A 64,796-nucleotide genomic window follows, 5' to 3' on the forward strand; every position below is an offset into this window, starting at 1 on the left:
AACAAGACATGGCTAGCCAGGTTTGGGGGTGTGGTGGTTCGAAAGAAAATGACACCTGAAGGGAGTGGCATCACTAGGTGTGACTTTGTTGGAGTATGTGTTTGTTGTTTTTTGTTGTTTGTTTTGTTTTTCTTTTTTTTTGAGACAGGGTCTCCGTGTTGCTTTGGAGCCTGTCCTGGAACTCACTCTGTGGGGGTGGGCTTTGAGGTCCCCTTTGCTCAAGCTTCACTCAGTGTGATACACCACTTCCTGTTGCCTGCAAGCCAAGATGTAGGATACTGGGCTACTTTTCCAGCACTCTGTCTGCCTGCAGGCCACAATGTCACACCAAGATGATCATGGACTAAACCTCTGAAAATGTAAGCGAGCCACCACAATGAAATGTTTTTATGTTTTTCCTTCACAAGAGTTGCTGTGGTCATGGTGTCTCTTCACAGCAATAGAAACCCTAACTAAGACAGACAGAGGCTGGATTTTTGTTTTGTTTTGTTTTGTTTTGAGACAGGGTTTCTTTGTGTAACTTTGTAGGCCAGGCTGGCCTCAAACTCACAGAGATCCACCTGCCTCTGCCTCCTGAGTGCTGGAATTAAAGGCGTGCACCACCGCCTGACTTCTGTTATTTTTTTTTTCTACATGGCTTTTATCATTTCTTTAGAGACAAATTCCCTCCAGGAAGTCCATAATGGCCTCAAACTTGGGATCCTCCTGCCTCAGCCGCTCTCCTGCTGCCATGACAGGCATGCACTGTTGTGCCTTATCTTTATAATATTTAAAACAAAATCTAAGCAACTAATTTCACATCTGATTAGATTTACAGAAGTTGCCTAGGTGCTTAAGAGGAATTTGCTCATCATCTTTGTAAGGCTCCCTTGTCAGGAATCTGAAGTATTTGAATTGGATAAATTAAATTTGTAATTGTAGTTTGAAATATCTAAAGGAATTTGCTTAATTAAATGTTTGAATGGTGTTAAAAGTTTACGAGGATTTAATCTGTCAAGTTTATGGCTTAATTGAATACCAATCAATGAAAAAGTAAATGCGATCATGCTTTATATAAAAATTACTAGGTTCATAAATAAAATATCAAGATCCATAAGGTAGAAGGGGAAAGCCAAGGCGGGAGCGTGTACTCGAACAGGGGTGGGGGTATCCTGAGATCCATAACACTGGGAAATTAAATATGGATTGAAATGTAGCTCTTTGTATTTGTCCCTTGCTAGACGAATTCTCTCACCTGAATGGTTTACAGAGGTGGGGGAAGGGGCAGAAAAAATTAGTCTAAATATGAAATAAGCACCACGAGAGGTGAGTGCTTACTTGTACTCACTGCTGGGGCAGCCCCCACTGCCCAGTCAAGTGACAGGGTAGAACCTGTCCTATGGGCAAGTCTCTGCAGCTCTTTTACGGGATGGGGGCTTATGGCTGAGTAGTTTTCCCTCAACTTGGTACTTGTTTCTTATCGGACGCCTGGGGGCACTCTGAGTGGATCCCTCAGCATCTTTAAGCCATTGACACATCTGGCAGGTATTTACACTGTGGCAGGTGGTGTTCATGATGCCCCAAAAGGAAAGCTCAGTCCTCAGGCTCCCTGGAAGCATCCACACTCACTGTGACTTTTCTATGTTAGCACCAGGGATGGAATCCAGGGCCTTGGCAAGTGCTCTTTCACTGAGCGATTATCCCCAGCTCCCTCTCCACTTGGCGTTTTGAGATATCTCATTATGTTGCTTAGACTAGGCTTGAACTCACTGTGTAGCCCAGGCAGGTCTCAAACTCGTTATCCTCCAGCCTCCACCTCCTTGGTATCTGGGCTTACAGGCCTGTGCCAAAAGGCCTTGCTAAGTGATTTCATTTATAATTTACTTATTTGAAATTGTGTATCATGCAGCCTAGATTGGCTTAAAATTCAATTTCTAGCCAAGAATGACCTTGATTTTCTGTTTCTTCCTCCAAGTGGCAGAATCACAACCACAAAGCCTGGTTTACACAGTGCCAGGATCAAACCCAGAGCTTAACTTATGTTAGGCAAGCATTCAACCAACAGAGAGAGCCCCGGTTCAAGTTAAATGGTTTGAACAGACAACCAATAGAAGGTAATTGTTTTGTTTCACTGTAAAAAGTTTTATTTGGGTCAGAAATCCTTGATGGATGAACTTTTGTTTCTGTGAGTTTAAGGCCAGCCTGGTCTACATACCAAGTCCCAGATCTTGCCTCAAAAAATAAAAACAAAAGGAAGATGATAGCTAGCATTTCTACATAAATGTTTCACTCTGTTTTTGAGGCACTTGAGTGTTAATTGATTGGAATTGGATAAGCCAGGAAGCCCACAGGTGCTCCAGTGTGCTGCCGTCCAATGACTCAGTTCCGACGTGACAATGTCTGCTCATCCCTCTCTGTGCATGGCAGGAATGGGGGACTCCTCGCAGAGCCCTGCCACCTGCTGCCTCAGCAGGACACTTGTATTCCTTCTTTGTTTCATTTCAATGCTGGTGCCAAACTTAAATTTATATTGCAGATTTTCTTTCTTTCTTACCTTCTTTCTTTCTTTTCTTCTTTCTTTTTCTTTTTTCTTTCTTTTTTTTAAAAAAAGATTTTATTTATTATGTATACAATGTTCTGCCTGCATGTATGCCTGCACACCAGAAGAGGGCACCAGATCTTATTACAGATGGTTGTGAGCCACCATGTGGTTGCTGGGAATTGAACTCAGGACCTCTGGAAGAAGAGTCAGTGCTCTTAACCTCTGAGCCATCTCTTCAGCCCCCTCTTTTTTTTCTTTCTTTCTTTCTTCTTTCTTTTTTGTTTTTTTTTTTTGTTTTTGTTTTTTTTTTTTTTTTGAGATAGGGTTTCTCTGTGTAGCTTTGGAGCCTATCCTGGTACTCGCTCTGGAGACCAGACTGGCCTCCAACTCACAGAGATCCACTTGCCTCCAAGTGGTGGGATTAAAGGCGTGCACCACGACCACCCAGCACAGATATTTTTAAAACACAAAACCATGAAGAATTAAAAATGATACAGTTTCATCAAAATGTCAGCTCTGATTATCACTGTATCAATTATATGGATTTTTTTTCTCCTTAGTGGCCCAATAGTCTTCACAAATAAAAATCACAGCTTAAACCTTAAAATACATCCTGTGAAATGTGAATTAGACTTGAAAAATATTCTGATTTCTACTTGGTTTTCTTAGATCTCTACATATGTAGAGTTATCTAGGAAATCTCTAAGAAAGACGAGGGATTCTCGGGGGGGGGGCGTATCCGTATTCTGAAGTCACTGACCAAGTCACTATGCTTATAGCATCAGAACACCTAATCCAAGCAGGGTATGGTGGCTATGGTGGTTTGGCTAAAAATGCCCCCCTGCCTCAGGCTGGCTTACTTAGGGGTTTTATTACTGTGAAAAGACACCATGACTATGGCAACTCTTATAAAGGGAAACATTTAACTGAGGTGGCGGATTACAGTTTCAGAGGTGTAGTCCCTTGGCGGGGAGCATGGCTGTGTGCCGGCAGACATGGTGCTGGAGAAGGAGCTGCTATGTGTTGATATGCAGGCAATAGGAAGTAGATGGCACACACTGGATGGCATCTTGAGCATAGGAGACCTCAAAGCCCGCCCCATAGCGACACATTACCTCCAAAAAGGCCACACCTACTCCATAAAGTCACACCTCCTAATAGTGCCACTCCCTTTGGGGGCCATTTTCTTTCAAAGGACCACATAGGTCCATAGAAAGTTGCCCTATCAAGAGGTATAGCCTTGTTGGAGTAGATGGTTTTGTTGGAGGAAGTGTGTCACTGAGGGATGGACTTTTCAAAGACTCAGATGCTCAAGCCAGGCCTGGACGTAGAACTCTCAGCTACCTCTCCAGCACCGTGTCCGCCTGCATGCCACCATGCTTCCCACCATGATGGCAATGGACTAAACCTCTGAACTGTAAGCTAGCTCCAATTAAATGCTTTCCTTTATAAGAGTTGCCATGGTCATGGTGTCTCTTCACAGCAATAGAGACCCTAAGACAGTGGCCCACAGCTGTAATCCCCTGCACTCCAGATGTGGAGGCAGAATTATGAGTTTAAGACTTTCCCAGGTTTCCTCACGAATCCCTTCGTCAAAACAAACAGCCACAAGAAGAGAGCCAACCCTACCCCAGTGTGCAGGGGCATTTTGCTAGTATCATTGCAGAGTCTGGGGACCACTCACAGGCTGGCTTTGGGGCAGCTTTCCGTCCTGAGGCAGTACACATCAGAGCAGGACACTAGCTATCATCATTTTTCTTTTACTTTTGTTTTTGTTGTTCTGAGGACCAGACAGGCCCCAAGCTCACTATATAGCTAAGGATGACCTTGAACTTCTGATCCTCCTGCCTCCCTCCTCCATGTGCTGGGATTACAAGAGCAAGTCAATATACTTAGCTTATGCTGAGGACCAAACCATGCTCTTTGCATGGTTGGCAAGCACTAAGTGACACTCCCAGCCTCTCCACAACCCTTGTTTTATGATGTAAAACCCAACAGCCAGAAAAGGAAGCTTCCCAGTAAGTGATGCCAACCTCCCACAAATCAATGCTGGTCTCCCCTCCAGTCTCTTCTACCTCCCAATTATTGGAGTCTTCCCTCCCAGGAACGATGCTGGGAAACTCACCTGTCCAGGGAGAAACCACACTCCTGATGAGGCCCACATCGGAATCTGTGCCAGCATCAAGGTCCCCAGATCTGCTGTGTCGAGCTCTGAGCAGTTGTCATCATGAAGACAGATAGTCAGAGGTTACCTCCAGCTAATGAAGACCCTGGAGCCCTTGACACACTCAGGGTTAAGACAGGTCCCGAGCTCAGCCCTGTCCCTCCACAAGTAAAATAGATTAATGTGCTGTCACTCTGACTTCCAGGGCCTGGACCTGTGAGCTCCTCTGTGGATTCATCCATGTGGCTAGCATGAGGAGGGACTTGCTACCCACCTCTGAGAGCTACAACTAGACAGAGTGGGGTTTATAGAGTCTCATTGTAAACAGGACCTGGGAACTCGAGGCTGCCATTATCTCTGGAGGAAATGCTGTCTCTCTTTTGGAGAACAGACAGGGCTCCGTATGGGAATTTTTATTGTTGCCTTTGGCCATGAACTGAGAAAAAAAAAATCTGTTTCTGGATCAAGGAAATTCTTGGCTTGGCCTGGTGGCTACAGGCCTGTAATCCCAGCTACCAGAGAGGCTGAGACAAGAAGATCAAAAGTTCAGGGCTAGCCTGGGCTACAGAGTAGGTTTAAGGCCAGCCTTAGTATGACTCTGTCTCAAAATGAAAAAGAGGACTAAGGACATGGCTCAGTGGTGGCATGCTTGTCTGGCATGGATGAGGGTCTCATTCAGTCCCCAGGCCACAAAGAAGGGAGGGGAAGGAGGGAGAGAAGGCGAGAGAGGGGGCAAGAGGAGAGACAGACAGAGAAGCAACCTTTAGTTGCACTTCTGGAAAATTCTATCAAGTCTAGGAAAGCGTTACATAGCTTTCTAGGAAGACCTCTGTCCAAAAATGTAAGAAACATGTCCTCCCTAACTATGAAACATACTCTGTCCAGGGTTCGCCATATCCAAAAATCCAGAAAACCTTTCCTCACGAGGTCTGGGAAGCCTGTTGCATTGGCACCTACCTCTGGAGGTCTCTGGTATGCAGGGAGATATGGAAGGATGGGCTTTCAGGGCAGAGGGCCTTGACTGGTGGGGGCGCTGACTGGTGTGTGTCCTGACTGGTGGGGGCGCTGACTGGTGGGAGCCCTGACTGGTGGTGGCCCTGACTGGTGGTGGCCCTGACTGGTGGGGGCACTGACTGGTGGGGGCCCTGACTGATGGGGACGCTGACTAGTGGGGGCCCTGACTGGTGGGGGCCCTGACTGGTGGGGGCCCTGACTGGTGGGGGCCCTGACTAGTGGGGGCCCTGACTAGTGGGGGCCCTGACTGGTGCATTTCTATGATGGGTACTCTACTCCCACTGACCCTCTGCAAATCACAGAGGAAGCAGAATTGACAGAGGACAGACTCCAGCAGTCACTGAGTGGAGCCAGCTCCCTGAGTGAGAAGGACTCTGACCCTTGACGATGGGGACTCCTAAGTCACTGGATGCCTTTGCCATCCTGGGCTAGAGAAATCACAGGCCAGGGCTCCAAAGGACTCCCAGGCTCTATGTCTGGAATACTGGAGACCATGTTTAGGTCTGGTCACTTGTCAACTGGTCTATGACATGCCTTCCCTTACAGAAGTAACCCCACTTTAAAGGGAAGAATGCTTTGTGATTCTGTGTCCTTATCACACCCACAGGTCCCTAGAACATGCATATAGCTCAGTGCTCCCCCCATCTGGAAGCCTGGAGAATGGCCACCTGGGAAGCAAGGCCCTCTCTCCAGTTGACACATGAAGGAAGGTTGTCATCACAGGCACCCAATACCCTCTGAGCAGAGAAAAGGAAGACTGGGGATGATGGAAGTTTGGGTGAAATATAGAGGTGAACATGTAGGCCCAGAGAGACTCATGGGGACCAGACAGACTACTGGCCCTGACTAAGATGGGGCACATGTGTCCAGGACAAACTGACAGCTACCAACATCTCAGTCCCTGAAGACTTGGCTGTGAACACTGCTTAGGTTAGCAGAGTAAATACCTGGGCATCTGGGGTCAGAGGAGATGATACCCTATACTGAGTAAAGTGACAATTCCATCAGAGCTGACTCAAAAGCCACCTGTGACTGGACAGGGCACCCCACCCCTGCTCTGAACACCACCCCAACACATGCTTTAGAGATTCACCCGCCATTCTAGAAAGGTTCTGAAAAATATTCCTCATCCCTGGAGGAGACTCCTGACAACCTGGCCCAGAGGACACTGCGGCTCTGAGGAAGGCCCAAGGGACACTTCTCTTCTGACTCTAGAAGCCATCAGGTCTCTGACTTTGGAGGTCTCTTGCTGACAAATGTAGGAAAAAGCACCGTGAAAACCTCAAAGCCTGTGCCTGGCATGCAGCAGATGCTCCACAAACGTGTGCAGAATGAAGGAGTGGCCCAGAGAGATCTCTGCAGACTGCGCCGCACAGCACGCGCCACAGATATTATTCTTACTGTGACTAAATAAAGCCGTTATCAGGGGTATTATGGGAAATTCCATATTTCTCCCTAACGAGATCTTTTTCTTCTGAGTTCTCAGCAGCCAGAGAGCAGAGGGCCTGGCTCACAGTGGGCATCAATAAACTTTTGATAGATGAGTCAATGCACGCACGGATAAATGAGAGGCCTACGGATGGATGAATCGCCACATGGATGGCGGGGAGTGGAAAGATGGACAGGATGGCTGTGCAATTGTCTACTCAACAGCCACCTCCCTCTTCCCCTGCCTTTCCCCTGCTAAATGAATCCCAGTTTTATTCAGTCTCTAGCACTCCGGAGAACAGCCCTTCCCCAGGCAACACGTCTTGTTTTCTCCAGGCTGCCATGATATCTTTTCCCCAGCCAGACGGAGACTTGCTTAGGAACAGCCATGTGATGCAACCCTGGCTCAAGAGACAGAGGAGCAAGCCCACTGGGGCTTTGCAAGAGCAACCTCCTCGTTAAAGGAACTCGAATAGGGAACATTCTCACTTCTGGTCTCTGACATGGGTGTGTGCGTGAGGTAACACGTAGAGATGTGCAGCCATCTTGTAACCATGAGAGAAACAACAAAGGACAAAAGCCTGGCCTTGTTAGTGCCACCGAGAAAATACACACAAAGAGCCTGGGTCTCCAGCATTGTCTTTGAACAACCAGATTAACCAATGTGCCTGGGTGGGTACATGGATGGATGTGCGGATGGATAGATGTAATGTATGTATGTATGTATGCATGCATGTATGGGGGGTGGTTGGATGGAAATGTGGTTAGATGGATGAATGAACTTAGGACTCCATAATTGGGTAGAAAGGTATTCATGGGAGTGGGGATAGATGGGGAAATGAGTGGATGGATGGATGGATGGATGGATGGATGGATGGATGGATGGGATGGATGGATGGATGGATGGATGGATGGATGGATGGGATGGGATGGGATGGATGGGATGGGATGGATGGATGGGTGAATATGTGTGGAGAATACAGGGCTGGCAGGTGGAGAAGAATGCCTGCTTGTACATGAACACCAGTTGGATCACTGTCCTCCTTTGACGAGTGCTCTGTCCAGGGCAGACTTGGAAGAGAACAGATCCTTCCCAAGGTTTTCTTCCCAGCATCCTTCATATGGCTGCCTGCCCCATGAGACCTAGGACAGCCTACCAGACAGCATTTGTTTCGTTTGTCACCTGCCATAAGAGCTTGTGCCCACCTAATCCTTTGAGGCAGATTTCACCGTGCCAGAGAGGCTCAAGTATGGCAAACACACAGGAACTCAGAACTGTTTCTCCACCACTTGGCCCTGACTCTGGAACAGCCTTCTCACCTATAGGATGGGGTCCACAGCACCATGAGCATGGAGATACTGATATGTGAAAGAAACCCTCCTACAGCCTCAGGGAGTTCTCTACCAAGCCCTCCCTCAGTCTATCTGTATGACTGTGTGCATGCCTGTGCATGCATGTGTGTAATATACATACATGTGCCTGACACTGGAGATGGAGCACCAGCATCAGTCAAGAATGTGTCCACCTTGGCAAATCACCCAGGACAAGCATATGTCCCTGAGGGTGAGTCTTGCCAGCAAGTGATGTCTGCCAACTCCTGTTGGGGGAGAGGGGTTGCATAAAGCCTCACTGGTGACCTGCAGGGGACTCGCCCCCATGGGTGAGAGTCCTGGAAGCAGCAGGCAGGAGCCAAGTATTAATTGACCTTTCACTCTCCTAAGAAATGACCCCTTTTCTGGAGAACCTGATGCTTATGAGGTGACCAACAAGCCAGCCAGAACAGGAGAGACCTCATCCTGCTGTCTGTGGGCAGAGGGACTCAGCATTCCTTCGGGGGTCAGCTGTCACACCTCAGAGTGGGGACCAGCCCGACTCCAGGCAGCTCTCCTGAGACTCTTCATAATCATACTTCACTCCAAGTTTGATAAATAAAGGTAATTGTGGGATGGTTGCCTTCTTTCCTCTTCCAGAGTCTCCCCCTCCACCCAAGACAGGGTTTCTCTGTGTAGCCCTAGGTGTCCTGGAACTAGCCTTTGTGTTGCCAGGCTGTCCGGGCTTTTCTTCTCAAGCACTGTGGCAAAAGCAGTGACTATGAAGCCCCCTCCAGGACAGCAGGGGACAGAGGTTGATGCAGCTTCTAGAAGGAACCAGCAGAGTGGACATGCAGGCTGGGTCACCCTCCTCAATTCCCCAGTGCCCCAGCACTGGTTCTATTTGAGGCTCCTCCCATTGCCTCTCAAGGCTGGTGCCACAGGTGGATCCCACAAATGCTGCACTGGTTCCTGGGGAGCCCCATGGGTCAGGAAGTGCCATAACAGGTCTGCACTGAGCCAACTGTGCACCCCAGGGGCCAGCAAGGTCTGCCTCTTCTTCTTCCATATGAGAAACAGAAGCTGTCCCAGAGCCCTCTCCATCCCAGATCCCAGGACCCCTGAATGCCTTCCCTGTCCCTCTCTCCTGGGGTGGTGGCCTCTGTGTCCTGTCCCTGCTCTCTCCATTCTGTTCACAGTCCTGTGCTCTAGCTCTTGGTGTGTAAAGAGCATGTCTAGACTTAGGAACCCGTCTCTCCTAGCACAGCCTGCTCTCCAGGCTATTGTGAGTCAGCTAACAGCAGCAGCCCGTTCACTCAGAAGCCAAACATCAAATCTTCCCATTAGTCCTCAATTCTGATCCTCCCAAAGACCTCAGTCCTCTGGCTGAAAGAAGAGGTACATAAACGTGGCTTAGAAACCCAGAAAAATAGATCCTTTTACTGACACACCAGGGTCTTCGTATGAGAGCGCACTGCCGCCCCCTTACCACCGCCAAGGCCCAGAGAAGGCAAGAGCTGGCTTCAGACCACAGAGCAGGGCAAGGTCATCTGCTCGGTAGAAGACTCTACCCAGGATGTTTCTTCCTCAGCTTGCAAGTGGACCCTGGGCTTTCTGTTGAGCACCTTGGATTTCCGTGGAACAGCTTTCCGTGGAGCACCTGGGCTTTCCGCGGAACACCTTGGGTCTCAGCACTTGTCTGTCAAACAGCACTTGGGTCCTGTCTGCCCTGTCACTATCTCATGCTGTCACACAGTTCAGGACCCAGAACAGAGTGATAGGACCCTCACTCTGTGCTCCTGGTGGATTGGTTGCTCCATCACTGTCTCATGAATCCCACATCCAGTTGCATCTATAGAGTACTCTGCCCACACAGGGGTCAGCTGCCAACTTCTTGGGACAATGGAGTCCCCCTTCCCTGTGGGTGGTCCTTTCCCTACACAAGTTCTTACCTGACTCCTGTGATGAGTTTTGATTACAATTCCATACCTCTGGGCCTCAGTGTCCTCTGCCTTAGATGCCAGTTTGCCTCCTGTGGTGACTCATGGCTACCACTTAGCACTTAGGGGGTTGAGACAGGAGTTAAAGGCCAGCCTGGGCTACATAGTGATTTCAAGGTCAGTCTGGGACACATAAGAGTCTGTCTCAAAAAGGAGGGAATAAAAGAAGAGGAGGGGGAGGAGGAGAAGAGAGGGGGAGAAAAAGGAGGAGGAGGAGGAGGAGGAAGAGGAGGCCACTATATCCCCCCCAAACAAAGACAGACCCGGCTGGGAGAGGTATAGCCCATGCCACCGTGCCCCTCCCCTCACACTTCAGACACCTCCCACCGGCACCTTCATCTCAGGCGAGCAGCCTCACTATCACAGAATGGCTGGCACAGTCCCAGCATTTTGTCTGCATTATGAGCAGAAAGCGAAGAGCTACAGGCCCATGCCAGGTCTCCCCCTGAAGACTCTCCTGGAAGCCAGGCACAATGAGGGGCTTGTAGCATCCTAGTGCACTGGGGAGGGGCAGGAGCACACTGCCACTGCAAAGCAGCCTGGCTTCTGTGGGTCAAGTTGCTGAGGAGACCCCCATGCAGCCAGCTGTCTATCACAGGGGCTGGGCCAGTGCAAGCCTGCTGCTGGCCTTCTGTGTGATCTGAGGCGTGTCCTCTCCCGGTCTAGACTGCCATGCTCTCATCCCGGGATGGAAGAATTGGGCAGGTGTAGGGCTTGACTCACCTACCCTCTTGCTGTGTGACTTCAGGAGGTATTCGGACAGTCCCAGCCTCAGTTTCCTTGTCTATAAAGTGTGCCTGCTCCATAGGATGCGGGGGTGACATGTCCTCTCAGGATGAGAGCGTGAGAGCTCCTATCACCCAAGTCCCACCCACACCTGCCCCCGTGTGCTGTGTGGCCTGAGGCAGGTGCCTTCCCCTCTCTCAGCCTCAGCAGCCACCCAATAGAATAACAAGGTCCAGGTATTGCCTTGGCACCCCCTCCCACCCCCTCAGCTCACAGCGTTGGACTCAGAAGCTAGGCAGGACTGTTGACACTACAGTGAATTCCTTCCTGAACTGGGAGAGGAAGGGGTCATCTGGCTTCCTGGAGTCAGGGCAGCGCCTGGGCAGCACGGACTTCCTGTTTCCCGAGGGAATGTGAGGCTAGGGTGAAGCCCCTCCCCTTAGCCATGGTGGACTCTGTCCCCGGATCACCTCCCCTGCGTCATCAGCCTGTGTGGGTGAGAAAGCTACGAGAACAAGGGTCCTTTGTGCCTACAATGCCCCCAAGACGCTCTTCCCTATACTCTAGGCCCTGGGAGCCCAGACCCATTTTTCAGACAGAGGAACTAAGGTGGAGGAGGTGGGGTTTTCAGATTCCAAGGCTGATAAAAGTCGAGATTGAAACTTTTGGAAACAGGCCAGCCTGGTTCAGAGCTCTAGGCACCAAATGTACTCGTTCCTTCATGGGGACACTGCAAGATGCCGAGCCTGCCCCTCAGGGTCTGGTGACCTCAGACATGAGTGTTGGTGTCCGTTCCTTTCTCCTACTTGTGCCCTGAGAAGCATGACATGGAGTCTCCTGCTGGCCCCATGTGTCTGCTTTAAATATGTACTCACTAAACAGAACCTTGGTAGTTGGCTTTGGGGACAGGTAGACCCATGGTGTGGAGCCTGGGTACAAATAACCACGAGACAAAATGGCCAGTCCCACCAACCCATGGCCAGGAGAAGGAACTCTGATGCCAAGCAGCCCTAGGGTCAGTCCTGACTTCAGTATCAGTCTGCTGTGTGTCTTGGGCTAAGGACTTAACCTCTCTGAGCTTCACTTTCTTCATCTCTAAGATGGCAGCTTCATGCCTTTCCCAGGGCTTCTGGGAACAGGACCACCAGCGTGGTAACTTCGAACAACAGGCATCCATTCTCTCCCAGTCTGGGAGGCTAAACCTAAAGCCAAGGCTGGGGTAAGGCTGGCTCTTCCTTGAGTTCCAAGGGAGAATGGGGCCCAATCCTATCTGCCAGCTCTCACCAGCCCATTGACTGTGGCAGCAAAATTCCAACTTCCACCTATGCTATTCATTTCCCTGCGTGTCCAAATGTACCCCTTCAGGAACAGCAGGCCTTGGCCTCACCCAGCCTGCAGTGACGTCATCTAAACTGGATCCCACCAGCAGGAGTTGTCTAGTAAGGAAGGTCACATTCAGATGGCAGAGGTCAAGGATTGCATTTGGGGATGCGGAGACACAGTTCGTCCACACCAGGGACCACAAGATGAGACTTCTGCATGGCTTTTGTAGGGAATTCTGAGTTAGCGGCATATGTGGCCCCAGAGGTCACTGTTGGCAAATCTGCCATCCACTACAAGCCCTGTGAGTTGCTTCCTGACACTCGTGGTTCCTCATGCCCATCATGTAGACAAAGAGACCTAGGGTGAGGACTCACTGGGACCGCCCCACACAGGAAGCCCCCAGCCAGGCCCAGGGGAGGACTGGAGCTGAGGAACTCAGAGGAATGGGGATAATGACCAGGAGGCTGAGGCTGACTGCAAAAATCAGTCAGGACCCAGGAGAGGTCCCCAACCTGTCACCTGTCACCCCGGAAAATTCTCTTTGTCCTCTTTCCCTGAGCTGCCCAACTCCAGCCCTCTCTGAGGAAGTGAAGGCCGGTGAGGTAGGGCACACCTGAACCCCATCATTTGGGAAGCTGAGGCAGGAGGATCACCTTGAGTTTCAGGCCAACCTGGTGAGTTCCAGACCAACTAGAGTTTCAAAGCAAGTCAGTCTCATCACTCCCTCATTAATCTCTCTCTCTCTTTCTCTCTCTCTCTCTCTCTCTCTCTCTCTCTCTCTCTCTCTCTCCTTACTCCCCCTGCCCCCCCCGCAAAAAAAAGAAGGTGAGACAAAGAGCAGAACCCAGGCCAGTGCTGAAGAGGGATTTCTTAAACAGCCGTCTATGCCTCCTCTACCTACCTCAATGTCTTACCAGCAGCCCACTACAAGGACAAAGAAAGTGAGACTCAGAATAAGCATGGTGATGGGCATAGGGGACCTCCAGGGTCCCAGGCCAAAAACTTGTGTCACTTAGCTCTGTTCCCTGGAACCTGAGGGGCCCTCGGGTCTCTGTCTGCAGGTGGCACTGGCAGCACCCCTCCATGAAGGATTCCACTGCAGTGTGTTGAACACCTCCCATGTGCTCAGAACCAGGGCACCCATGGTGGTGAGGACCTTTGGGATAGCTTGTAAATAAAGGATCCCCTCACTGCCCTTCCCCTAGGACTTCTACCTATGCACACGGTAAGAGAGATACCTGAGTGTCAGGAAGACCGATCCAGGAGCAGAGCACTGCCTAGGCAAAGCATGGTTGACGGCTCCTCTCAGGGGTATAGGACCCATCGCTGGTTTCCAAAGTTGGAAGCTGGACCATATGCTTCCTATTGTCAGAGGTGTGGTCCCAGCTACAGGAATGGAGGTCACAGGCTGGCTCCCAGGCACTGCTGGGCACAGGAAAGTGTCCCAGAGAGGGACAGCCCTGGGAATCTATCCCAGCCAGGTTCCTTTCTGAGCCTCTGTAGCATGTCTGTGTGTGTGACTGTGTGTCCGTGTGTGTGTGTGTGTGTGTGTGTGTGTGTGTGTGTGTGTGTGTGCATGTGCGCGTGCACGCTCTCGTGCGCATGTCTGAGTGTACGCATGTTTTTAAGTATATATTTGTGGGTATGTCTGTGAGTGTGTGCTTGTGTGTGAAGGTGTGTCTGTGTGAGTGTGTCCATGAGTGTGTATGAGACAAGATGAGGCAGAAGAATGGCCAGTTCCGGGCCAACTTGAGCTGCATAGTGAGATGCTGTCTCAAAAAAACCAAAGAAAGGCTGGGTGTGGTGGCTCATGTCTTTAATCCCAGCACTAGGAAGACAAAGGCAGGTGGATTTCTGTGAATTTGAAGCCAGCATGGTCTATAGAGTGAATGCCAGGGCAGCCAAGGCTATATGATGGACCCTATCTCAAAAACCAAACAAACAAACAAGCAGGGAGACATTTCTCAGGAATTAATTCCCTGGCTGCTTCTCTCCTTGTCCTCCTTGAAGAGAAAAAGAGGGAGCTGTCTTTTGCCCCTCCCGACTCTCTGCTAAAGAAAAGTCCCAGAATACCATGCTTTGAATACCATTGTCCCCTCCCCACTTCCCACCCTCGTGAACTCTCCTGCCTTCTACCACCATCTGACCTCCAGCATGTGGTCCCCTCTGCAGTCTATAGTTGTCACCAATGTCATGTCTATTTTCCACCCAGGAACTCTGTCCCAGGTACCAGAAGACATGGCTCCTTCTTAATGTGCTCTCCTTTATCCATGTGACATGGTTTCACGACCCCAGACCATACAAAACACTCAGGCCTGGCCATCAGGACATTCCTGTCTCCCAGAAGAGTGACTGGCCATGACCACCTACCCCATAGACATCACTCCAGGACTTGATACATGGTTTCTGGAAGGGAGATCTGGGTTTCTGTCCTTGCCAGCCAGCTGACAGGAAGTGGTGGCCTCCCTCGCCATGGCCGCATCTCCCGCTTGCTGTCTAGTATTGGAGGCGAACACACTCAATAGAGTGAGGCTGAGTGGAGAATAATACTTCCTCCCTCTGATCCACACACACCAAAGCAAGTACCAGCCTTCCTTCACAGAGGCCACAGCAAGGAGCCTCAGGGTGCCTGACTGGACCCCTGTCATTTGCAACTAGAGGAGTCTCCATAATACAAGTCCCTTGTCATTGCTTATTCCATCCCTACCCAGGCTACCTCCCCACCATCTTTCACCCCTCCCAAAATTCACCCTCATAAGACCTTGAAGCCCTGGGCTGTGAGGACAGAGGAGAATCCATTTCCAAAAGCACCTGGGAATCAAGGGGAAGCAGGCTGCAGGCAGCCCACAAGGCCAGACTCACGCTCAGATGTGAAGTTAGCCTCCTTCTGGCCCAGGATGCAAAGCAGGCTGCATTCCGACAAGTCCAAGCAATCTCTGGTCCTCCTACTGGTAGGGTGAAACAACCCAACTGGACAGACCCACCAGATGAGTATATAACAGGTCACCCAAATGCCAGCCTCTTTCTATGCCCCGGCAGGTTATAGCCTTTGGCCGGTCTCTTAGACAGGATATAAGCTTAGCATCTAAGTCAGAAACCCAGAATTGGCTTAAATAGGACATTTTTTATCCTTCAGCATGGTTCATATAAACTACAGAGGGTTTGGCTCTTCAGCAGGGACACAGATCCGCACAGTCCCGTCGACTGTATCATTGTGACATATCACAGTGACCACCCGTGAGAAGGAAGGCTTCACGGGACAGGATGTCTTTCTCCTGGTGTCCCCAGAGCCTGAGCAGGTCGCTGGGTTGTCTGTGAGTTTGGCTGAGAGCTGGACTTGCTTGGTGCATCTTGAGAGACTTGATTCTGCTCCCAAAAAGGAACAGAGGTTTGTGGGGTTAGTGGCTAAGTGGCACCCCAGTCCTCCCTGACAGGTGGCACCAAGAGGCTGTGCCCAGAGCTTGGCCTGACCAAGGAGCCTGAGGGGAGGAGAGAGATGAGAGAGCAGTCCTGAGGCCTCTGGCTATACCTCAGCTCTGCCGAAAGAAACAGCCAAGGGTCTAGAGCCACAGCGGGATGACTGCTGGGAGAAAAGGGGACCCAGAAGTAAAACAAGGCGATTCAGCCATTAAACCCATGATCAGGCCTCCACCCTACTCCACTCCCACCTTGGAGGAAGGTAAGATTGCCTTCCTCATGAGATTGTGACAATCAAATGCCCTTGTCCACTGCAAATGTGTGCAGGTGCTTTTAGGGACAGAGAAACTAACATGTGGTGAGCCAGGCACAGTGGTACTTGTAATACCAGCATTTAAGAGGGGACACTGAGGCAGGATTGATTGAGGCAGCTAGGAGAGACCCTGGCTCAATAGAAAAGGTTTGGGGGAAATATAGAAAGATAGAAAAAGAACAAGGCCAGTAAGATGGTTCAGTGGGTAAAGGGGCTTGCTGCCAAGCCTGACCGCCAAGGTAAATGCCTAAGACCCACATGGTGGAAGGAGAGAACCGACCCCTGTAAATTGCCCTCTAATCTTCATACATGCACTGCAACACACACACACACACACACACACACACACACACACACACACACAAAGTAAATAAATGTTTAAAGGACAGACAAAGAGCAAGCAAGCAAAAAGCAACACACATGCAATGAGTTAGACCCTTGCTGAGGCCCAGTTTCCTCACCTGTTAAGTTGGGGCATGGGTACCTCCTCCCAGGGTTTTGGAAAGATGGAATAGGCCTGGGTGTCCAATGCCTGCCTCACATGCTGCACTGGAGGCTGAGGGTAGCAGGGGGGAACTCGGCTGGTAACTAATCTCATTAGTGGTAATCCTCACCCTGATGCTCGTTAATATAATAAGGCTGGGCTTGCAGGCCCATCCTTGCAGCTCTGGGCTCCCATGATGGCTGCAGCATCTCATCTCTGCCTGGTGGCATGGCCGTGGGGAGTGGGGATGCTATATAAACACTCCTCTCATCCCTGGGGAGACCTAGAAGAGGAAGCTGGAATTTCAAGCCCATAGCTCAACTCTGGGCCCCTGCTCTGCCTTTTGCAAACATGATGGCACAATGTCCTCCTTCATACATTCAGACACAGTGTGCAGGGCTTTCCAAAGCCTTTGCTGGGTTAGCCAGTCTTATGTCAACTTGACACACAAACTAGAGTTATCTGAAAGAAGGGAATATCAATTGACAAAATGCTTCCTTAAGAACCAGCTATAAGGAATTTTCTTTTTTTCTTTTTCTCTTGTTTTTTGAGACAGGGTTTCTCTGTGTTGCCCTGGCTGTCCTGGAACTCACTCAGTAGACCAGGCTGGCCTCGAACTCAGAGAGACCTACCTCCCTCTGCCTCCCAAGTCCTGAGATCAAAGGGGTGTGCCACCACTGCCCAGCAGTGTCAGACATTTTCTTAATTAGTGATTGATGTGGGAGGGCCCGGCCCATTGTGTGTGGTGCAATCCCTGGGCTGGTGGTCCTGGGTTCTATAAGAAAAAAGGTTGAGGAAGCCATGGGGAGCAAGCCAATAAGTAGGTCTCCTCCATGGCCTCGGCATCAGCTCCTGCCTCCAGGTTACTGCCCTGCTTGAGTTCCTGTCCCAACTTCCTTTGGGGATAAACAGTGATTTGGAAGTGTAAGCCAACATGGTGTTTCATTGCAGCACTAGTAACCCTAAGACAATAGCAATGCTCACAGGATGGAGCCCTCTGTCCTACAGAGGACCAGGAGCCTCCCGCTGGCCAGCACCCAGCATTGTGTTCCGCCAGCCAGGCTAAGCAAGACTCCCTGTAATGGTCTTTGCAGCTGAGGACAGGCAAAGTATCTACCCACTGGAGGGGGCGTGCCCACAGGAGGAAGTGGCTCAGAGAAGCTATGTTCTCTGCCTAGGAGCACATGGAGGGGAGGGGATTTACATTGCTCTTCTAATGACAAAGAAACTGAGGTCCAGAGAGATTCAATAAATTGGTTGAGGTTACACAGGGACCGAGAACCAGGGCTAGCTCAGGTCTGAAGCTCCTGGGCCTCGAATCAAGGAAGAGCCTCTGAGGCCTTCAACTCAAACAGAAGCAGTGGACTGGGCCACAGGGACAAAGTTACCTCAAGAGGCATCAGCCCACCTGGGTTTCCTCCAGGTCACTGTAGGCCAAGCACTTCCTAGCTACACCACCTCTCGGAACCTGAGTTCCCTCAGAATGCAGATAACGCCTGATCTTTGGAGAGAATACTCATAGCCCGGGTTATTCTGCATCTCTCTCATACACAGTTTAACTGTATTCTCACCACAGTCTTCCAAAGAAAACATCGATGAGTCTATTTTCTTTCAGAGTTGGGACTTGAACCCAGGACCTTCCTCTTGCTAAGACAGCATTCTATAATTGAGCCACATCCCCAGACTTTGAGTCTATGGTTTTTGTTTTGCTTTGTTTTTTGTTTTTGTTTTTTTGCGGGGGAGGGGTCTTTAGAGACAGGGTTTCTCTGTGGCTTTGGAGGCTGTCCTGGAACTAGCTCTTGTAGACCAGGCTGGTTTCGAACTCACAGAGATCTGCCTGCCTCTGCCTCCCGAGTGCTGGGATTAAAGGTGTGCACCAACACTGCCTGGAGCTTTGGTTTGCTTTTGTGAGATTGGATCCCAATTAACCCAGGCAGGCTTCAAACTCACTACATTAGTCAAGGATGACTTAGAACGCCTTTCCATCTTCCTGCCTTTACTTCTTGAGCACTGGGTTTATAGGCATGTGCCACTGTGCCTGGCTGGGATCCAACCCAGGGCCTCCTGCATGCTAGACAAGTGCTTTTACCCTGGAGCCACCCCGACCCCTTGAGTGTATGATTTTTAAAAGTGGGTTAGTCCAAAGGGTCTATTATAAAAGGTCTCATTACTCTGGATTCTCTGGGACCAGAGGCTCCAGCCTGCTCTGCTTCCCAGGGTTAAAGGATTTAATGGGCTGGTAATTGCTGAGCCTTGAGGGCAAGAGGTAATTTATCAGCCCTCAGCCAGCCTAGCAGGCCACCACCATTCACCCCTGCCTCCGCCCCTCCTTCAGCTGTGACATCACAGCCAGCCCAGGAAGAAAAATCTGTCTCAGTGACATGGCCTTGAATCTAGAGCTAGTGAGAACTAAAGGCCACCAGAGTGTCTGGTGTGTGACTCAGCAGACAAAGGGCTCTGTGGAGTGGCCTGTCTCCTGTCCAGGCCTCACACACAATAGAAGGGTCTAGCCAAGCTTTGTCCAGCCCAGCATCTCCCTCTGCCAGAGACACCCAGGAACATTTAATCCTGGAGCATTCATTCACACATACACTCTGCCCACCCAGAAGGACCTCAGAGAGGAGGCAGGGAGGAAAGGGTCACAGAAAGGCAGGTCTCCACACTGTTCTGCCATCAGCAATCCCCACCTGTCACCTCTGTCCAGGCTTCTCCCCTTCTGACCCGCATCCCCTTATGAACCCTTCAAAATCAGCTCTGGTGTCTCCTCTAGGAAGACAAGTCTGCATGTTTGGGCCCTCCCTCACTTTTGTGTGGCATCTGGTGCCTGGATGTGACTCAAACTTCAGCGTCTCCTTTCCAGGTTTATTCTTGCAACGAGGGACCTGGAAGTTGGGATCTTTCTGCCTCGCCTTCATGAGTTCTGGTTACAGGTGTGTACCACCACACCCAGCTCCGTCACACTCAATGTCACGTTCAAAACTCATAGGGCCTAGGCATGGGAGAGGCCTGTAATCCTAGTACCAAGAGGCTGAGCCAACTTGGGCCATAGAGTGAAACTCTGTCTCAAAAAATAAAAAAAAAAAAAAACAGAAAAAGAAAAACAAAAGCAAACACCTTCCCCAATTCCTGTCCCAGGCTTTAGTCTGGCTTCAATGCATGCCTTCAGTCTAAGCACTAAGGCTTGGCTAGATGAAACAGGGACCTGTCCTCCTAACAACACATGTTCTAAGTGACCCTTCTGAGTCTGGGGCAGTGGAGACCCTGTCCTGATCCCAAGAGGCATCCCCCCCAGGCATCCCTGCATACACACACACAGAGAGAGAGAGAGAGAGAGAGAGAGAGAGAGAGAGAGAGAGAGAGAGAGAGAGAGAGAGAGAGAGAAACTCATACCCTAAAGGGTCACCAGGGAGCCCACTGGGGTTGCATGGTCCTAATGCCCAGAGTGTATGTTAGCACCATGGACAGCACTGGTGGGGGCACAACCTGGGGCACCTTTCTTTATCTTTTACACAGAAGTGATGCCTAAGTATCAGTTGCATGCCCCACTCCTAAAAGTGTTTTGAGAAACAACACAGGGAGAGGCACTGATGATCACTGTCCAAAGACTTTCAACAGTCTGCTTGGGGAACTGACAGCCTGGCCATGCCCAGCCTCTTATTTATTTCCTTGTGGACTGTTCAGAAAGCATGCATGCCTTGTGCACACACACACAGACACACACAGGCACACACACACACACACACACACAGACACACACACAGGCACACACACAGACACAGACACACACACAGACACACACACACAAACACACACACACACACACACACACACGGCAGCTTATAAACTTCAAGCCTATTGGTATGGTATTCCGTAGGTCCCCAGAAAATCCCAAATTCCAACCAATCTTGATTCTGACTTTGTCTACCCTCACATATCCTGAAGTGTTCTACACGCCTCTGCCTCTTCTCTGGGGAAGTATTTTCTCTCTTCCTTTCATAGAGAACTCCTGAATAGCCTTCAAAAACCCAACCAAGTTGGGTGTATTGGCACAGATCTATCATCCCAGCTCTTCCAGAGGCTGAGGCAGGGTCAGCCTGGGCAACTTAGTAAGACACTAAAATAAAATAAATGACCAAGACATGGTAGTGCACATCTCTCATGCCAGCAGGTAGGAGACTAAGACAGGAAGATTGCTTCAAGTTTGAGGCTAGTCTGGGCTAGATAGTAATGTAAGGCTAGCACAGAGAACTATGGAGAGAGAGGGGGGGAGAGAGAGAGAGAGAGAGAAGAAAAACTCATCTAGTATCTAACGTAGTCCAGAGGCACTGCTCTAATAGATAAACACTAACAGATGCTTGGATTATGCCTGGCAAGAGGCATAGTGCCACTATACAGGGAAGAAGTCAAGGCTAGGGATATAGGATGACCCCACCCCTGCCCCCTTGAATAACCAGGAAGGACCTGTGTCTGTTCATCCATGCTCCCTTCTTACATCACGTCTGGCTGGTGTCAGGAGCAATATTTACAGCAAGACATGATGAGAATCTAGACTTGGCAGGCCCTTGGCAATGGGCTGAAAGATGCAAATCACATGTCCCCCAAAGACAGTGCTATCCCAGAAGCCAGGTCAGGAGTTCCCAGGGACACAGGGAAGCTCACCCCATCACTCCTCAGAAAGAATCCTTCTTATGATTTTGTGGAACTGGTCTCTGAAGCTGTGGCTGTCTGTGAGGTTCTCTGCAGATTCACCATCATCAGAGGCCAGCCCAAGGGTTGCTTTTCTTACATGGAAAGAGAATGGGGCCACGAGGTGCTGACCAACTGGAAAGGGTGGTATAAAGTTGATGACAGTATGACACTGGGGGTGATGGCAGGGACAGAAGATAAACACAGGACCCCCTTCAGCTCCCTGTGGGCCCTGGGAACTAATTTGTTCTTTGTTAAAAAGCAGAACTCTCAGCCAGGTGTTGGTGGTGCACGCCTTTAATCCCAGCACTCGGGAGGCAGAGACAGGCAGATCTCTGTGAGTTTGAGGCCAGCCTGGTCTACAGAGTGAGTTCCAGGACAGCCTCCAAAACATTACAGAGAAACCCTGTCTCGGGGGGAAAAAAAAACAAAACAAAAAGCAGAACTCTCTTATGGACAAATTAAAATGCAAACATAGGATGAGATGTAGCTCAGTTGGTAGAATGTTTTCCTAAGGCTGTGTGTGTGTGTGTGTGTGTGGTGTATGAAGGGTATCTCTCATAAGTTGTCCTGAACCTCTCCACATGCACCATGGAACATTTGCATCCCCCAACACACAATAAATAATACAGAACATTTTTAAATAATGAGGGAGAGTGACAGAGGAGGACACCTGACACCAACCTCTGGTTTCCACATGCAAATGCACAAGCAAGCACACACACATGCATTCATAGACACACCACAAGAAAGGAGGGAGGGAGGGAGGAAGGAAGGGAGGGAGGGGCAGAGAAGTGTGTCCATCCCCAGGAATGCTGTCCATTGAGACAGGATCTTTCATTGGCCTGGAGTTCACCAATCAGGCCAGACTGTCTACTACTGAGCCCTAGAGATTCACCTGCCTCAGCCTCCCCAGCACTGGGATTACAAGTGCACCCCACCATGCCTGGCCTCTTATCTGGGTTCAGGGAGTTGAACCCAGACCCTCATCCTTGTAAGAGAAACCTTTTACTGACTATCACCCAGACCCCTCAATTTTAATAAATATGTATGTATCCTTCTTATATATATTCTGAGTTTATTTCTGTTTTTATATACATGATTTATTGAGGACACTGGATAATTTGGTAGAATGCTTGCTGATGAAGCCAATCTCATCTATAAGACGAGAGTGACGGTTCTGTGCAAGAACTAAACGGACAGCCTGTGGGTGAGCACTGACAAGGGGAAAGCCCCCCCCCGTGTTGTGATTTTCAGCCTTTCAATCACACCCACAGCCTCTGTGGCTCTGAAGCCTCTAACTGAGGCTCAGAGATGCTTAGTGACACACCCACACTCACACAGTGGGCTGCCAGTAAAGGGAGGAGATGGTGGTGGTCCACTGGAAGGAACTGAACACAGGCCTGCAACCCCTCCACCCTCTCGAAGCTGTAGGGCTTTGCATTCTTGCTCTAGGAGCCTCAGTTTTTTTCCATCTGTAAATGCATGCTGCAAGAGCAGTGTTGTTTGCAGTGGAGAGAGCTCTCGTGAGAGGAGCTGTAACTGGGAGCCTGACCTAGGCTCCTTTGCCTTTGGATCCCTTTCCCCACCCTCAACCCAATTCTTCCATTCCCAAAGCGGGCCCAGCCTCCTTCCTTTCAGAGAGAGGCTCCAACAACAAGCAGTCTGGACCCTGACATGGCCCGCAGCCCATCCTCAGCCCAGCAGAAACCAGGTGGGTGGCCTCCGGAAGCTGAGCACACTCCGTTCCCAAGGAGGCTCGGGCTGGCCTCTGTGACCTCTTGGACTTACAGAAACAAACAGCCATTCTTCCTCTTCTCCTTCAGTTTTGCTACTCATCCAGAGGCCTAGAGGAGAGGCCCCAGCTCCTTACAGTGTGGGGGTCCATTGTGTGGCCTAAGAGTGGGTGGGGCTCCAGATGAACCTTGGCTCTCATGGGCCCAAGTCAGGGTCTGCACCACAGTAAACATTGGTCATTTGACCCCTGCCCAGGGTCAGGGTCATTAATTCACTCAGGAGACAGTATTCCAGGCCTAGCCAGACATAGTGGTAGACTCTGGTGATCTCATCACTAGAGAGGCTGAGGATAGAGAATTGCTGCAAGTTCAAGGCCAGCCTGGACTGCATAAAAAAAAAGACCATCAAATCATCACAATTATCAACACCATCACTATCTATCATCACCACCACCAGCAGCAGCATTATCATCCTCATCATCACCTGTCCCATGTCTTTTCCACACCTAAAATGGTTTGAGCACTGTGTACACCAGGCAACCCCTACAGTCTCCACTTTACAGGTCAGACAATTGACCCCTGGAGTTGAAGCAACTTGCTCATGTCACACAGCTCTAGTTACAGCAGAGCTGGATCTGCAAAAAGCCTGACACTGCAGGGTGCAATTCAAGTCCCATTGCCCATGGCCACAGGCCCAGACTCCAGTCAGCCGCTTTAGATTACTGCATCCGTGAATCTTCACCACAGCCCCCACGCACAGTCCTCCCTGTGCACATAAGGGACTCTGGGCTCAGAGAGGGAGGACAGCGTGCACGAGCACACTCAGCTGCTCCAAGACTGAGCTTGCTACTCTGCCAAGCTGAGAATAAACGAGTGTTCACTGCTCAAATGCAGCACAGGGGTGATGTGCAGGGGAGAGTGCTGGGGAGGCCGTGGGCTAAAGAAACTTAAAACCAGGAAGATTTCATCTTCCAGAAGCTTCCTGGAGGAATAGCCCCATGGACTTGGCTTTGTATTTTCAGAAACCAGTCCCTTGCAACACAGCAGGTTTCTTTCTCGCTGTCCAGCCTGTGAGAACCTCCAGTGTTGGGTCTGGCCAGACTTTATAGCTATGTTGATTGACATTCATGGAAACAAGCCACTGGAAGTCCTCCCAAGTGAGGCCCTGGGCCCTGGGGAGCTGTCTCAGAATGACCACTCAGTGAGTGAGCTGGGCATGAGTAGAGATGGCAGCTGAGGGAAAAACTGCCAGGCTAGTGGTTCCAGAGTCTGACACTGGCTATGGCTCATCTCCTCAGTAGGACCTCTGAAGATCAGAGTAGGTCTGTCCTGGTGGTGTCCGAGAGTGCACACGTCCGCGAGTGCACAAGCCCGCATGCGTGTGCGTGTGCGTGTGCGTGTGCGTGTGCGTGTGCGTGTGCGTGTGTGTGTGTGTGTGTGATGCCTCAGGTGGTAGTCCTTGCCTCAATCTTGTTTGGCAAGGTGTCATGTTTACTGCTGAGTATGCCAGGCTAGCTGGTCTGCAAGCATCCAGAGACGTCCCATTGTGTAAGTGTGGAGGCTACACAAAAGAGCTACCATATCTGGCTTTATATGGATTCGAACTCAGATTCTTGCACTTGTGTGGTAAGTGCTTTATCCACTGGGCCATCTTCCCAGCCCCTCCTGGTTGCCTCTTGGCTCAAAGTTCCAAGCACAAGTCAAATCCGGAGGAAGAGAGGCATGAAAGAGGGGCCAGACCCCAGGTGTTAGGCTCCAATCTATCAGAGATGGTGTCCCATCTCCTGAGGAAAAACTCATGAGCCATGAGGCGGTTCCACTGGAGAAGGGCATACTGTGATGAGGCACCCAAGCCTATCATCTGTCCCCTGCCTCACAGCAAAACAGCCCTGCATGTGTTACGTCCCCAGTGGAACATGAACAATGGTGACTGTAACACAACACAGCAGCTTCCATTGAAAAGCCTGGGGACAGGCAGTGGGCCTGGCTGTGCAGGCGCCATGCTTCCTGACTCTTGTATCCAGCAGAGGCTAGAAGAGGCCTTGCCCAGCTCTGTGCCTGGTAAGCCAGGCCACAGAAACATGAGGTCTCCAGCCTCCACTCTTCCTGCACTGTCTTCAAAAAGACCTCGAGCAACTTAGCCAGGGGGAACCCCGGGCTGAGCTGTTCCTCATGGAGCTCTTACCCACTCCACAGGGGACATATGATCATCCCACTTTGTGGCTAGGGAAACTGGCGCAGAGAGCACAAGGGCTTGCGTAGAGCCAGAGGCTGGGAAATGAGCATATCAGCCCCCAAAGGCACAGTCTGCATGGCTCTGGTTTCCATATCCTATAGGCCAAGATTCTCTTAGCAGTCTGAAGTTGGAGTCTCCCCTGGGGGTGAACCACAACCCCCACCCAACCACAGTCACACACACCCACACACACAACCACACTCATCGTCGCCATTTCCCCTGCATTCAACGAACCACAGCTTTCACCACAAAGCTCCCATCATGACACTAATCCATTGCCCCACCAGCGTAATTCACCATCTCCCCAAAGGGACAGGGGCTAAGGACAAGGTGAACATGACTGTCCCTCCCAAGTGACCCCATCTTCATCTCACATGTGGACCACACTGCATCTTTTCAGCTTAGTTTTATTTCCTCTTATAAATGGGCACAGCACAGGGAAATGTTAAAAACAAAACAAAACAAACAAAAAACAAAACAAAGCAAGCCACATCCTTCCCAAGGCAGGGGTGGGTGAGCACCCATGGTGGGGTGGACAGGGCCTTGGTATCTTTATCCAACTGTCTCTCCTCCATTTCTTATTTAAGTTTTGGCCATGAACTCAGGACAGGGATGGTTAATAAACAAGTTATAGGGAAAGAAAGGGGTAGGAGGAACCCGGGGAGGGGAGGAAACCCCGTTCCTAGTTGCCCGGGGGGTGGGGGGGCAGGAAGGGCTCTGTACAGGAGAGAGGATGAACCAGTGGGGGGGCACTGTCTCAGGGGGCTCTCTGGAGCCACACTGTCTACAAAAAGTATTTACATGCATTCACCACACTGGGACCAGGCACACCCAGGCGCCTGGAGGGCACCTGGGGGAGGACAGGCCACCAGCCCCTCAGATGGTGACTCCAGGTGATGCCCAGTTTGGGCACCTCTGTAAATTTGTACAGTGTGGGCTTCTATTTACAGACACCAAGGCTAGGGAGGCACATCCCAGGGGAAAGCAAGGATAGCCTAGGCATTCACCCACCCCTGCCCCGAAAGCGATGCTGGCTCTGCTCTCTGCAGAAGCCCCAGCCTGGAGGCTTGGTGGATGGCTAAGCCAAGCCCAGGGCGTCTGGCCCCAGCATCCTAAGCTCTTGCTGCAGGTATGCTCAGCCAGCCAGTCCTAGCTGTCACCCATATGCCTCTGGCAATCAAAAGTGATCAACCTTGCACATAGAGTCCCTAGTCTGGCTCCCAAGAGAGATGAAGCCTCGCTTTGCAGCTCTCTGGCCCCAGCATATCTTGCTCTCTTGGGAAACCAGGGCCTGGAGAGGTCCGAGACACATCAACTCCTCTCATTCAGAATGCACTATGCTTCCAGGCATGCTGGTGTCCTGAGCACCTGCCCAGAAGCACAGGGGTGTCTCTGGAGTCATTTGGGTAGGCTCTGCATGTACCGCACTGTTTCTGGGGCGGGGTGGGGACCCTGCACCTACATTGCACTAGAAGAGCCTCAGTTCACCCTCTGAACTGAGCTCTCTTAAATCGTCCTGGCCTCATCATGCTGGCCCAGTGCATCTGGGCTGCTCACACCGTTAACCTTCAGGTCAAATTTCATGGGCATAAAGCCTAGACATTGGCTTTGGGGCTTGGGCCCCAAACACAAGGCCCATAGCCTCTTCTCTCAAATGCTGAGGACACAGAAAAGTGCTGGCACCAGGAGGCCAAACCCATAGCCCCAAGGCCAGAGCCACCCTGAGATGTGAGAAGTGGGCTCTAACCCAACACAGAAGCTGGGATTTCCTGCCCTGGTCCTGGTGTCCCCATGGGCTGAGCATCTGGAGGCTGCCTCCCCCAGTTCCCAAGCCTCCCCACCAAAGCTCCAGTCCCCAGGAGAGCAGCCCACCAGGGAACAAGGGGTAGGGGCTGGGGCACCGGCTTTCCTCTGCTCTCTACCCAGCTCTCCTGTTTCAGAGAAGACCTTGGCCAAGCTCCCTCCTCCAGGTCTCAGGAGCCTAGGACTCCTCTCACCCCTCCCACCTCCTCAGAGTCTGGGCCCCATCAAGGGAGTCATGGGGTCTGGAAGACAGAGCAGAGCCTGACCGTGGGACGCCTGCCTCCGTTGCCCAGATGTGGGTCCTCTTTCTGCCCAAGTCTGCTGTCAAGGAATCGTAAAAAGGAAACAGAAATAACAGGTGGTCACCTGACTGAACCTGGGACATGTGTGAGAGATGGGGGTGTGGGGTGCTGGCCAATCATAACCTAAGCCCCGCCCCTTTGGTGCTGAGAGCTCTCACAGCACACCCCCTTCCCTGAAAGAGAATGGTGGTCCCGACATTTAAAATATCTCTGAAACAACTCCACTTCTAAGGGCAACAAAGACAGGAAGGTAGACTTGGGGCCTGTGACACCCCTGTCCCCATCAACTGTTCTCAGGGCCTACGGCATTAGGATGAGCCTGCTAGGCTGTGGGTTCTTCCAGTTGTAGCCAGAACTGACAAGTTGCCTGGTCAGTTATGCCCATAGGGAGGACCCAGGGTGCGTAGGCCTGAGGTTGGCCTCACCAGGCCAGGGCAGGGGACACAGAGGGCCTGGGCGGAGGCCCACCCTCACAGGCACTTTGGAGACATGTGTCCTGGGAGGCAGAGACAGCTCCTGGCTCAGAACAGAAAGGAGATACGTGGAGACCAGGGACAACCCACACAGCTCCTTGGTCCCGGGAGATCCTAGCTCCCTTCCCAGCCTTCAGCCTGGCTTGGGGCATCAAGGCTTCTTTCTTCAGACTTGGCTGGTGGAGGCTAGCCCCAAACCTCCCTCTCTGTGAGCCACAGAGACTGCATCTGTGTGGGATTGTGTCTGATGTCAGCTGGGATCAGTGTCAGTGCGGCTGGTGTAGGTGTCATGGTGGGGACCAAGTGGAATAGGGTGACTCTGGGGACCCAATATGGGCTGATGTCTACAACTTGGCCCTGCCTTCCTCAGTGACCCAGATCGTTAGAGGAGCCAGGTTCAGGACCAAAGTATGTGTGTAAAGAGACAGAGTGGGAAGAAGGTGGCATGATAACCACTGGTGATGACGACAGTGGCCTGCATGGCAGAAGCATCAGGGTGTCTCAGCACTGTGTGAAGGAGGTGCATGTGTGTGATGTTTCACTGGCTGGGTGGTCGAGACTGGGTATGGTTTTGTCTCCTGTGTGAACAGGTAACAGATGGATAGCAGTGGTTGACAGAGGCTATGTGGCATTCCCTCTCAGGAGGGACACCAGAGTGGCCTCCCTCACCACTGGCTGCCCTGTGCACTGAGGAAGCCCTTTCCCTGGGAGGCAATGCAGAAAGAGGTGCAGCCTGGGGACATGTGCATTGGGCAGGGGAGAGGGGACAGTGACAAGCTCAGGCTGGTGACAAAGGACACCCTCATGCCCAGAAAGACCTTGGGACAGCAGCTCAAGGCTGCAGCATCTGGACGATTTTGATTTAGGGGGCTAGATGTGCCATGTCTTGGTCCGGGAAGCCAGCATGGTGGCCTCTGTAGCAAGAAGAGGACACCAGCAAGCACTGTGGGCCATCTTAGCCCTGGCCCTGCCCCTGTTTCTACCAGCAACCTGGGGCTTCCTTCCTCTTGTCCATGGGACACAAGACCCTGAAGCCCCAGGCTGGAGGGAGTGGGACTAGAGAAGAGCTCATAAGGGCACAGTCTGGGGCAGATGGTAGTGCCCCTGTTCCTTAGGACCATCTGTGTTATGCTAGCAGCCTGGGCAGAAGGAAGCAGGGCCAGGCTCCTCCCCAGGCCCAGACCTGGGCTGTTGTAGGGGCCAGGGACTGGGCAAGGTGGCTGCAGGAGGCACTGTGGCTCTGCTAAGCATAAAACTCCTCCTGCTTGTCAGGCTTCTGGTACGTGACGCTCGCCTGCTTGGGCTCCTCCAAGGTGTAGCTGCCCTCGTCCTTCTTCTTCATGCGGTAGATGAGCAGTGTGACCAGGAAGGCAGCGAAGAGGGCGCCCACCACCCCACCTACGATCACAGCTGTGGAGAAAGAGACAGAGGTCAAAGCCCCCAGAGGCAGCTGAGCGAGCTGGGTGTGAGCAGGCTAGGGTGTGACTGTGAGCAGGGTCTGAGGTCAGAGAGGACAGTACTGATGCTAACTGCTGTCACCGTCTCCTTTCAATACACTGACTGGTCGCACCATCCCTAGGAGGGAGGCAGGTGCCCTGGTCCTGGTCAGCGTGGAGCATCATGGGCTGTCAGACGATCCCTTAGAATCATTAGCAAGGAAAGATTCCTCCCCCAACACTGCTAGCACAGTCTCCCACTGCCTCCATGAGCAGATGGGAACCTTAGTAGGCGAGCCGGTCTAGAGCCCACTAGGGTAAGCTTGGGTCAAGTTGGGTCAAAGGTCAGAGATTAGCACCCAGTCAAAAAAAAGGTCCCACAGGGTCAATTGGGGTAACCCAAAAAGCAGGGGTCCAAAGTCAGAGTCTATGGAAGGGTCAGCGGGCATAAAGAAAGTTCTAGAGAGAGAGAAGAACAGACTCTACTGGGGAGAAGGAAGATGGAGAGAGGAATGGGAGGAGAGGTCCTGGGATAAAGCCCCTGCTCTCCCTTCCCAGCAACCCCGCACCCTGCCTGCCCCAGGCCTGGGGCCTGGCCTCACCTACGAGCACCTCCTTCCGCTCTAGGATGCTCTTCTGAGGCAGCTGGGCAGCCGAGCTGCCGGAGTCGATGGTGTTGTCGTGGAGGCCAGGGCCTGGGCGGGCATCCTTGGGCAGTGTCCCTGGCGGAGGTGAGGGCTTGGCTGCGGCTCCTCCCACAGCCACCACTTCATTGGCTGTGTCAGGCTGTGTGGTCTCTTCTTGCAGCTCGAAGTCCCCACTGGGTCCCCCACTCACTGGCACCTCTGGCTCATCCTGGATGGTAGTCAGAAGGGACTCAGGAGTCGGGGTCTGCAGAAAGGGTGGGGTTAACCTGGGGTTAAGATCAAGTACTCCTAGGAAGTCAAACACACAAGTCTACACCACACTTCCACCAGATGGGGCCAGCACTCAGAAGGGGCTAGTACCCTCAATTTGTAGAGTGGTAAACAGGCCCAGAGAGGTTATGTGACTTTCTCAAGGACACACAGTAAATAGATGGTGGAAACAAAACTCAAATCTAGACCTATCTGACTCCAGAGTCTGTGCTTTCAATCACTGTTGTCAGACTGGCCGCATCCTGTCCTCATCCTGTCCCCATGACTTCCTCTCCAGCTGCCTTACAACAATCCTTGGTCAATTCCTGTCCAGGAGCAGGAGTTGTCTGGGGCCTGCTAAGCCTGATTCTCTTTCCACACAGAAGTAGGTCCCTTAACCTGGAAGGCAGTCCATGAGCAAACCTGTGGACTGTGAGCTGCCCAAACTAACCCTGTGACCAGCAGTGTACAGCTCCCCACTGCAGAGGTGAGAGCTACTGGGAACTGAGGCAAAGAAGTTGGGCTATGGGAGTTGCTGGGGGCAGGGGGGGGGCGGGGGAGGGCCACACAGCTACTTCATGAGAGTATGACCAGGGTGGGCCTGAATCTGGCAAGCACAGGTCCCACACAGGGCTACACCTGCTTTTGGTTCTGGGCTCCACAGCCTGCTATTGTTTCCCCTTCCGGTGAGGCCCCCTCTCTGAAGGAAGGGCCTGGGCCTGTGTCCTATGGTGCTAGCTGGTGCCTGATAGGGACTGCCAGGCTCCAAGGGTAACTCCATAGCCCTAGGGTGACTATGAGGTTGATGGCAGGGTGCTATGTGGCTCTCCAGAGTCACCACGTCCCCTTTCCAGCCTGGTGCACACATACTGGTTTTCCAGCCAAGGTTTCATGTAGCCCAGGCTTACCTAGAACTGGCTACATAAGGAAGGATAACTTTAAACTTCTAATCCTCCTGCCTCCATCTCCCAGGTTCTGGAATCACAGACATGTGCTACCACACCGGGCTTCCTACACACATTCATGGTGCACCTGCCTGGGCCAGGTTGCAGTCCCCTAGTGTCTCCCTCCCACAGTGACCTTGATCCTGCTTCTCCCTTCAGTCCCTCTGCCCTTCCCAGCCTAACCCTGGCCCTGGGGCCTGACCAACTTCAGGAGCCCGAAGCTTCTGGAGCCCCCAGCTTCAGGAGTCCCCAGGTTCAAGAGACCCCAGGTTCAGGAGCCCCCAGCTTCAGGAGTCCCCATCTTCAAGAGCCCCCAGCTTCTGGATCCCCCAGGTTCAGAAGCCCCAGCTTCAGGAGCCCCAGCTTCTGGAGCTCCCAGCCAGAATTTGAACCCTGATTCAATTACCACCTGAGGAACCTAGAAAAAATGCCTTCCTCTGCCTCACCTGTGAAAAGAGGTGATCACAGCACCATGATGGAAGGGTGTGGGGGTGGCAGAAGTAGTCAGGGAAAGTGCCATGCACCTGGCAGCCAGGTGCTCCCCCACAACATCCACTCAGTTACCCTCAGGCCCATGAGGATGACAACAACCATGGCGAAAATGACAGTGACAACAGCTGAGCAGCTGGTTCGTTTACTGTTCCAGGATTCTAAGAACAGTCAAGTGTCAGAAATGCCATTTGCAAACAATGACAGGCCTCCCTCTCTGTCTTTCTGTCTCTGTCTTTGAAACAGTCTTACTGGGTAGTCCAGGCTACCCAGTGCTAGAGTTGCAATTTGTAGCAATCCTGCTTCAGCCTCCCCAGAGCTAGGATTATGGGTGGTGTCACCATGCCCACTACCTTAGCGGGTCTTTCCCTCACAGATAAAGAAGGCATAGAAAGAACCAGTCACCAGCTAATGTCTCAAGAATAAAAAGAAAAAAGATGGCAGAGGGTTTAAATCCAGGATGATAACCTCTTTTTTATTCTTTTGTTTTTGTTTTGTTTTGTTTGATACAGTGTCTCACTGTGTAGTTCTGGCTGGAGCTGCTCTGTACACCAGACTAGTCTCCAACTCACAGAGCTCTGCCCACCTCTGCCTCCAGAGTACTAGGAAAAAGGTATGTGCCAGCATGCCCTGGCAAGCCTGACAGTCTTTTAATACTGCTCTTGATCTGAACTCCCAGCCAGGCCCACCCACCATTCCCTACCTCCACCCCAACAAATCCACCTACTCCTCTCCTATTGGTGTCTTGGCTCAGTAGTAGCCACACCCCACCTGCCCTGGCTCTCTGACCTCCCCCAACCCCATCCAGAGGCTCACACCCAACACATACACCAAACCCACCTTGCCTGGCTCACCCCTGGCACTTCCTGGTCCCTGCCCAGCCCACCTCTCTCCACTCTGCACTAACACCCTCTCTCACTGTCCTCACCTGAGCCACCTCCGTGGGTCCAGGAGCGGTGGTCCCCAGTGGCAGGGTACTCCTCTCAGCAATATCAGGCTCCTGGGTGGTGACTGGCCGAGGAAGGGCCCGTGGCCTCGAGGTAGCTGTGCTGACCAGCCTAGGTGTTGGGGCCTCCGTGTCCAAGACAGCCACAGTAGTTGGTGGTGAGGGCACTGCTGGGGTAGTGGCCTGGGCTGTGGCAGCCGTGGTCAGGGGAAGAGGCAGCAGCCCCTGTATGCTGGTGGTCCTTACATCAGCAGTGGTGGCCGTGGCAGGGGGTACTGCGGGAGTGCCAGCGGCAGTGGTTGCTGCTGTGGCAGGTGCTGTGGCCATAGTAGGGGCCCCTGTAGTGGTGGCAGCGGTGGTAGAAGTGGTGATGGAAATAGTGGTGGCTCTCTGGCTGGGCTCTTCCTGGACTTCTGTCACCTCTGTTACCAGCGGGGGACTGGTAACTGGTTCCGGGCTGGGGTGCTCAGAAAGGAGCCCCTCAAATGGGGTATCCACGGGCTGAATATCTGTCGTGGGTAGCACGGCAGGCGCAGTGGGTGCAGCCAGGGCCATGTCGGGGACGAACCGCATGGCTGTCTCCAGGCCAGACTCCTGCTCAAAGTCTGGGGGGTGGGGAGAGGGAGAGCCCTGGGGAGTGGGCACTCCTCACCGCCAGCTCCCCAGGCAGCATTGCCTTCCCAGCAGTACATCCCTCCCTAACCTATTTCCCCAGGAAGACAGGAGAGAAAGGAGGTGGTTTGACCAGATAAGCTAGCCAAAATCCTTGAGAGGGCCTCCACTTTCAGGCAGCCTGCCCTGACTCTGCCAGCCCACTCTGAGTCCTAGCACCTGGTGACTTAAGCCTCTGTCTGGAAATCCACTCAGGGTTACAAAAAAACAAGGCCTGGCCTCTTGGGAAGGGCCAGAGCCAAGGACATGCCCCCCACACACTCAAGGGAGTAGGGACCCGGAGTCACCCCACCTCCCAGACATACAGCAGAGAACCAGAGGGGATGAGGCCTTCTTACGGGATATTTCCCAGGTCACATAAATGATTCAGGAAGGATAAGATAAGGGACTTGGAGGGGGAGAGATGAGAGAGTGAGGAGATGTGAGGAGAGGGGGTTTGGTAGGGTCATTGAGGGCTGAGCAGGTGGAGAGAGTGAGAGCAGGGAAGGGACACTTTAGAGGAGGGCACCAGGCTAGTGAGGAAGCAGCAAGAGGCAGAGCTGGAGCTGCCAGTTCAGGAGTACGAGCCCCGTACAATCTCACCACACACCCATCCCCTGACTGGGCCCATCTCAGCACCTTGCTGTCCTCACTGACTTCCTGTCCCCACCTCCTCGGCACATAGGAAGATGAAGACAAGGATGTAAGGGGTCAGAAGTCAACAGCTGCCTGGCCACCAAGGCTGGGGCAGAGCTGCTGGATCTACCCCTCACCCTGACCGACCCACAGCTGACTGGCCTTCCCCACAACAGAGTCACAAACCCAATCCCAGGTCCCTGAAGCCCTTCTGTAGCCCTACCCTCACCCTGAGCTTGGCCCTGATGAACCCAAGGGGCCACCTGCTCCAGACTGGGTCAGAAAGTCATTCGTGCTGAGCATGTCCCATGGCCGACTGTATATAATGAGTGCAGAGTTGGGAACACTGAGTCACTGAGTGGGTGTCTCCAACAAGCCAGAGGGCAGGAGGCACAGCAGGGTGTACACACAGACACAGGGACAAGAGTCCTGAGCTCTGAAGTCTTCCCTAGCCTCCTCCCTCCCAGAAGGATGCTCTGCCCTCTTCCTTCTTGAGGTCTTGACCACCAAACAGTGACAAGACTCACTCAAGTAGCCTTAAAGACCTCTGGGCTGGTGCTAGATGCCAAAGACAGTCAGGGAGACCTGGGGATTACTTACAGCCGGAGCCCGACCCTGAGTAGAGGTCATCCAGTTCATCATCAGGAAACAAGTCGTCGTCCCCTGAGCCCTCAAGGTCCACCGGCCTCTCAAAGTTCTCGCTGCGCCAGCGTTGAGCCTGGGAGGGTACAGACAGGTACAGGACTAGGCATCCAAAGTGTCGGCTGGTATAGGCACACTCACAGGCAGAGTGACCCATATGTGCTACAGAGAGCTGGGTGTGAGCGGATGGCCACTTCCCACCTACCCAAGGCCACAGTAGCAGTGCTCTCCCTTACCAGCCAGCTGGCACTAGGCACCACTGGCTGCTTCATCCATCCCCCAGCAATGGGAACCCTGACACAGGATGGGCTCGGAGTACACAATGCTGAGTTTGAAACCAAGACAGGTTGCTTGCAGATGGGACAGGTTATTCGTCCCATTTGTGCTTCAGGTTTGTGCATTTAGTAATCACAATATCTTAGAATATCTTGGCACACGGCAGACTCAGCGCAGGTCCACTGTCACCTCTGTGTGAACAGTGCCCACAGACAAGATCCCACTGGGTCCTCAAGATAGACTGGGAAGGCGGCAGGCACCAGCCCAACTCACAGACAAGAAAATTGAGGCTCTACTGCCCAGAGGGCCGGGAGTGAAATGAGGTTTGGGTTCCAAATGGTACCCCAAATTGCCAAAGGCAGGAAGGTAGACAGGCGTGGGTGCTGAAGAGGCTTGAGGCCCAGGAGAGAAGTTCTAGAATAGGTAGGGCAAGGGAGAGAAGGCTTCCCATACTGAGCCAGCCCCAGCTCTTCCCCTAGCAGAAAGTGAGCTCCTGCCTGGCCTGTCCACAGTATATGCAGGCCCCGGTCAGCACAGGTTCCTTCATACTTCTACTTCCAGGGGGCCAGCAGGCTTCTCCCAAGGTCCTCAGGCCTAAGGCCCCTTCAGAGTCAGAATCTAGGAAGACTGGAGCTGGCACTCCCAGCTCTAACTGTACCCTCTCCTTATAAGCCCATATTTGGGGCCCCGAGTGGTGGTGGCTGCAGCACACTGCCTTTAAACCCAACAGAGGCAGAGCCAGAGACAGGTGGATCTGTGAGTCTGAGGCCAGCCTGGTCTACAGGTCAAGTTCCAGGACAGGCTCCAAAGCTACAGAAAAACAAAACAAAAAAAGCCCATAGTTGGAGCCAGCAGTAAGAACCTTAAAGACAGGTATGTAGATTCCCTAAATGGCCTTGATGTGCTGTGTACCCTGGCCATGGTCCCCACTCCCAGAGCTCTGCCTGGAGCATTTACATCTTACAACTGGAATCCAGAGAAAAAGGCACCCAGGCAAGGGAAACTGAACACGCCCTGGGGTTGGTCAATGCAGTCGCCCCTCCTGGGCTGGCCCCTGCAGCCCTGCAGCGTCACCTCCCCATACCCTGCCCCCCCCCGTTACTTCTCAATCTTGCTGGTCTCTCTGCCTGCAACACCCTTCCAACTCCCCCCCCCCCCAGTGTCACTGCTTTTGAGAATCATCCCACGCTCCCAAGTCATGATGCTGCCTGATGCTCAGGAACAGTTTTGCTTTGAAGCACTGATGTGGAAGGGCTCTCCCTATCACCAGCTCCGTGAGGAGGGGCTGCATGTCTAGCAAGATTCCTGGTACCAAGTAGATAGGCTCAGGACGGAGTTGGAGTTAGGAGACATATTTAATTCCTGGGGCAGCATGGGAGTTGGGATGGCTGGAGGTGGGGCTGAGAAGTCACCAGGCTGGTCACAGAGGGCCAGGTGTCTAGCCAGGGGGTGGGTTTCTTTTAGAAGTCAATCATTTTCTGGAGCAATTACACAGGAGAATGAAAGCTGATCCCAGGGATCAGGTAGTGCCTGGGCATCTGCCCCAGCTGGCAGTGGAGAGCCATGGAAGCTGTGTGAGCAGGGGAGGAATTAAATTGGCAGGGCACTTTGCACTCGGCATCTCACACCCCTGCCGCTCATGGGCCCTTCTAGAGTTCATGCAGAGCCAAAGAGAGGATCTTAGTCCTGGCTTCCTGCCCCCAGCCACCAGCACCTGCTCCAGAGCCCTAGCCAACCCAGCCAGGGCAGGGAGCCAGGAGATACCCCTCATATAACACACACACACACACACACACACACACACACACACACACACGTCTGGAAGTAATGAATTAATCAGTATTTACTTTCTACCAGTGAGTCACGGGGTGGAACAATTAGTATAATTGCCCCCGTGACTAATCACTGGGTCTTCCTCCTTTGTAGACATCCCAGGAGCTCAGAGCAAACCCATCATCATCTGCCAGCTCTCATCTCTGCCCAACACACACTCCCCAGGTCCTGGGGCTGCAGGAGCCACAGCTTCTATAAGATAGAGTCCCTTGGGGGCTTGGATGTCTGTCCCACTAGTTGTCCAGCCAGAAGCCTGATGTCACAGCAGGATGGGGACTAAGCAGGGATCTCTGTCTTTCTTTCCTTCAAGGCGGGATGGGAAGGAACATTCTAAGAGACCTGTCATTCTAGGGACCCCCAAACAAGAGTGAACACAAGAGCCATAATGGGGGACTCAAGATTCCTTGGTGGCCAACATAACATACCAGCCACCAATACTTTCTTAGAAGGGCTTGCATAAACCCAGAAACAGCTCCAAAGCCACAGAGACCCTACAAGTTACACAGCCAGAGACACAGACATGCACCAACACACACACTCACCTAGAGGCAGCCATTGAAGGCAGCATGCCTTTGGGGGCACAGAGAGAAGTGAGGGATTCCATGCAGCTCTGAGCTCAGAAAGGAGCATATAGCCTCTCCTGAACCCATCAGCCTCCACTCAGGTAGCACTCACCTAGATACTATTCATCCTGGCTCAGTAGCCATTGACATGACAACGGTTGCCATGACAACCATATTCTCCATAGCTAAGGCCCAGGAGCTGCAGCTCCCCAACAGGGCTGGAGAGTGTGGGAGAGGGAGATGGTGAAGGCTCAGAGGACAGCAGGGATGGAGCGGGGTGGGGGGTGGGGGGAAGGCCGAAGCAGGCAGGCCTGGGGAGAAGGGGAGGTGAGAATGCTTAGGGACAGAAAATTCTCACATCTCAATTTAGCCTCACACTCATCAGAGGCTGCTGGGGAGAAGCAACCTCAGTGATTTCCCAAACATGCCTCCACCAGACGCCCTTCCTCCAGAATAGCTGCCTGGACAAGGTGAAGAGGGTAGCTGATAGTCCTGTCATCCCTGGGGGGGGGTCTCAGGATGATGAAGCCTGCAGGAATACTGGGGATGCTGGTAGCTCACTCCCAGGGGGAAGGCAGAAGGGATGGAAGGTGACAACCTTCAACCAGCAGTGGCTAAAGCCCAAATGTTACAAACCGAGGGGCGGACCACAGACAGCGTCTCACCCACTCCTGAACGGCGTCTGCGTTAGCCCAGCTGTCTGTTGCGCCCTTAAAAAACTGACGCCTGGTACCCTGAACCCCATTTTCCTCTCTGTCTGTCCCTGAGGCTCTCCAGAGGCAGACTACAGACTACAGCCTGCAGGCACCCATGCCCCAGCACGTACACACAGCAACTGAGAGAGACACAGCTGACATGTGCATGTACAAACTACACACCCCAGCACACCTCCATGGCTCACACACACACACACACCAACTACATACACCCTAGCAGACATTATATATATATATATTCACACACATCCCAGTGGATATATATATCCCCTCCAGCAGACACACTTATACATACACACATGCACACACATACCCCAGTACATACACATACACTTGTGCACAAAAACAGCTCAACACACTCACACACACACACACTCACCTGTATACACACTCTTTCACATATATTCCTCAGCAGACAAAGAGCCCAATGGGCCCAGTTAAAGGCAGACCCCAATGCACATGCCCAGTAGAGCTTATCAACAATGTATGCCAGCACATACTTGTGCATCAAGCACACCCCAACTGTGTACACCCCTTAGGGGACATAAACAAATGGCTCACTCCTGTCCCCACTTCCTATACAGCTGCTCCACAAAGGCTGCAGTGGGCTCAGGACCATGTGTGTCAAGGCTCACTCACCTCCATGGGCCAATCGGTCTACCTCGTACACACACAAGTTCCCTAGGTCACATGGTCCTCTTAGTTGTTGTGTTGCCTGTTCCCCTTGAACACAAACATCACAATTTGAATCTGATCCTTTTCACACTCACGCCCTATGGCACCATCCCCTGGTCCAGCATATACCATGAGCACAAGTATCCCTCACTTGTTTCCTGCCATGGTCAACTCAAGGCAGACAGCCAGTAGAACTTCCTCCTTTCTGCCACTGGGGACCTGGGTATCAGGCCACCATCATCATGCCCCCCAGGGGTTATTGTCCTCAGGCTGGTCTACAACCAAAGCATGAGCACTACCCTCATCCAGGGTCCCTCTGCCCAAGTGCTCCAGGCCATACTATGCTCAGCCAGGACCCAGGGTGTGGCCCAGCTCTATTTGCCCAGCCTGACACCCACCCCAGTGCTCAGCACCTACCTGTGCTTGCAGCCCCACCTGCTCTCAAGCTTGGCCTTAGTGAGTGACTACTTCACAGCCCACATCATCCTCACAGACTCCACAGGCCCCTCACGCCTGGAGCCGGCCTCTCTAGACTCACACGAATGCACCCTCCTGGGATGGCACAAAGTCCCAGGCACGTGATCAGGTACGATGCTCCTCCATCCTTATGACATTCATTTGGAACTGACCCATAGCCTCAGTCCTCAGAGACACCCATGCCACACCCCTGCCCAGGGATGTAGGGAACCTGGCCCTATGGTAAGCAGCCTCCCCGAGTCAGCTGCTTGTTCACCCACAGGCCCCTTCCTCCATGTCACAGCAGCTGGGAGTTGTCGAGCTCCCCAGTGCCTGGACAGAAGGCTTCCTCCTCCAGGCTACCCCATCTCCCTCGACTCCCCCACCAGGACCAGGCCAGGTGAGGCCTCATGCCAGACACGCCCCATCAGTCCACAACAGTCACTGGCTCTGAGACACCTCCCTTACTCAGAGCCAACAGAAAGTCCCAAGGGGCCCTCTCTACCTCCTTCTCCCGCCTCCTTCCTCCACCCCCAACCTTCTAGAGAGACAGGGCAGTGCAGAGTCTGGTCTCTTGGTTCCATCTATGAAGTGAGATTCGAAGAGCAAGAATCTTGAGGTGCTGGGAAGAGAAGGCAGGACTACGAAAAGGACCAGCAGGGCACCCGCTAAGGAATGGTTGACTGCCGGTTATGTTAATGTCTCCACAATTACTGAACTGAAGCCTCGGCCTCCTCCTGGAGACAGACGCTGAGGAAACTGTTGATGCCCAGAGAGGTCGAGTGGCATTGTCAAAGCCACACAGAGGGCTAAAGATAGAGACTGGGGGAAGGGAAATACAGGGAGAGGTGCAGAAGCATTCAGACACATAAATTAGGTCAGCCGCTGGGGGCCGGGCGCCCAGCACCCTGTGCCCCGCTAATCATGCCGCAAAAGCTAGAACAAAATCAAGTGTAATTAATTCTGCCCCAGCTTCCTTCCCCTAATTAGCCAGACTGGGGCTCCACTGTCCTGGTGACCAGAGACAATGTGAGCTGGGCTGGGAGCCCAGCTTTAGGCTCAGACTGTCTTGGGTTCAACTCAAGCTCTACTTATTTGCTGGGTGTCTTTGGGCAAGTTACATAACCTCTCTGAGCCTATATCTGGCTAAATAGTGACAATAATAATGTATGCTTCCTAGAGCTGTCGTGAGAATCCGGTAAGGAGGTGTACAAGGAACGTGTGTAGCAGGTAGACTGTTGGTGCTTGCTCATCTTTGGCTGGTAGTCCCACCACATACATCCCCACACCAGATCTCAATTCTAAGTCTAAATTAGGCCTGAAAAATCACAGTGTTCAATTCCCTCTCCCAACAGATGCAGAGATAGGCATGAGGGGAGGGCCAGAGAAGCTGAGCCAGCAGCAGAGAAGGGGAGTGGCTTTCCAAAGACACAGGGGTACCGGCTAGTGCAGGAAAGGTCTCAGCAGAACCCCGGGGTCCCCATGGGTTCCGTCCCCAAAGGCCCTTAGCCCTGTGAGAGCTCAGTGACTGTCATGCTCACCAGTTCCACCCGGGAGACCCATAGCCTCTCTGCAGGAATGTGGGTTGCAGCCAGGCTCTGGGCAGAAGGATGGCCAGGGGTGACAATGACAGCATGGATACCTCAGTCCCTACCCCTTCCCACTCACAGTCCCAGCTCCCCCTCCCTGCACTGCACCCCACCCCCACAGGGCAGTAACGAGGGCAGAAAACACCCCCATACACACTGCCTAGCAATTCCCAGCCAGCCAACTTCTCTACAAAGGGAGTCAAGATGGCAGCTGCACCCCTCCCGTGCTGTGTGCTGGGAGGGGTGGTCAGCAAAGCCTCCCTCAGCTCCCTAGCTCCCTGGTGCCCCCAAAATCCCTATCCCTACAGTGGCAGTGACCCCCCCCCAGCCCAACAATGAACAAGTCACATGAGTCCCCACTTCCAAACAAGCTTCTCCTCCCCCTGGGTAAAGTGGAAAAAATCTCAGGCTACAAAGCCCAAGTCAGGACCCCTCTAAGCCGGACCTCTCCCAGCCTGCTGGAATTGGGCCCTAAAGAACAGGAGCCCCAGGGCAGTGCTCTGTATAAGAGGGAGGGTGAGCTGGAAGCAACTATATTCCCAACAATAGGACACTGTTAAATAAGTCGGTGTACATGGAATAGTATGTAGCTGTCGATAATTGTATTTTCACACACCATGGTACCTAATTGGGTTCCTAAAAGGCCTGAGTGAATTCCACAGTTTTTTTTTTTTTTTTTTTTTTGAAACACGTTTTGAAAGAATAATCCAGAATAAGGGAAAAGTTGTCCACTGACTGCCAGGAGAGGGACAGCTGGACTGCTAAAGTGACTGCTGGGTACTTCTGTTCCTCAATGTCTGAGTGGCCCTGGATGGACACCAACTCTGCCAGCCTGCCCTTTCCAGACAAAACAAAGGCAGTATGACCTCTCTGAGGCACCATAATGGAGGCTGGGCCTAGGACGTGTTGGCAGTTAATACCATCATTATCAAGTTCCAAAGGGAGGCTGCTACACATCATACGTGGAGTCAAGTCAGCCTAGCAGAGGCTGCCACAAAAGTGGCATCCCCATGTTACGTTTCAGAGAGGCCACAGAGGACTGTCAAGATCTATGGGCTCCCAGTGTTTTGCATCAGGTTTAAAGCGCTGTCAGTCTTGATCCCATGCATGCTTCCTAAGTTTCCCCACCATCTGCTGGTCAGTGACCTCCTCAGTCATCTTCCTCTGCGGACAGTCCCCAAAATGTAGCTGGCTGTAGCTGGAGGTTAGCGGGCCTGGCTCCCTCCTGGCCATCACCCTCACCATGCTGGTCCTAGACGCAGGCACCCACCAGCCACCCACCTAGGCATGGGATACAGGCAGGCGCTCCGAGGCACACATTCTGTCTCCTGCGTTTGGATGAAGGACAGTGACCAGCCCTTGAAAGCTAGAGAACTCCTCAGCCCAGACTGAGGCAACTCTGTCACTGCCCCATCCATCCCAGCCACCTATTCTTGTATATCACCCTTGAGACCACCCTAACACACTGTTCCCAGCCCCATGTGCTATGATGGAGAACCACCCACTGAGACCTCAGCCTCTGGCCTCTGTCTAGTCATCCTCCCATGGGATACCCAGCTCCCATCCCTGGGATTCAGTGGGCTTTGGTAGGCTTTGGTGACTATGTTGGGTCACAGGCTCTTCTCACCTCATTTACGGGCAAGGACATTAAGGCTGCTGACCACCAGTGTGGCCCAACAGGACTTGACTCCCTGACTGAATTCTGTGCCCATGAACTCCTGAGCCTCCAAAAGGCCACATGGGCCCCAGTCTGAAGTATGGTGCATCCTCTGGGCATTTTTCAGGACACCTGCATCACTCCATCTCTTGCTATGAAGAACAGTTGTGCTCCCAGGGAGCACTCACCATGGGTCCGGTTCTTTGGATGCACACAGCCTTGGTTCTCTTCACAAACACCTCACTGGTGGGGGCTTATCCTCATTCCACACTTGAGAACCAGAACTCGGGGGGGGGGGGGGTGAAGCAACTGGCCCTGAGTCTCACAGCAATAGGACTAAGACATGGGCCCAGCATTAGCTCAGCCCATGAGCTTCCTACTGCTCTGCTGTCTCCAACAGTGGCAGCTCCTCATCCAAGGGTGGGCCAGGTTATTTACCTCATGTGAGCTCACACTATAGGGCCTCGGGTCCCATCCTCCTTAAATCTGTCCCACAGGAAGAGAGCTTCTTCTAAGGGGACAAACAGGCCAGACTCTGATGCTCTGGGCAGTGGCGGCCTCAGGAGCCACCATCCCCATGTCCATGGAGAAACTGAGGCACATAAAACTCCAAGGGAGGACGGACCGGCAGAGCCCTCAGAGCCCGCCTAGGACCACACTTGTCCCCGGCCACCTCTACCCTGATTCCTAGAAGCCACATAGGTCATCCAAATGAACAGTGACTCAATCTAGATCAAGTAGCGTCCAAACCCGAGCACTGGCTTTCTGCCACTGTGTGGCCTTGGGAAGTAAGCTTACCTCTCTGAGCTGTGGAATAGCATTCCTGACCTCAAAGGGTCAGGGGATGTGATTTTGCCACCCCAGTAAGAACCTCCCTTCTCAAATGAGCAGTGGTGCACACTTTTAATCCCAAACACTCAAGAGGCAGAGGCAGGAGGATCTCTGTGAATTCAAGGCCAGCCTGGTCTACAAAGCAAGTTCCAGGACAGGCTCCAAAGCTACACAGAGAAACTCTGTCTAGAAAAATAAAATAAAATAAAATAAAATAAAAAGAGGCTCCCATTCTCGGCAAAGAGCACATCTGACCCTCAGTCTCCCTTCTGCAAATCCTGACCAAGGGCAGAAAGCCATGAGAAGCATGGGAGCCCGGACACAGCAGGTGGCCCATGGGCAGATTCCTCCACTCTCCCCCTTACTCAGTCTGTAGGTCTACAGTCCCAGCTCCCCAGACAGGCTGGCTCCTTCAGCTGAGCATCTACAAGTGCCAACCCTTTGAAACAGCCCCTCAAGGGACAAGCTCTTGCCCACCGCCATCCTGAGCTTTGTACCTTGTCCACTGTGTCACCACATAGATACCTGAGGAATGCAAGGACCACTGTACTCAGAAGTCAGACAACACTTGCTGATGAAGCTTAGGGGAGCCACCTCAGACCCGGCGACTGAGACCTCAAACAGCATGTCCACTTTCAAAAAGCAGTCGGCAGTTCTTCAGAATGTGAAACACAGAGTGCCTATATGACCCAATAATTCTATTGTTTTTTATTTTTAAAACAGAAAAGAGGGGTGGGCAGGAGGGCTCAGCTCATAAAGGCACCTGCTGCCAAGGCCAATGACCTGAGTTCGATCCCTGGAGTTCACATAGTAGAAGGAGAGAACGGACTCCCACAAGTTGCAATAAAGAACAGAAGAGCAGTACTGTCCAGAAGCGGCCAAAGCTGAAGCCATTCTGATTGCCCAGCTGGGCCCTGCCTGGAAGCACAGGGCCCATGCTGCATATGCACGAAAATCAAGTAGGAACATCTCTGTTCCCAGATGGACTATTACTGTGTCACCATGTTGGTGTTCAGGTGACCCTTGTTTTTAGCCTGCATCAGCTGCTGTGAGGATACGTAAAGCAGGGTCCATCCACACACAAGAATATTATTCAGCAGAGAAAGCTACAAAGATGGCGTACACTGCTGCATGAGTAAACCTTGGAAACACTGTAATAAGGAACAAAATCAATTCCACAGCCCTCACACTGTACCATCCCCTAGATGGATGCCATCTTCAGGATCCAGCCTGCCCACATCCTGGCTGCTAGATCAGGGCAAGCTGGGCAAGAAGGGAACACTGACCTTGGCATGGGATCTCTCTATGGAATGATAAAAATGTTCCAAAATAACCAAACATGGTGGCATACATCTGAAGAGCACAAACTGGGGAGGTGGAGGCAGGACACTCAGGAGTTCTTTGGTTCATACAAGCTAGAGGCCAGCCTGGACTACCTGAAACCATATTTAAAAAAAAAAAAAAAATCCTAAACTAGGTGATGGTTGCAGCATTCTGAATGCATACTACAGAGCTCTGAATTACAGCAGCCCCCACCCTCCTATGGCTTCCAGAGGGTGCTCGAAACCTCAGGCAGACTGATCCAGAGGGTACCATATGATTCCGCGCATGCCCTGTAGCCACATGGGGCCCAGCGGTCCTTCCATGTCTTACACCTGCCAACTTGTATGCATCTTCACTCCTGATGCTAAGGCCACTGGTAAGCATAGCAAAGGTCACCTGAACACCAGCCTGATGACACAGTGACAGTCCATCTGGTAACAGAGATCTGGTAAGTGACTTGTGTGCACACACAGCATGAGCCTCGTGCTTCCAGGCAGGACTCAGCGTTGACAATTCCGGATTTAACCACGCCATTCAGAAAGATACACAATTTGAGCTTTATGAACTGTTTTTCCATTTACTATTGCCGAGGTGAAGTTGACTGAGCATAGAGAGTAAAGCCATGGGTAAGGGAGACTCTACACTTTATGGCATGTGAGTCTCATCTCAGTACAGCTGTGTAACAAAGAAAGGCAGAAGTGAGGGGCTGGGTGGTGGTGACACATGACTTTAATCCCAGCACTGGGGAGGGATCTCTGAGTTAGAGGCCAGCCTGGTCTACAAAAAAAGTTCCAGGACAGCTAGGGCTACATAGAGAAACCCTGTCTTGAAGAAGAAAAGAAGGAGGAGAAGGAGAGAGAGAGAGAGGGAAGGAGAGAGAGAGAGAGAGAGAGAGAGAGAGAGAGAGAGAGAGAGAAAGGAAGGAAGGAAGAAAAGAAAAAAAGAAAGAAAGAAAGAAAGAAATAAAGAAAGAGAAAGGAAAGAAAGGCAGAAGTGTAAAATTGTAGCTCAGTGGGAGGGGGGGACTTGGATAAGGTCACTCGACAGAGCCTGAACTCAAATTTGGACTCTCCAGAGAACTCAAACCACACCCTTGCCTCATCTCTGCACTCCCATCTGAGTACCCACTGTCTAGGCCCCAAGGGAAGCCACACACGGTGCTCTTCTTCAGACAGGCAAACCTCTGCTCCAAGCCCTCGGGGAAGCAGAGCCCAGCCAGGCCTCTCTGGGTTTGTAGGCCACCATCTCTCAAAGGGCCACTGAAGGAAGGGTGCAGGTGCAGCTCACATCCAGAGAGGGACACAGAGGAGAAGGCAGCTCTCACATGCCTCCTCAGGAGTTCGGCTGGCTGCCCTAACAACAAGGTACAGGGCCAGAGGGGGCCCCAGAGGTTGGACACAAGTCCATTTATCCCCTACCTTGTGGCTGTCTAGTACAGCCTCAAGGACAGACAGCCCTGTGGGCTTCAGGATCTGTCCCTCAGCCCTACCCACCTCCATTTGGCTCCCAGGCCAAACTTCTACCAAGCCAGTAGCAGCTGCCAAGCCCCAGGCAGTTTCCGCTCTCTGCTCCCAGACGGAGGCCCCGTCTGTCCTGAGGCCTGGCCCAGACCCCAGCTGCCTGCCTTTGTCTGGCAGGTTCTCAGTGTGTCCCCTCCGTGACAAGATGGAGGGAGCATGGAAAACCCTATATGTTGTCTCTGCCCTCAACAGCATCCCAAGATCCCTGGGCATGCATGGCCTGCCCTCCACCTCATTGGCTCCTGACTGGGCTCACAGTCCATCCTGCCTTCAAGGACCTTGAGTACTTGGGCCACCACCCACTCCACAGCCCAAAGACAAAGCCACCACATCCCCTCTACCAAGAATCCCTCCAAGACCCCTCCCAGGCAAGGCTGGAAGATCCCCCACAATAACTGCCTGGGCCCCTTCTCTACAGGAGTTGCATGAGGCAAGGCCAGCATAGAGGGCTGGCTGTCTCCAGCCCAGCCCCGAGAATGAATGAATGGGGGGGGCAAGGAATAGAGAATGATGAGGGATGGATGGATAAGAGGGTGAATAATTAAACGAGAGAGGGAACTAGTGAGGAAGGGAATGAGTAAGAAAATGAATGAATGAGAGAGGGACTGAGTGAGTGAATGAGGGGATGAATGAATGAGTCCCAGATGGTCTTACCCTGGTCCAGCTTGGAAAAGTGTTAGTGACAGAGGGCCTGAGCTGAAAAGATGGCCACCAACCTGGATGTCAGCCAGCGGGGCTGTTGCCAGGACAGTCTTGGTCACTGAGCCTGGGGTGGGGGTAGGGGTGTCAACTGTCACCTCTGTGGTGGCTGAGACTCCTCCCACTACCAACACACTGGCCACAGCTTGAAGTCACCACTGTAAGCTTGGCAGCAGGCCCCATGAGCCTTAATGCTTGCCTCAGTGAAGTGAAGCAGGGACTACAGAGGAGATCTAGAGACACAGGTACAAGGTGACCTACCCAAGGACGACACCCAGCTAACAAGCAAAGGTCCAAGTCATAGCCCCAACACCCAAGCCACCTGCTTTCCATCACCTCAACACATGCTACTACCCATCCAAACCTGGATAGAGCTGAAGTGGAAACAGAGGGAAGGCTCAGCCCGCACAATCTTGGGCCCTGGGTAGTGTGGGTGTTTTCTCCCACAGTGGGCCAGGGACAGTCACCGCAGAGCCACAGTCCATGCCAATCCCCTCCAGTACATCAGTCCCCTATGCCTCATGGCCACCCTGGGACTATGCTCAGGAGAGCAGTCATGCAGCCATGGCCCGGCAGGCTCAATGCCAGCTAATGCCCCATTCTACTAGTAACCAACAACGTCCTTATTAACCTCCAGAGCCTCCAACTCAGACCCCCCCCCCCGACATGCCCCCATCCTAGCTATAACCACACTCAGGACCCAAAATATGACATCTCCCGGCTGGGCTTTCTGTTTCTGCATCATCGGAGTGCTTCAGTACCAGAATCAGAGGGCCTCGGTGCTGAAGATTCTGAGTCAGGGACCACTGCAGACAGGCAGGTACTTAAGTGATGGGAGATGCCCCTCCTGGCCTCTCTGTACTGGCTGCCCCTTTCCTGGGGGATGCACAACTCTTCTCTTCACTCCCACCCTGTCAACGGCCAGAATTTACGAGTGGCATATAGAGCCAGCTCCCCGAGGGGCCCCAAATCAGCTTTTTTGGATGAGAGTAAAGTATCCCTGGGGGTTGGGTAGGAGACAGCGCTCCCAGTGTCTCCTCTGCCCTTGCCATAATCTCCCTAAGGAGGCCAGATGACCAGCTGCCCCTGCCCAGAGCTCTGGACCCTGGGATTAAGGTCTGGATTAGGGACGGGCCTGTTCCCATGAGCACAGCTCCAGCGCTGTTGCCTGCAGTGTGGCTCGTGTCTAGGAGCCCACGCACACTCATCTGTGTCTGCAGGTGTGTGCGTGCATCAGTACATGTACAGGTGCATGTGGAGGCCTAACGTTGGTTTCCGGTATCCTCCTTGATCATGCTCCACCTTTCATGTGGAAGCAGGATCTCCTGCTGAACCCCGAGCTCAGCGGCTTGTCCCAGGGACCCCTTGTCTCAGCCTCCTGGGTGCTGGGATGACAGGTGGGCCACCACATTCACCTAGCTTGTGCCTGGATTCTAGAGAACTGAACTCTCGTCTTCATGTTTGCACAGCAAGAGCTTCAACTACGGAGCCACCTCCCCAGCCTTTGTGTGCACATCCGACCCTCACCATGCAGGCACAGAATCTCACAGCTTCCTCCACCAAAATCCATCTGCAGCCGCCAGGTTGGGGGTGAACAGCTGGGGAAGGGGAGAGGCAGTCTCTGGGGACTCTTGATCTCCCCAGCGTAAATAACAATCCACCTCTGCTACTCTAAGCTCCTAAACATCAGCTAGATACCTGACAATAACCACACACACCGCATGCGCACGACCTACGTCACTCACCCACATGAAGTCCTGACAGAAACACGATGATAACAGCACGTGAGAAAGGGTCACCACGAGCCATCACAGCCTCCAGGCAAGGTCTGAAACGGTCTCTCCACTTCATGTGAGAACAAGATTCCACAAGATTCCACAAGCTTCCCAGCTCCTACAGGGCACAGGACCCTGACCAGAAAGACCAGTCTTTAAGGAAGCTTTGGCCTCCAACTCCACTTGGTGGCGGGGATCAACGGGAGCACTGAGCTCTTGACCAGGAGGTGAGGACTCCCGAGGGGATGTCCATCCCAGCTCTAACCAGATCCCATCCCTCCAAAAACAAGACCTCAAGTCTCCACTGAGTCACAGCCAGGGGTGAGAGAGGTCCCAATCAGCCAGGGAGGGAGGGAGGGACAGCATCAGGGAATCAGAGTAGGAGAGAGAGAAAAGGGGGGAGGGTAGTTGAAGGGGACACCTCCAGGTAACCCAGCCCCCAGGGCCTACCACCTTCAGAAAAGGTGGCATCAAAGCCCCCACACACCTCCACCCCTTAGGGCTCCTAAAATGAAGCACCATGGCTACATCTCCCCAGCTGCACAACACTCCCCCTTTCTCCCCAGCTTGGGGGTCATACAGGGTAGGGCACGCGGGGAGGGGGGGGACGGGGATGGACACAAGGTGTTACAGTGAGAACCAGAAATAAATCAAAATGAGAATGTGTGAAGTGGGGAAAAGGAAACAATACAGCAATGTCAGACCGGGGAAATTGAAAGAAAATAGATGTGTGATTTGGGCAGGGAGATGATGTAATGGGGAAGGGGGGGGGAAGAGTAGCAGCTGCAACAGTGTATCCAAGGCAGGGCTCCCGGGAGGGGAGGTAACAATGTAACCCTGTGGGGAGCCAGACAAGATGAAGCAATGTAACAGGATGGGGGCTTGGCAAAGAATCTTAGTGTTCAGAAGAGCAGAGCCTGGGAATCCAGAAGAGTAGGGCAGAGAGTGGGCTTCTTCAGTGTTTGACAGCTATGAAGAAGGGCCATCTTGGCTGGGCTCTGAAGCATGAGTAGAAGTTCACTGGAGAAGAGAGACAGGAGGTACATAGATGTGAAAATGACGGTGGGCTGCCCTGGGATCCTGTGCGGGGCAGCACACAGGGCAGAGGAGCTGCCCTGACCGGTGCACTGAAGAATGCCAATGGATGTGGCATGGTCATGGAACAGGAGAGCATCCTGAGAGAAACAAGTGGAACTAAGCTTGCCCTCTGGGCAAAATGGAGACAGAACCTGGTGTAGGGTCTGGTGCCCGGCCAAAACTCCAGAAGAGTCTCATTCTCAGCTCAGTTACTTCGCTGTTACTTTGTGTGTCTACCACCACCAGCCCCTTCCCAGCAAGTCTGGGTTAGCTTCCTCAGGGACAATAATGACAGAGAACTGTTCTCATCGAAGTTAAGGCGGCCAGCAGCCACACAAGTTCAGGGATCTGGCAAGACTTTGGCCTTGGTCTTCCTGTAGCAACACACCTGGCAACTGCTCTGCTGCGGGCGGTTTATGTACTAGCTAGGACTCTAGTACCCAACTGCATGTGTTCAAATCCCAACTCAGCTCTAACTAGCTCTGGGACATTGTGCAAATTACTTCATCTCTCTGTGTTTCTATCACAGTTATAAAATCAAGATAACGCTAGTGTCTTTCTTACAGAGTTGAGCGAGTTTTGATACTCGAAGTTGAAGTTAGGTATCCGGCCCCATCTTCCAGGTTACACCTCTGCCTGCTGGGCAGAACACAAGGTTTCATTTCACTGAGCGCTCACCTTGTGAACCAATGTGGAAGAGTGTGGGGTCTTTTGTGTTGGGGTCTGGGCTGGGTGGGGTGGGGCCAACTATTTAACCCCAGAACGTGCTGAGGCATAGGATCAGGGAATCTGGAAGTGGCCAGTTGGTAAGGCCACACACTTACTTAGCAAGGACAGGGACAGAGAAAAGTCCTCCATGCCAAAGAGAGGCGTGCTCCTCTTCCACACAAGGAGCTCCTCCTCCAGGTGGCAGCCCCACTGCTTCTCTCCACTGTTTGGTCTTCGACGGCTCTTCCTGCTTCTGAGCCTTTGTCCACTTTGGCCCCTCTGCCATCCTTCAAGGCCTGGAAGGCTTCCTTCCCAAGCCAGCCCTCAGCCTCCAGAGTCAAACCAACAGGTCACTTCCGTGACGCCTTCCTTCTCCATCCTGGTGCTTTATAAGGTCAGGAGGCAGACACTGAGGGGACACAGGTCAGACAGGGGCTGTGGACACTGGCAAGTTCCAGCAGTTGGGGACAAGGACCCAGTACTCGACTCTCCACCCAGTGTTCCTCCTCTGTCCTAGAAACCTGACTCAGTGCCCAGTCCCTGGGTGGCCTGGATGTGAGTGACCGTGTCCCCAGGGTCACAGAGAGAGGTAGTGTTCAATGTGGCCAGAAAGGAAAGGGATTCCCCCACCCTCACCAGAGAGGAACCAGGACCAGGGCACATGAAGAGTGTGCAGGCCTCAAGGTCAGGCCCTGTCATCAATGGTAAGGAATGGAAGGTCCAGATCACCCCATCCAATGGCCCCATTTCACAGATGGTCCCCTTTCCCTGTATGAACTGCTGGAGAACTCACCTCTGAGCCCAGCTAATCTTAGAGGAAGTTGATAATAAAAATAAAACCTGCCACCCTTGTAACTAGTGACTGCTCAACCAGCTCTACCTCCCAAAGCCTAATGAGCCAGGAGCTACCAGTCCCCCTCCACATAAGAGAGGACCCTTGTTGTAGCAGGGCTGGGCTTGTCCTGAGTGAATAGAAGCGGGTTTTGGCCCCCATCTCCACAAGCCTCACACCCTCCCACAGCCATCACAGCCAGACAGCTAGGCTGTTCAGACTAATACCACAGCCCCCAGCATGGGCCCTGCACATAGTAGGTGCCCAATGAAGACTGATGCACCAACCAAGCAGTCCATTATTAGGATCCAGGCGCTATGCCCAAACGCTCACTGATGTGTGCTGTGCTTGGTGGCCCACTGCCCTGGGCCAGCACCTCGAAGAATGCAAGAGGACAGTGTTCACCTTGGCAAGCCATCTGCTGCCCAGGCCTCAGGGTTCCAAGTGTAAGATAAGGTGACATGGCAAGGCTGTGCTGAGGACCCAAAGGTGCCTAGTGTCTAGCAGAACCCTGTATGTTCTGACCATTGGTCCTGCAACTGCCATTCCCTACTGTCTGCCTCTAACACTCTGACAGGGGTACCTTGAAGGCAGGAAGTGGGTGGGCTTCACTGTACCCCAGGTGAGACGGTGACAAGAGTCAGGAGAAGAGAGTAGATGGCCACCCACACCTGCCACACCCTGGAGCATGGGCTCCACCATGTATCTAGAGCAGAGGCCAACAGCTCTCCTTATCCCCAGGATTGCTGTCCCCCAGGCCTAAAGCCGGAGGGAAGCCCCACACCCATTCTGGTGCCAGCCACAGGCGATCAAACTGGCAATCAGTTAGCCAGTGCCAGAGGCCACTGGTGTGGATTCTCCATGACTCTTCTAGCCTGGCTAGGAGCTAAAGTAGGGATGGGGTGGGCGGGGTGGTCTACCAGGCAAGGAGAGGGCACAGGGTACTCCAGAGAGGCTCAGGTACGACATACTCCTGAAGGTATGATGACAAGATTAGCCACTCAGGGCAGAGCCCCAGAGTAGTGCTAGGCAGCTGAGCCCAGACTCCATCTCCCTTTGGCAGAGTGAGCTCTGGTGGTATCTAGTCATCCCAGACCTTGTAAACAAGAAGATTATGCCAGTCTCTCAGTGAGGCTGGAAGGCTCAGTGAGCTACCCGGGACTGCAGAATGAGCCACTATGTTTGGGCAAGGCCCAGGCCATCCACTGTGAGGCACTGGCTGAGGGTAACCATCTCTACAGGACCTTCCCACTCCAAGGTCCCTTCCTGTTAGCCGTTAACCAACATTAGCCAAGCCTGCGGGACTAACAGAACACATCCAAGCACTCTGGGCTAAAGGATTGTAGCTACTCTGATTCCACAACCATCACCCTGCCCAGGGCTTTGCGCACAGGCAACCTGATCTTCCAAGGAGTCCCAGGGCCATAAGCAGTGCACAGGTCTACCTGCCTCCATCCTGTACTACAGGGGACAGAATTCCCAGAAATTCAGGACCACAGGTGCTGGAAAATACTTTGTATAATCTGGCCTAAATCCAGCCCACTGCACTTGGGAGTCCCAACCCAAATTCTCCTACTCAGGGCTCAGGGCCCTGCTTCAGACCATTCAAACCTGACTCCCACACTCTGCAAGGGAATTCTGGCCCCATTTCCAGACAGCAGTTCCCTCATAAGGCCAAGAGGGCAAGAAAAAAAAAAGAAAGAAAGAAAGAAAGAAAGAAAGAAAGAAAGAAAGAAGCCTGGAAGTTAAAAACAAGAAGCTAATCTAACATTTGCAAGAGCAGCCACTCACTCTACATCCTAACTCCCAAGGCCCCATTTTAAAGAAGGAACTGAGGCTCAGAGAGGTTGGGCAAATGTACCCAGGTTACACAGCAAGAAACTGGAAGTAGCAGGATTTCAACCCTCACCAGCTGGCTCAGAGGTCACTGCTCTTCTGTTTCAAGTTCATCTCCAGATTCAGTGGCCCCAAAACAGAGAGCACCAAGGTCAGGGGGAAGATAAGCCTTTGAGCTCCAATAGTGGCAATTGTGTTGGTGGCCCACGCCTTTAATCCCAACACTTGGGAGGCAGAGGCATGTAGAGTTCTGTGAGTTCGAGGACAGCATGGTCTGAAAGTTCCAGGACAACCTCCAAAGCTACACAAAGAAACCCTGTCTCAAAAAACAAAAACAAAAAAAAAGAAAAGAAAACTCCCCCACATGGTATGACAGGCCAGAATGGTGGGCCCCGGTCTGCAACCCTCGGCAACCAGGTGGGGAAGATGCTGGATCATTTTTCAGGATCCCTCTACCCTCTCTCCCACAGCTGCCCCCTCAGCCATGGCTTCTCAGACTCCCCCCTGTAATCACTGCTTCCTGTTTGGCACTCAGGCCAGGATTGGGAGAGTGGGGGAGGGGAAAGGCTATCCCTCTGGCTGGGGGCCTGCTCTGGAGTGAGGGGCCGGAAGTGAAGGCTGCCCAGCCTCCCAGAATCTTGGAAGGCTGGGAGCCAAGGCAAGTGGAGGGGGACAGTCAATAAAGCTAATGCCCAGGACATTTTGTGGGACAGAGATCTGAAGGGTCCAGGTGGTCACCAGCCTAGGCCTTACTCTGGTTGGTATGGGAGCTGGTGGAGACAAGGGGCCAGCCACCAGGGAGTGCCCAGCTTGGTCACCCTGCCCCCAAGACACAAAATCACAGGGCTGCACGAAGCTGGGCTGGAGCCCAGAGCCACAACCTCATGGTCCTGGCCAGACTTGGTGGTGACAGCATCACCACAGGCCCGCCCTATGCAGCCCCCTGGCGCCTCCAGTCCACAACCCATGCCTTGGCTAGGGCAGGTCCCTGCCCACCTCACCAACTGCTCCCTGCCACACAGGAGCAGAGTCCCTGGCCCAGCTACATTATCTGTTTCTATGCTCGCATCCCTACACAGAATCTGGTCTAAATCCAGCCCACTGCACTTGGGAGTCCCAACCCAAATTCTCCTACTCAGGGCCTGGCCAGACTTGGTGGTCTGCACGCCCCAGATGCTCCAGGTTTGTCAGGACAGAGAGAAAGGGAGCATCAGAGAGCTGGTGCTCTGAAGGGTAGGCTGAGGCTCCTGATGGCTTTCTAAGGATAGAAGTGGGGGAGGGGTACAAAGGCAGGGTGTGATCACCTGGGCACAGCCAGGCATGGTTCAGGCTAAAGATATACCCAAGGGTCTTTAGCCCTTCATCATCCAAGATTCCAAGTGCTTCCGGGCCGGTGTTCACCACATGACCCAGTACAAGCCCTTCAAGGCATACACATCTGTTCAACAGCCCTTTTTACAACCTTCCCCCAGCCTGTCCCCAATAACCTTTAGAGTCACCCTTTTGTAGGTGACAGGGACCTGTGGACTGGTAGCCCTAGGCAAGCTCCTTTCCCAGTAGCTGTGTATTACAACCCCCAAGACCATAAGAGAACTAAATGGGAGCTGGGATGGCATCTTTGGTAAGATTGGGCACCTGCCAAATGGTAACCAAGAGGTGATGATGAGGCCCCTTGCCTTTCTTCCCAACAATCAGGAGGCCGAGACAGGAAAATCACAAGTTCAAGTCTAGCCTGGGCTATAGCGTGAGACTTGGCCTCAAAAATTACTTTAATAAATATGTGACTTGGTGAGAGTGCGCACTCGTGCGGGGGGTGGGGGGTGATGAGACCCCAGAGAGGTAAGGTAAAGTACCTATGCTCAAGTAGCACGAGGGCATAGATCAGAACCGATGCCCAAGACTGAGAGCCAGCCTAGCCCCAGCTAGTTTCTGGCTATGTGGCTTTGAGCAAGTCCAAGTGTCTCTGTGGCTCAGAGGAATTCTGGGTATTTCTAAGACTGTCCTGAGCACACCCTACACTAAACCACATAGAGCGCTGGAGGCAGGGCGTTGGAGCACTGTCTAGTATTCAGCTTGGAACTGTGGCACCTACCCCAAGTCCTCATCAGCCAGGCTCCCAGTTGGCTCAGAGGGCTCTAGGTAGCAGCCCCCTTCCCAGGCATCTTGGGGGAGCCAGTTTCCCTGAGCCTTCCTCTCCCCTGCCCACTAACCCCATCCACAGCTGTCCAGCTTTAGGAGGCTGATTTGGCTCCCACAGAGCAGCAGGCTTCAGGTCCAACCCCAAAACCCTAAAAACCGGTCTGTTTTTATAGGTGGTGATGGGTGACAGAGTGGTGTTCCTATAGGTGATGATGGCTGACATATAGGTGGGTTCCTATAGGTGATGATGGCTGACATACAGGTAGGTTCCTATAGGTGATGATGGCTGACATACAGGTAGGTTCCTATAGGTGGTGATGGCTGACTTATAGGTAGGTTTCTATAGTGATGATGTGTGACATTTGGGTGGATTTCTATAGGTGATGATGGCTGACAGAGTAGAGGGTTAGACAGGCTGCCACTGTGAACCCTGTTAGCTTAGCTCAGAAGGCTTCTTCCTCCAGGAAGCCTCCAAAGCTCCTTTCATGAATAGCCCATCTCCAGTGAAAGGCAGCATACTCCAGCTCGTTGAGAGGTCCGAGCCTGACACTGTCTAATGAATGGAGAGGGTCTTGAGACAGATCAGAGCCTTGCCCAGATCACACAGCAGTTTTGTGCCCCTGGCACCTAGCAGCCTGGAAAGTCATCAGGACTCTGGATTATGGTGCCTCTGAATTCCTTTGCTCACTATGGTTCCTGACCTGGAACAGCCCAAGAGTTGCCAGCTTTTCATTTCTGTAGTGAGGGCAACAGCTCACCAGAGCAGCCTGGAAGGCAAGAGATGGAAGACCAAGCAAAAAGGGCTCCTAGATGCTGGGAACACACCCAACCTTCCCAAAGACACAACAGCAACTCTGAAAAAAAATAGTGCACTGTGACTCTGTAATCCTAGCACTTAGGAGGTAGAAGTAGGAGGGTGGGGAGTTCAAGATCATCCTTACTTTTGTAGAAAGTTTGAGGACTGAGCTACATGAGACCCTGGCTCAAAAAAAAAAAAAATCCAAATACACCAAACACTATGCTGGAAGCTTTTGCTTTTTGTTCTGTCTTATAGAGTGGAAACTGAGGCACACCACAAAGTCACACAACCACAAATTAGTGAAAATCCATCCCCGAGACATCTGTGACATCTATGGCCCCTCCCAGATCTGGACTTTAAAACAACATTCTCCAAAAGCTATAATTTCTGGTGTTCCCATACTCTTTGACATCCTCAGAGTCACTTAAGCAGTACAGCAGAGGTGGCCTGAGGTCCTCAAAGCCCTAAACATCCAGTCTCTCAGGACTGAAGCCCAAGTCAGGACGCACCCCCAGTTGGCCAGCCACAACCTAGGGAAACCAGCTTTCTCCTCCCCGGAGTCCCATCCCTCATGTCCCATGCCCTCCCAGACTAGCAAGAAGACCCAGTGTCATCCTGTCCCTCCCTTACTGAGCCAGCCACTGCCAGCCCCTTGCTATCCTCAGAGGCTCCCACCGGAGGCCTGGGACCCCCAGCTTGGCTTCTGGTCTAACCTCAGTCTATCCCCACCACAGCACACTGTCTCCTCTGGTGTGGCATCCCAACAACCCAGCACCACCCTTTAACCCTTAGCTTCCCAGGCCAGGTAATGGAGTAGTCAACCCCTGGGAGGACAACACGCCTACAGAGAGAGAGCATCTCCGAGTCATACCCCTACCACAGGACTGCTTTCACTCAGCCAGGCTCACCACCTAGGGATGTCAGTCAGCACTAATCTGAACCACCCCAAGCCCCTTTGACCTCACACCTGCCTGGTTGAGGCCCTACTGTGTGGTGGGTCCTCCTTTCCCTACTGGCAGAGTATAGCTTTTTCCCTTCTAGGACAGTGACTTCCCTGGAGCCATTTGTCCTGAGCCCTTTGCAACTCACACCAAAATGCCCTTAAAGGTATCTCTGTGTCCACTCTTCCTCTGGCAATGGCACCCTGAATCCCTCTTTGCAGAGAGAAAATCTGAGGCTCTGAGGAGTGGCCAGCTGGCTCAATACCTAACCATGAATGGGTGATGGTCACTGGACTCTGAAACCAGGTCTTTAATGTCAAGGGTGATTTTCTATAATGCTACTGAGAATCGGTTCTCCTGCCAGAGTGGGCAGTGCCTCCATTCTCTCAGGGGAGAGCCCTACACCCCTATGGGGAGGGGAAGACAAGGCATGGACCACCGAAAGCTGTCCTGGGATCCCCCTCCCCAAAGCTGACAGCTTGAGGAGCCTGTGGTCCTCAGAGCAACCCAGGGCCCTTCCTGACTCCCTACAGCCTGGCCACTGTGCTTAGGAGAGAAGGGGCGTGCCTGTCAGTCCGGGCTCTCGTGGTCATCTGAAAGGGTGGGGACAGCCATTGCTCCTGGAGTCAGCCATGGGGATAGGACCTAGAAGTCCCCGGCTCACTCACCCTACGTCTAGACACCTGTCAACTCAGAACTCACTTGGGACCTGGGTTCCTCAGAGCAGAGACGTGACTCATCCACCTGCAGGACCCCCTTCCTCCAGCTTCCCTAGTGAAGCCAGGATCAAGTTCAGCCCCATAGAGGGACAGTCAGGGGTCATCTGGTAGACACCTGACAGCATACACACCCATGTCTCCTGGGGTGGGGGCTTCAGCAGGCCCACCATCACCACACACTTGCACACACATGCGTGTGCTTTCCCATGGGTCAAAGCACACACCCCCTCACCTAGCAAGCACACAGCCATGGCCATGGTGGCACACGGTGTGCACAATGGGTCACCCTCGTGTGAAGCAGGGTGCCGATGGCATCCACCCATATGGACAGAGCCTTCCAGTGCCCACACCCACAGGTGCCCACGCACCCTTCTCGGAAGCGGGGGCGCACACACACACAGGGTCACCCTCATTCACCTCCGTGGGTCACCTTCAACGACTCACCTTCCTCCCCCTCCCCCTCGGAAGCCCCCAAGGCCCTGAGGGCAGCTTGGGATGGGTTGGGGGTGGGGAGGAGGCGACTCGGATACCGGACGCACAAGCTTCCCGGCGGAGAACGGACCCCGCGAGACCGGGACACACCCAGCGTGGCGCGCGTGGCGAGGGGACAAGCAGAGACACGCGGGGGACACGCGGGGGACATGCGGGGGACCCTCCTGGAGCCCATCACTTACCCCTGCGGCGCGGCCGGCCAGCAGCAGGAGCAGCAGCGGTGGCAGCAGCAGCCCGCGGGCCCCGGGCGCGTGGGTGGTGGTGTCCACGCGCGGCCCGTGTGCGGCCCCGCGGCGCGGCGGCCCCGGCTTCATGGCGGCCTTTGTTCACGGCGCGGGCTGCGCGGGACCTGCGCTCGGCTCCTCGGCCGCCGGCTCCGCCTCGTTCGCTCGCTCGCTAGCTCGCTCGCTCGCGGCTCTCGCGCCCACAGCGGCCGCGCCCGCAGGAAGCGTCGCCGCCGCCGCCGCCGCCGCCGCCGCTGCCGCCGCCACCGCCGCCCCCGCGCGGGCGGGGCGAGCAGGAAGGCGGGGCCGCGGCGACAGCGGCACGCGACACCGCCCCCGGCCTCAGTTTCCCCGGGCGCGGTGGGGCCACGAGGCGTTGATGTCTGCTTGCCCCAGCTGTGGATCTGCGGAGCACGCGGTGGGCAGAGCCGCCGGAGAACCTGCTCCTCCAGACAGCACCCGGGGTTCCTCTGCCTCCCGCAGGGTGGTGTCAGAGGACCGCCCGACCCCAATCTGAGGTCCCCCCGGTCCTCCTGAGCGTCTCCTTTGCCTGTCTCTGTCTGAGAGACACTGACCACAGCCTTGGCACCCCGAGTCCAGGGAGCAGGGACTTTGGTCAACTACAATCAGGCATGGGGAGCATCAGCACGCGTCTGGCTCCACTGAAGTCACCGGTGTTTCCCATTCACAGGGAATCAGTTGCACCAAGGAACCTCCGGGGGAATTAGCAAGGGTAGACATTGGTTAGGTGGCACATGAACCGGCCAGGGCCCCCTTAAGGTCCATGCAATCAGCATTATCCCTTTGATGGACATGGGTTCTTGTCGCGCACAGGCCCTTGGAAAGAAATTCTGAGCATGAAGCTCAGCACCATATAAGGCAGAGTGTGTGATGGGTTCCCCAGAGGGAGTGAGAAGCTGGGGCGTCACAGGTATGCAAGGCCTGCCTGGCTGCCCTCAGCAGACATCCTGAGTGGAGGGAAGGGGCCGGCTGTCCACTCCGTGGCTTACAGATCGTTAGGAAACAGCCAAGCCTGGGTAGTGAATGCCAGTAACTCCAGCACTCAGCACTTAGGCTGAGGCAGAAGGATCTCAAGTTCAAGGCCAGCCTGGGCTACATACCAAATCCCTGTCTTTACAAAAATATAAGGGAAGCGGAAGCTGGAGAGATGGGTCAGCAGTTAAGAGGGCATATTACTCAAGGATATAAATTCAGTTCCCAGCACTCACATGGGGCAGGTCACACTGCTTGCAACTCCAGCTTCTAGGGATCCAAAACCTTTAGCCTCCAAGGACACCTGCACTCATGGACGCACGCGCGCGCGCACACACACACACACACACACACACACACAATTAATAAAAACAAATCTTTTAAAAATAATTTTAAAAAATAGCTAGGAGATGGTGGCACATGCCTTTAATCACAGCAGTCCGGAGGCAGAGGCTGGCAGATCTCTGTGAGTTCAAAGCCAGCCTGGTCTACAGATCGAATTCCAGGACAGCCAGGGCTACTCAGAGAAACTCTTTGTCTCGAGGGAAAAAAAAAAAAAAACAAGATGGATAGTTGTGGTGCACACCTTTTATCCCAACCCTCGGGAGGCAGGCAGCCTGGTCTACAGGGAGAGTTCCAGGTCAGCCAGAGCTGTTACACACAGAATGCTGCCTTGAAAAAAAAAACAATAATATTAATATTAATAATAATAAACATTGACACTATTTTTAGAAAATGGGGTTCTATGTAGCCCAGGCTGACCTTGAACACTGATCCTCCTGCCTCCATCACATCCTATTTGTGTGGTGCTAAGGATCAAACACTGGGCTTTGTGCAGAGGGAACACACACTCCATCAACTGAGCTACACCCATCTTCTCAAAAGCATACTTTCAAATCAATCCCATTTCTAAGTATTTTAGCATTTGGCGGCATGACTCCTTGGAGAGTAGGACAGGAAAAGATTGGCATGCCTAGGAATTGGGAGCTGGGAGCTGAGGGACTCTGGCTCTGGTTTAAGCAAGTGCTTGGGTTCAAATCCTGGTTGTGACAATCATGAGCTGTGGTGCTTATATGTGCAATTTCACCTCTCTGGGCCTGTTTACAGTGTACCATGGAAGTGATGATTGTACGGGGCTCACTTATTCATTCAGCAAACAGGCTGGGAAAGTTTTATGGGCACTTCTCTTGCTGTAGGGGAATTCAACCAATGTGGTTGGGACACAGATATGGGCATGACACCACTGTCCAGAGTGACTAAGCAGACTAAGGGGACAAAGGGACAGACTGGTTCTGAGGTGCTCCCAAAGGGCCAGCAGGGATCAAGGAGGAGACCCAAGGAGTGGTGTGTCAACTTGGTACAAAGACCTTGGGACAGCTGGATCTGACTGATGGACAAAGTACTGAGCTACCCATGCTGGGAGACAAACAAGGCTCAGAGTTGCTCATAGGAGCCTACAAGGTTGCCAGGGAGCATGGCCTAGCCTTGCCCATTTTAGTCCACATAACCCCTTCCCCCAGAACCTAGTAGAAAACCTTGTGGGGAATCTTTGGCCAAGAGCGCCACCTGCTGTTTGTCAAAGGCATCCTCGCAGACAGAGCTGATGGGAGTCTCCCTGGGTGGGAATCAGGTGCACATTCAGTCCTTGGGCACACGTGGCTTCACAGGTGACCCTATACCTCCATGTGTGTGCTTACCATACCCCAGAACACCAGTGTCCCCTTCCCTGTGCTAGCCCCACCCAAAGAGACACCAGGGACTGCCCTTCCAGCTGCACCCCTAGACTGTACAGGTCACCTGACACACTTCCTGACTCCCAGGGGTAAGCAGTTCTGGCCACACCCACCCTGCCTTCACCAGTCCGCTGTCTTTCCTGGAACTAGGAAAAGTCAGATCCTCAATGAACAACAACTGCAGGGATTCACCCAAGCTGTCTGCACCCCACACTTCTCTAAGACGTGATGCTATCACCCCCGTATTTCAGAGCTAAAGAAGAACTGGTCACCTAGGAAGAAAGAGCCTCAATTGGGAAAATGCCTCCATTGGCTTACCGCATAGGCAGGTGTGGGGACATTTTCTTGATTAATGATTGATATGGAAGAGTTCTATCCACTGTGAGTGACGTGAGCCCTGGGCAGGGGGTCCTGGGGTGTACAAAAAAGCAGGCTGGATGATGGTGGTGCACACCTTTAATCCCAGCACTTGGGAGGCAGAAGCAGGTCGATCTTTGTGAGTTGGAAGCCAGGCTGGTCTACAGGACTAATTCCAGGACAGCCAGGACTACACAGAGAAACCCTGTCTGGAAAAACCAAGAGAGAGAAGAAGGGAGGGAGGGAGGGAGGGATGGTCCAGTGGTTAAGAGCATTGGCTGGCCCAGCATGGTGGTGCACACCTTTAGTGCCAGCACTCGGGAGGCAGAGGCAAGCAGATCTCTGTGAGTTTGAGGGCAGCCTGGTCTACAGAGTGACTTCCAGGACAGCCAGGGCTAGAAAGAGAAACCCTGTCTTGGAAAAAAAGAACAAGAAAAAGGAGAAGAAAGAAGAAAAAAGAAAGTTGGGCAAATCACGGGGAAGAAGCTAGCAAGCATCCTTTCTCCATGGCTTTTGCTTCAGTTCCTGCCTTGACTTCCTATCCTGACTTCTCTCAGTAGCTGAGTGTGACCTAAGAGTTGCAAGATGAAATAAACCCTTTCTCTCCAAGTTGCTTTTGGCTATGTTTTATCGCAGCAACAAAAAGCAAACCAGATCAGCAGTCCAATCTCTACCACCATCATACCACCCAAGCTGACCAGTGAGAGCCCAAGACCTTGGTCTCTGCTCTGTGTTGGGAAGTGTTTGATGAGTAAATTAAAAAGTCACTGAGGGAGCCATAGTCTAAACCAAGGACATGATCAGATACAGCCTAGCACCCAGATGACCCTAGATCTCCAGCCCTTTACTCTCCCCTTCCCCCATGAAACTGTCTCCTAGGTAGGGGAGCCCCCAAAAAGGGTTAAAAGAGATGTCATCATTATCCCACTCAGTTCAAGATTGCACCCCAGACTTGACTCAGGATTTTTTATCTCTCTGCATGCCTCCCCCAGGGGTTTGGCAAAGCGCATGGGGTCCTCAAAACTCAACAGTCCTACAGAGTGGGGAAAGCTGAGATTAGAGGACATCTCACTGCCAGCCCTGGCTAGGCACCTGCTCTCTGCCTCCTCCCACAGGCCTGGTGCTGTAAGAGCCAAGTGATTGCCCAGCCTGAAGTGAGTGCCTTGCCTGCTGGCTCTGAAGGTCCCCACTCTTCAGTAGGAGAATCTGGAGCTTAGAGGGCAGTAACTTGCTCCTGGTCTCAAAGGCAGGAAGTGGGCAAGCCAGGATTTGAACCAGGAATCATGACCCAGCTCTTAAAGAAAAAAAATTATATTGTTTGATTATGTGCATGTGGGGAGGGTGCTTGCAGGTGCCCTCAGAAGCCAGAAAAAGGATTCAGAGTCCTGGAGGTAGAGGTACAGGATGGCACGAGCCACCAAATATAACTGCTGGGAACATTGGGTTCTCTGAAAATACAGCAAGTTCGCTTAACTGCTCAACCATCTCTCTAGCTTTAAAAAAGGAAGAAAGAAAGAAAGAAAGAAAGAAAGAAAGAAAGAAAGAAGAAAGAAAGAAAGAAAGAAAGAAAGAAAGAAAGAAAGAGGGAGGGAGGGAGGAAGAGAGAGAGAGAGAGAGAGAGAGAGAGAGAGAGAGAGAGAGAGAGAGAGAAGGAAAGGAAGGAAGGAAGGAAGGAGGGAAGGAAGGAAGGAAGGAAGAAATAGCCAGGCAGTGGTGGCATATGCACCTTTAATCCCAGCACTCAGAGGCAGAGGCTGACAGATCTGAGATCCAGGCCAGCCTGGTCTATAGTGCAAATTTTACAACAGCCAGGCAGGGGCTACACAGTGTAACCCTGTCTCAAGAAACCAATAATTAAATAAAAATTTTAAAAATTGAGATGGTTTCACTATGTAACCCAAGCTGGCCTGGAATTCTTTAAGTAGATAGCCCAGGCTGGCCTTGAGCTAACAGAGCTCTGCCTTCCTCTGCCTCTGAGTGCTGGGATTAAGGCTGTGTATCAGCATTGTATGACCTGACTTGTAACCTCTGGGCGGGGTGGTCACTTTGAGACTTGGGGGGGGGGGGCTCTCAGGCTTCTGCATTTTCAGCATCTCCCTTCTCCCACTCAAACTTCCCTTTTTTGCCCCAAGAGTTAGGATGAGGGCAGAGTCAATTGTTTGTTTTCTGGGAAAGGCTTGGTGACCCAAGGTTGGGGAGTCAGTGACCTTCCAAATACAGGAACTGAAACAGGGTCCTGGCAGGGTTACACCAGACATGGAGGAACCAGATTCAATGTTGCAGAGCTCTGGGTCTTCTTTGCCCCACATGTGGAAACCCAACATGGGCAGCAGCTGACAGCCACAGAGCCCAGCCATCCCTCATGGCACATGGGAAGGGAGGGGTGGGGAAGTTCAGTCTGAACTAAGTGCTCTTTGTGTCTGGGATGGCTGTGGACCGGCCGGTAGAAGCCTCAAGACCCCAGCAGGTCCCATGGCAGCACCGTGTCGGAACAGCCGGGGTCTGCTGGAAGGCAGATGAGGCTTCAGGGCCTGCTGCAGGGGAGAGGAAGGGGTAGGGTGAGGCTGGCTCTGTTTCTACAGCAATCTGCCTCTGAACAGATCCTTGGGCCCAGCCTGGTGTCAGGATGAGATGAGGCTACACCCTGCAGAAATCTAGGAAGGCTTCCTAGTAGTGGGATCTGCTTGGGGGGGGAGGTCTGGGGCAGACATGTGCTGGGGTGATCTGAAGCTGTCTGCAGCATGGCCTGGGGCTTCGTCCTGACACCCCAGATGTGAAGAGGCATGGAGCATCTATCCTGGGAGTTTCATCACCATGGCTGAGCTTCCTAGACCAAGCATTTTGTTATTTTTCGTTGAGAGATCAGAAGTGCATGTTTGCCCCAGATAGGACTCAACAGACTGCAGAAGCAGCTCCATCAGAGCCTGGCTTGAGGTGACTCATAAGCAGCTGCGTCTTCAAAAGCTCTCAGTACAGGTGACTCACAGAAGCTGCACTCTCCCCGCGCTCTCTGTATCTAGGGGCAGCTAGCCTACTGAGGAGTGCTACCCTACTCCAGGGTATTGTTTCCATTTTATATTAACTCAGACAGGGACAGGCCCCATCTCCTAAAGGTATCATGTGGCCATCGCAACTCTGTCATGTCCAAACTGAAGAAAGCAGCTTGCCTTGAAATTTCACCTGCCATTTCACACTGAGGAAGGAAACAGAGTGAGGTGACAGAAGCGATGCCACAGTCTATGGCTGAGTTGGGAGCTGGAGGGCTCACTCCTCACCCTGGGGCCTCCTCCAAGACCTAGCCTTGCTCACATCTCGCCAGCTCCTGATTTTGAAACTTTTAGGTGATGGTCACCTCTGTCCAAGACGCTGGCTGAGGTCACAGGAATAAGAAGGCTGTGGAGAACCTAGGCCTAGGTTCTCAGTCCTGTGCTGGGGCCCTTAGGACTGGGGAAGGAG

The 64,796-nt window shown here is 52.7% G+C and overlaps 1 protein-coding gene across 1 annotated transcript; it reads right to left on the reverse strand.

Moving 5' to 3' along the window:
- Positions 1-29,064: 29,064 nt before the first annotated feature.
- Sdc3 (syndecan 3) lies at positions 29,065-58,347 on the reverse strand. The gene is made up of 5 exons (XM_027399462.2): positions 58,216-58,347; positions 34,536-34,653; positions 32,631-33,253; positions 29,976-30,264; positions 29,065-29,347 (listed from the first exon to the last, which is right to left on the reverse strand). The coding sequence occupies exons 1-5, from the start codon at positions 58,345-58,347 to the stop codon at positions 29,181-29,183; spliced, it is 1,329 nt and encodes a 442-aa protein (XP_027255263.1). The 3' UTR covers positions 29,065-29,180.
- Positions 58,348-64,796: the final 6,449 nt, after the last annotated feature.

The sequence above is a fragment of the Cricetulus griseus genome, chromosome 2 (genome assembly GCF_003668045.3).
Source record: "Cricetulus griseus strain 17A/GY chromosome 2, alternate assembly CriGri-PICRH-1.0, whole genome shotgun sequence".
NCBI lineage: Eukaryota > Metazoa > Chordata > Mammalia > Rodentia > Cricetidae > Cricetulus > Cricetulus griseus.

Coding starts and splice junctions, on each gene's coding strand:
- Sdc3 (XM_027399462.2), bottom strand. CDS start 58,347: ATGAAGCCGGGGCCGCCGCGCCGCGGGGCCGCACACGGGCCGCGCGTG. Junction 34,654..58,215: donor TGGCCGGCCGCGCCGCAGGG/GTAAGTGATGGG, acceptor GTACCCTCCCAG/GCTCAACGCTGGCGCAGCGA. Junction 29,348..29,975: donor GCGGAAGGAGGTGCTCGTAG/GTGAGGCCAGGC, acceptor CTTTCTCCACAG/CTGTGATCGTAGGTGGGGTG.